At 36.4% G+C, this 72,089-nt stretch overlaps 2 protein-coding genes, 1 long non-coding RNA gene and 2 pseudogenes across 3 annotated transcripts; all 5 read right to left on the bottom strand.

Annotated features, from left to right (window-relative positions):
- Positions 1-6,504: 6,504 nt before the first annotated feature.
- LOC109048226 (serine/threonine-protein kinase Nek4-like) lies at positions 6,505-23,175 on the bottom strand. Its single transcript, XM_042759277.1, has 7 exons — positions 23,087-23,175; positions 20,228-20,285; positions 17,688-17,796; positions 14,641-14,765; positions 14,393-14,462; positions 9,175-9,281; positions 6,505-6,639 (listed from the first exon to the last, which is right to left on the bottom strand). Exons 2-7 carry the CDS (start codon positions 20,240-20,242, stop codon positions 6,505-6,507), a joined length of 561 nt encoding a protein of 186 aa, XP_042615211.1. The 5' UTR covers positions 20,243-20,285; positions 23,087-23,175.
- Positions 23,176-25,511: 2,336 nt separating this feature from the next.
- LOC122134255 lies at positions 25,512-31,946 on the bottom strand (annotated as a pseudogene).
- Positions 31,947-43,307: 11,361 nt separating this feature from the next.
- LOC122145554 lies at positions 43,308-47,881 on the bottom strand. The gene is made up of 9 exons (XM_042759402.1): positions 47,596-47,881; positions 47,292-47,429; positions 47,113-47,182; positions 46,892-46,995; positions 46,480-46,563; positions 45,919-45,980; positions 45,629-45,683; positions 45,104-45,292; positions 43,308-45,004 (listed from the first exon to the last, which is right to left on the bottom strand). Exons 2-9 carry the CDS (start codon positions 47,415-47,417, stop codon positions 44,114-44,116), a joined length of 1,581 nt encoding a protein of 526 aa, XP_042615336.1. The 5' UTR covers positions 47,418-47,429; positions 47,596-47,881; the 3' UTR covers positions 43,308-44,113.
- A 3,077-nt stretch (positions 47,882-50,958) lies between these two features.
- Positions 50,959-54,695, bottom strand: LOC122145563. Its single transcript, XR_006160396.1, has 4 exons — positions 54,411-54,695; positions 52,702-52,791; positions 52,403-52,466; positions 50,959-52,086 (listed from the first exon to the last, which is right to left on the bottom strand). It is a non-coding gene; the product is annotated as an uncharacterized LOC122145563 (long non-coding RNA).
- Positions 54,696-59,595: 4,900 nt separating this feature from the next.
- On the bottom strand, positions 59,596-65,756 carry LOC122145522 (annotated as a pseudogene).
- Between the last annotated feature and the right edge of the window lie 6,333 nt (positions 65,757-72,089).

The raw sequence follows: 72,089 nt of genomic DNA, 5'->3' as shown, positions 1-72,089 counted from the left end.
TATTCGTTTCTTAAAGTTCACTCAACCCCCTTTTTAACTTTAAACAAACTCAGGATGACTAGTTAGATGTACTTACTGAGGAAGGTATACCTAACTTAAACTAGCAGTTTCAATCAACTTTCTACAATGATTTGGCAAAACTTTAATCATGGAAGTTGAGTAAACTCAAAATTGCTTTGCAGCAAATTACCTTAATTTTTTAAGTTAACTCAACTTTTTATTTTTTACAGTGTGTTGACATGTTGAAAACGATGCTCTATGACATCTGACTGTGGGATAAACAATACAGAAAAAAAATACAAATCTGGATAACCATTCAATCCTACTGAGCAAGCGTTATTTAACACTTTAAATAAGGTTTAATTTGTTAATGATTTAAGGCAGGGGTTCTGCAACTCTGGCCCTCAAGCTCCACTTTCCTGTAGAGCTAGCTAAAAGCCTAATCAAACACACCTGAACAAGCTAATCAAGCTCTTCAGGGTCACTAGAAAGATACTGACAGTTGAGTGGACCTCGAAGGCCAGAGCTGAAAACCACTGAGTTAAGGCATTAGGTATCTCAAACTAACAATTAACAACTTTTTTTTCAGCTTTTATAAATCTAGGTTAAATGCAAGTTTATACATTTACTAACCAACTGTTTATTTTGTTAAATCATGCTTTTAATAATACAGTAGCATACATTATGTTCATAATTCAATTTGAAATGTTAATGGGAAAACAGCTAAACAAGTAAACTTATACTCAATATATTAAATATACCTTTAAAATAACAATGAAATAATTATATTTCCAAGATAAATTTAATCCATTAAATGTGCAAATTGATTCTGCTCTCCAGTTCATTTTTTTTCAAGGCAAGGACTCCTTAGGCAACAGAGACATTGAGCAGGGACCCCCGATACAAAATATGTCAAACAGAGCTACATATTAAGCATAATATCTTTGATATTAAAAGAAACTAACCATATTATAATTAAGAAGTTATATTAAGTAGATCAGAACTATGCACATTATTGTTGTTGCACATGCATCACTGTCTGTATACTGTTCACTGTTAAAACTGACTTTTATGTAGGGCTGGGCAACATATCTAACGATATGATCATGCGCATCTAGTCAGTAAATCTGGTTCCGTGATTACCGATAAATCGCCATCACCTGCTTTCAAATGGAGTGGCATTTAATATAATGAATGCAATATTGCGTACCTTGTCAGGGATCTACGGCTCTGTCTATTAAATGCCGCTCCATTTGAAAGCAGGTGATGGCGATTTAGCTGTAATCATGGAACCAGATTTGTGCAATCAGATGCGCATGATCATATCATTAGATATGTCGCCCAGCCCTACTTTTATGCATCATAAACGTTACAGTAAAAATTACAATTGTTTTCAGTTGCTTTAAATTATTTTAATGGATTTGCAAAGTCATTTTAATTGGACTAATCAGATGGACAATTAAACATTTACCTGAACTTTAGCTACAAGTTTATTACCACATGCATGCATCGTGGTACTCTTGTGAACGCGCGTCAAAGACTGACATGGAAAAGAATAATTGTTGAATAAAGTCCTTATTTTTGGCTTCTTTGCACACAGAAAAATATTCTCGTAGCTTTATAAAATAATGGTTGTACCACTGTTGTCACATGGACTATTTTGACAATGTCCTTACTACATTTCTGGGCCTGGAACGTGGTAGATGCGTTGCTGTCTATGCAGGGTTAGAAAGTTCTTGAATTTCATCCAAAATATCTTAATATCACCGCTGCAAAAAGGAACATTTCACCTTCTCTGAAGCAGAGTCTCAAAAATGCAATGGAGTGAATAATAATTTACTACATTATCATCTGAGGGTGTTTTTGCTTTTGCTTCAGGGTGCTTATATATTTATATTTGACTATGATGTTTTTTACCCATGTTTTGACTGCACTGTCTAGATGATTTTAGTTAACAAAATATTTTTAACGCTGTTAAACTGGAAAAAATTATCACCTGTGTTAACGTGCTAATTTTGATAGCACTAAAAAAAAATATCTCTAACATTTGAAATTCACGGAAAGTTTTTACTTACAGTTACCATTATCTTAAAAGTAAGTGAAGACTGTGTTTGTAGAATGTAAAAACTAGTGTAAATGGACCCATTAAAACCCCTCTGGTTCTACTCAACCCTCTCTGAGCGGGATTCATACCTGTGTTTCCAGCATGGGAGGCAGGCACTCTAATGAGGACACTAAAGAATACAGCCTCTAGTGTAGGGCTGTGCGATATTGAAGAAAAATGCGATATATGATACCTTGTTAAAAAATTCGATATTCGATATGCGATACGATATTGCTTAAAGTGTGTAAAATCTATTTACATTATATTTGAAAATATATATATAAAAAAAAATTATATAACCAATTTGTTTCACATTCTTGAAAAAAGAAAAAAGAATCACTATAACTTTTGAAAGGGACCAGCAGGGTTTTAGCATTACAAAAAAGGTATGTCACAAATCAGAAAATGTTTTTAAAATATAAAACTAAACATATATCATTGTGACTTTGCTTTCCATACACTTTAAGAACTTCATATACCACAGCAAAAACTATAGTCTGAGAAAGTTCAAACATGATTAAAGGCAAGTGAACAGGAAGTTAAAAAAGAAAGAACAATTTACAAGCATAGATAAAATAAACAGTATAGTATTCAGGTACAGAAATGTAATGTGTAAAATAAAATGGCTTAGTGTTCACTGTATGAATTAAATTTAGATTAATCTTTGTTATAGCTGTTTTGTTGTTTGATTAACATTAGTGAAATATTCAGCAGCACGTATTTATAGGCTGCTGTCCCTTCAAATCTGACTGCACGGATCCAGTATATATGATACACATCCGATTTCTTTATCAGCTATTTAAATTCATTTAAAACATAACCGACTGTTTTTATGAGAATGATCCATCGAGATGGGTACTATTGACATAATTGTGTATGTGTCTGTTCAAACATAAGGAGGAGATGCGAAAGACGAATCAACTTGGTTCACGTGCCGTCTGAAACGCGTCTCTGTGTGTGCGCTTTGTACGTGTGCGGCTGAACTGAAGAGACGCTGTGTGTGATGCGGCTTGTGCGCGTGCTTCAGGTGTGAGTCAGACAGCAAGACAAGACAGCAGAGAGTTGTTTTCTGTGACTTATTGCACTTAGCCTAACTCTTTTAAACGTCAAGCAATTCTCAGCTATATGCGTCAAACTAAAACTTTCACCTTTTGCAACATTTTGATTTAAGTAGCCTATTATTAAAATAATTGCACGCCTTTGCAATATGCATATTGCGATATTTACATTTGCGGTATTTCGATAATTTTGATATATTGTGCAGCCCTACTCTAACATGTATCGCTTTTATACATATTTTAATATTTTTGTAATTTACATGGGATTGATTTAATACAGTGCTTTTTTTGAGAAGGAAAAACAGAAATACTCACCCACACATCCAGCATGCAGAGATCATGGAGCAACCATCCCAATGACCAGATGTCGCTACAAAGATACGGATAACAATGAAAAAAATAAAAATAAATAAATAAAATAGCTGTACTTGATAAAGTAAATTGCATTATTTTACACAACTAAAATCTAAAGTATTTCATCAAGGAAATTGTAACTTTGGCCAACATTTTGTAACAACTTTAACAAGTATATCAGAATTTTGCATTCAACATACAAAAAGCAAACCTTTTGGACTTATATTTCTTTTTCAAAACTTCTGGACTGACATACAGCTCTGCACCCATTACTGATTCTGCATACGCATCAGCTCTGAAAAAAAGAACAATTCATGTAAACCTAAACTTATAAAACGTCGAAAAGATTAGGGATGTACCAAGCATCTGCCCCCCCCCCCCCCCAAAAAAAAAAAAAAAAAAAAAAAAAACAAATCTTACCAACAATTTTAACAGAAATATTACTTTAAAATTCAATGACAGAAACACTGATGTTGTAAAAAGCAGCATTCATGAGAAATTATCCTGGTTTAGTAAGAAAAGGTATAAAAGAAGAGTCTTCCTTTATCAGTCATGCCACCCAACGTTAGAACCAGCTTCCAGAAGAGATCAGATGTGATAATGTAGTGGTTATAAAAATTTATATAATTTTCATAAGAAAATATGTAATCATTATGAGTTTTTTTATTTTATTTTTTATCTGTCTGAATGAAGTAGAATGACTGACTCTGGTATGGACTGAGATGTGTTATCTATGCTAATCATTGTGTCTGTACAACATGCTTACAATAGGGAAAGCATGGGTAAAATCCACTGATCTATAATATAGAACTGGATTGCTCATGACGTCATGAAAGTATTGGTAATCCCTAGTGTGCGTAAACGTTCTATTGAATTAATAGAAAATTGTATGATTTTAATGAGAAAACATCACCTAACAAGTCAGCTTTTATAAATCTGAAGTATTTCTGTACATTATTTCAATGCAAACATCCTAGGCATGTAAACGTTTATTTTTTTTTTATGTCGGGAATTTCCCCTACTTATTAAAAACCTACGTTCATTACAGTAGCGAACATCATGAACATGATAAACATCAGACGGACACGACCACAACATATAACACAAACGACACAGTGCTCATTCTGAAATCTGAATTTATTCAGAGAAATAACTGACTATATACAGCACAGATTTAAAGAAATAAAGCTTTATTTCCAAGATAGTAACCTAAGTTAAGCTTTTCATTTCATTATAAAGCAACATTAACAACATAATTGTATTATTCATTGTAATATATTCAAATCCATTTCTGATACTAATACGTTCATGTTTAATAATTCCTGAATAATTATGTTAATAAAGAAATAGTCTATATTTTGTGTTGGACTGTTACCTGTGTCATCAGTGCACATCAGACACACCCACCTAAATGGTTTAAATATATCGCTTATACTGCCCCAAAAGACCGTAAACACTGCAGATAACATCTGAAGTAAACATTAATTTACATACACATAAAACATAAAACTAGTCCCGTTTGACTGATTTCCTTCAAATCGGGTGATTTTAGGACAGCGGTTTGAATGTGACTCAATGGTGCTCTCTGCCCGTAGGGATTAGTAAGATGGCGGATCGAACACTTCCGGTGACTTCACTGCCTGCTGGCAGTTTAGAATGCGATGAGCGATCCAGTCATATATAGATCAGTGGAAAAATCCCATTTATTGGACTGAATGTTTACGAATTTTGGTTCAGTACTGATACAAATTTGTGTAACGCCTACATAAAAGTGAAAGTTACAAAGGCTACCGGGGGAAAAAGGGGGACTGAGTGCATGGGGCCCAGAACAATGTACTTTCACTGAACGAGATTTTAAAATCTGGATATTTTCAGAGAAAATAGATATTCTGATGATTAATTGTACAGAATATTCCAAACTCGACAGAACTTTAACGTTTTATCCAACATAAGCCGATGTGAGAAAGCAGTGGTTGGTAAACATACATGACTGTTTCATCACAGGGTGTCAGTGCTCTATATACTAATTGTGACGTTGAAGTGTGTGCAAGATAAATACCTTTATTGATCTGTATTAAAATGAGCTTAAGTGGCCGAACAAGAAATTAAGTCACAATAGTTCTAAGTAGAATCCAATGCTGTATTATGGAGATGCTAGGAGGTGAAGGGGCAGAGGTGGGTGCAAATTTCTGTGCAAAAGATTGAAGAACATGCGTTGAATGGTCTTAAATAGGGTTGTTGTTTAGAGTAGCTGGAGAAATCGATCAGCTGAGTGATACCTGATATGGTACCGTAAGCATATATACTATACTGTATGTTTAAAATAGTATGAATGCAATCTGGGCAGTGGGCAAGTGGTCTTCCTGAACTACACCTGAATTCTCTACACTCTCTCTATTTTGTAATTGTCGAATTCTCTGCATATGTGTAATGCTAAGAAATAATTGGTTCTTATCAGGCTGGGGGATCCATGCCTTAAGGATGCATCTTAAACTGTTTAGTATGGCAACTGAGCACCTTAAATCCTAAACTTTCGACAAATCCAAGAATTGGCAACAAGTGTTTCAATATAAACACTTTCCTTTATAGTTGAAATCTATAGTAGTATGCCCATTGCCAAGATTGCATGCATACTATTTTAAACATATGGTATATTATCTAATTTGTGGATCTTATTTTATGATAGTAATCTGATCATAACATAAATATATTATGAAATACTATAGTTAGAATGTGTTTGGTCATCGCAGAAAAAGTGAAGTGTGATTGAAATAAAGATCTATGTATGTTTGTACAGTATATATATATATATTTTAACTATGTATGCATCTATGCATGAGTCTATGTAAGTAATTAAGCATTTATTTACTTACCTTTCCAATCCTTTTGAGCATCCAAAATCTCCAAGATTGATGTAACCATCCTCAGTCAGAAAAAACATTCTACAATGACAACAGAAATGATTATTTACTGAAAACTATTATTATTTTATATTATTTGGTTTGGTGACAAATTATTTATTGAGCTTTTGTCAGTGTTTACATGTGGTTTTATATCTCTGTGAATATTCCTCTTATGAATATACTGCAGAGCCAGACAAATCTGAACAAACCAGTCAAGAATCTACACAGATGATAAACATGGAGAAAGCAGAGTTCATTAGTACAGTATTTACTAAGTAGTTAAACATTGCAGACCTATGTATTTGTATTTTATTTATTTTCAGCTATCACTTTATACCCTAAAAGGCTACATCTTTACGTTTTTTGAGTCTTTCATCAGTACCAGAGTACAATCTGCCCATTAAAAAGTGTACAGATATTCTGTAGGGTGGTCTGGACTTCCTCAGTACTTTCCATTTTAGTACTATTCTGGAGCATTAATGTAACCTATGGGATACATGTTACTTGTTCTAATGTTTTTTGATGTGAAAGCATCATCTGTGCCTCTGTAAGAATATATTCAATGGGGCATGAACTGAGAAATCTGTAAAATAAGAAACAAAGCAGAATTGAGTACAACCTAGATTTAATTCAACTGAGTGTAATATTCTAGAACTATGTCCTCCATAACTCTAAGTGCACTGTTCTGACCCTTCTTGGCACTGAGTGTACAAGTTCATGACAAATTTTCACATCTGTCCTGTTTAACTCCTGAATTAAATGCTCTGGTCTTTAATGGGGAGTTTTGCTCAGATCGTCTCTACAGAAACCCCCACAGCTGCTTCAGTTTCCGATTTTTGTATTACATCACAAGCGTGAACTCGTGAAATCAGAGAACACGGGCTGAAATATCGGCGGTGGGTCAAACAAAGTGTAGAGGACATAGGGGTGACATAGGAGTGACAGTTCACTCATTTTCTCGATGCATCGATTACAAACTCTGACGATGCATATGCATCGATCTTGAAACATGATTTTTGAATCGTATGCGGACAGTAATTGATTTAAAATGCTAAGACTCGGATGAATCGCGATTTCTATAGTGATTCAATGGTTTCAAAATATATACAAATTAAATTACTACACGCACAAATTAATGGAGACCTCGAACAGTGTTCGCGCCTCGCATCGCTCCTTCACGCGCTCCACTATTACCGCCCGAGACTGTCACAGGATTGCGCTCGCGCTCTGTTCGTCATTGACGCAGCAGCAGATGTGTTCTCTCCTTAGCTCTCGTGGCCAGTAATACTAAAGTGAAGTAGCTGTAGTTTGTCAATGGCTCTCTGCATCTTACCGACGGCGTTACCTGAGCAGTCGAAAGCTGCGTATTTATTGCATGGACAGAGCAGAAATGTAAATGTTTAAATCATACACACAGTTCCACTGAATGATAAATGTGTTTTAACAATGCTGATAAACCGAATGTACGAAGGAAACTGTTAAAATAACCACAGCACTAACAACGACCTTGAAATAAGAGCGCAAGGTTTATCTGATAATCATGCATGAAAGTAGCTTTTCTTTGCTTTAGCAAACAGACATCTGGCGCGTTTTCTCTCAGAATCATCATTCGCTGATGGAAAAGTTAAATAGCTACTATAGCATTTTATTTGTGAAAATGAGATAAAGAAGTTTTCGCACTGAAAGAGAAGTGATCTCGCTCTCATAGACGTGCCAGGCTTTATCTGCAGCTAAACTGAATAAAAGCAGAATGAACTGATGAAACGTAAAAAAATAAATAAAAAAAATACAAAATAAATAAATAAAATGTTTGAATGATGCAGTGCTTATTGCCATATCATTTATTACAGTACAGAAACTATAAAGTATATTTTCTACCTTATTCTGTGCAGAAAATTGAAATAATTGCTAATTAAATGTAGTAAAACAATCATAAAATTGGCATTAGGAAAAAAATATCAATTACAAATGATTGATTATTATTATACAGCAGTGCATTTGATTTCTTATAGCAAATTAAAAGTAATAAAAAAGAAGAGAATTCCTTGTAAAAATAGTAATAATTAATAAAATGATTGTATTTGACATTTCTATCACTTCTGAAATAATGGCTACGCCCCTGGTGTGACAAAATGTTAGATTATGCATAATAATTTTAAAGCTTTTTTTTTTTATCTTGGCTTTTAAAATCAGTGGAATTTTTTTTTTTTTTTTTTTAATCTCTATATATGGTTCTCTAACCATAAAGGCTGGTGTTTTTTGCCCCCTGGCTAAGCATTTAAAGAATTTAGGGGAAGCATTTAAATAATCCTGTGAATGCACTTAAAGAGTTCAGAATTGAATCATTATAATCAAATTGAATTTAATTGTGAATTGAATCGAATTGAATCATTCTAAATTTGCAAAAATCGTTCTTGAATCGAATCGTAAACCTATGAATCGTGAATCGAATCGAAGCCTACCCAAAGATTCACAGCCCTAGGAGGACAGAATCACCTTTTTCTAAAAGTGCAATATTTTTTCTTAACAATTTTGGAAACAAACAAACAAAAAAACACAATCAAACACAAAGCATTTTGGATTTTTCTAAGAGCATATTAACTAACTTTAGACAGAGTTACTATTAGCCATTTATCGAAGGAACAATGCATAACTTATACATTAATATTACAAACTTGTACATAAATGTTTATCTTCATTAAAATGAATGAATGTACATTTGCCAAGAGTATGTATGTCCATATAAGACACTCACCTGCTGTTCTTCAAAAAACCCTCTCTCTTTCTGTGCTTTCATCCTCTGGTAAAGATTTCCTCCAGCACAATACTCCATCACAACATAAAAGAGTCCACCTTCTTTATCTAAATAAAGAAATATCCAGTCAGTAATATAACTTAGAATCATGTATTAATATAATGGCTTTATTTCCAAAATCAACAAATGTTTTTGTTTTGTTCATGATTGTCACAGCCACACCATCTACACTCCCTGCATCGGACACTTACGCCACGCCCACTCGTTCCCAATCACCAGAATTCTGAACACCTGGGCATCATCACCAGTGCCACACATAAAGCCCTCAGTCACCATCACTCATTGTCTGGTCTTGCACCGATCTCCTTACTTACCTGAACACCCTTCGTCAAACCTACCTGACCTGTTGTACCCTCTTCATCCTCCTCTGCCTACCTGTTCCCATCGTCTTCGTCGGAATCACCACCTGTATCACCATCACCTCAAGGAAAGTTGTGTTACCATTGTTTGTCTACGTGTCAAGATTCACCTGTGTCTGAAACCTCTGAATACAATTAAACACTATTGCACTGAATCCTCTGTGTCCTCGTCTTAGTCTGACAGAAGACCAGACCTCATGCAGAGCTCTTCAGACACAGGCGAGGACCGCCCCGCGGATCCCTTCACTGAACTGGTTCACGCTGTACGGTCCTCACTCATGCAACTTCCCTCACCTGCCGTCAACTGCTCATCGCCATCAAACACCGCTACTATTCCGGTCACTTCTTCAGTTGCCCCTGCGAGTCCCATGGCCAAACCAGCGACATACAGCGGCGCGGCGGAGGATTGCAGCGGGTTTCTGCTACAGTGTTCACTCTACCTGGAGTCCAACGCTCACTTATTCACCACCGAACGCAGTCGAGTTGCCTTTATCATCAATCTGCTTACAGGTAAAGCTCTCCAATGGGCCCAATCTCTCTGGGAATCGAATTCCTCTGCTACTGGATCTGTGACTGATTTCTGTTCCCAGTTAAAGTCTGTCTTTGGTCAACAAACGTCTGAATTATCTGTCCATGATCAACTGTTTACAATTCGCCAACAGCGAAATGAGTCCGTGAGTGATTATGCTGTTCGCTTCCGTACCCTCGCTTACATCAGCGGTTGGAATGAAACGGCCTTAATTACCGCCTATCGCCGCGGTCTATGTGAAAAAATACAAAGTTTGATTGTTGTATATGAAGATTCACTGGGACTGGAGTGTCTAATCCAGAAATCCATCAGAGTCGCCCAGAGACTCACTGCATGTAAACAACTCACTCCCCGCTGTATGTCCTCCGCCCGCTCTACCATCTGTCGCTCCTCCAGCACCTGAACCCATGCAAGTAGATTCACACCATCTATCTACATCAGAACGTCAGCGGAGGATTAACACCGGGCTGTGTCTCTACTGTGGGGGAGAGGGACACCTATTACCATCATGTCCCGTCCGACCTCCACGCCCAGCGGTGAGTACCATCCATCTACCACCTCAAACTGCTCAATTGATTCAAACCTGGGTTACTCTAAGACATCTCCACTCTTCTATTTCAGTACAAGCCCTCATCGACTCCGGCTCAGCGGGGAACTTCATCAACCAGCAAACATTAAATCGTCTAAGTGTCAAGCGTCATCGAAGCCCCGTCGAACTCAGAATCACGACCATACAAGGAAAGCCGCTGGGCCGAGGTCATATCCGCTATTTCTCCCCCACAGTCATCCCTCCGCGTGGGTTCCCTGCATGAGGAAGACATCACGTTCATGGTGCTGGAGGAATCCACCGCAGACATCATCCTGGGACGCCCCTGGCTTAACCAACATCAACCACACATCCATTGGCCCACAGGTGAGATCCTGAAATGGGGAAAATCCATGGGACTGCGCTATCGACCTCCTGCCTGGAGCAACCGTTCCCAAGGGACGAGTCTATCCTCTGTCCATCCCGGAGCAGAAGGCCATGGAGGAGTACGTACAGGAAGCTCTCGCTCAAGGATTCATCCAACCATCCACTTCCCCTGCCGCTTCCAGCTTTTTCTTCGTGGCCAAGAAGGACGGAGGCTTGAGGCCGTGCATTGATTATCGCCATCCCTCAATTCTCAAACCGTCAAATTCAGCTATCCTCTTCCCCTGGTCCCAGCTGCCTTAGAACAACTACGCGGAGCAAAGATCTTCACAAAACTGGACTTGAGGAGCGCCTACAATCTAATCCGTATCCGGAAGGGGGACGTGTGGAAGACAGCTTTCATCACTCCTTCCGGGCACTATGAATACAGGGTCATGCCGTATGGGTTATCCAACAGTCCTTCCGTCTTTCAGAACTACATGAACGAAATCTTCAGAGAATACCTTAACCAGTTCGTAATAGTCTACATCGATGATATCCTCATTTACTCCACATCCCAGGAAGAACACATCCAACATGTCATACTGGTACTCCGAAAACTCCGAGAACACCATCTGTACCTCAAGTTAGAAAAGTGTGAGTTCCACACGCCCTCAGTCCAGTTCCTGGGATACATCATCGGCCCACGTGTCGTGAAGATGGACCAGGGGAAGGTGGAGGCCATCACACACTGGCCCCAACCTGGCTCCATAAAAGAACTCCAACGCTTCCTGGGCTTTGCCAACTTTTATAGGAGATTCATCAAGAACTACAGTTTACTCAGCTCACCTCTAACTTCACTCCTCCTCCGGAACCGGCCCAAGTCTCTGTCCTGGAACCCCATGGCCACTGAAGCTTTCCACCATCTCAAACAAGCCTTCAAGACCGCTCCGATCCTAGCTCATCCTGATCCCAGCCGACAGTTCATAGTGGAAGTGGATGCTTCATCGACCGGGGGTCGGAGCGGTACTCTCCCAGCGGCAGGGGGATCCTCCACGACTCCATCCATGTGCCTTCTTCTCGAAGAAGCTATCCCCGGCGGAGCAGAATTACGACATAGGAAATCGTGAACTACTGGCTATCAAGCTGGCTCTGGAAGAGTGGCGTCATTGGCTGGAGGGAGCCAAGGTCCCTTTCGAGGTGATCACTGACCACCGGAACCTGGAATACCTCCGTGAAGCTAAGAGACTGAATCATCGCCAAGCTAGATGGGCCTTATTCTTCACGAGATTCGACTTTAAAGTCACGTATCGCCCTGGCTCCCAGAACAATAGAGCTGATGCTCTATCCCGCCTTCATCAGGCAGACCCAGAACCAGAATCTCCCGAACCAATCCTCCCTCCAGCCGTGATTGTAAGTCCCATTCAATGGGACCTTAATCGTCTGATTGAACAAGAAAACCTTCAACACCCTGCTCCGCCGGGAGGTCCAGAAGGGAAACTCTTCGTCCCTCCTCAACATCGGATTACCCTTCTGGACTTAGCTCACACCTCTCCGGGATCTGGACATCCAGGCAGGAGGCGGACCCTCTCGCTCCTGCAACAACGTTACTGGTGGCCCTCGATGAGTCAGGATACCTCCCGTTACCTCAAAGGATGCTCAGTCTGTGCCATAGCGAACACCCCTAGGAGACTCCCGGAAGGTAAACTGGTGCCTCTGCCCATTCCTGAACGTCCATGGACCCATATAGGTGTAGATTTCATGACTGACCTCCCCCTTTCTCAAGGCAATACTTGTGTGCTGGTAGTAGTCGACAGGTTTTCAAAATCATGCAAACTCATACCTCTCAAAGGACTTCCCACAGCGTTTGAAGCGGCAGAGGCACTATTCCACAATGTGTTCCGTCACTTTGGCATTCCAGAAGACATCATCTCCGACAGGGGTCCCCAATTCATCTCCAGAGTCTGGTCAGCTTTCTTCCGCCTCCTAGGAGTATCCGTCAGCCTCTCTTCAGGATACCATCCACAGACCAACGGCCAGACTGAGCGAAAGATCCAAGAGATCGGGAGGTTCCTGAGGGTCTACTGCCACCGGAATCAGGACTGTTGGAGCCAGTACCTACCCTGGGCAGAATATGCACAGAACTCCCTCCAGCAATCTACCACCGGGCTCACCCCCCTTCCAATGTGTCCTCGGATACCAGCCTCCACTCTTCCCATGGTCGGGTGAGCCCTCGGAGGTCCCAGCAGTAGATCACTGGTTCCGACAGAGCGAGAGGGTCTGGGACTCGGCTCACGTGCATCTCCAGCGGGCAGTTCGGAGGCATAAAGAGCAAGCGGACGCTCGTCGAAGACCTACGCCACAATACCAACCTGGACAGCTGGTCTGGCTCTCGACGAGGGACATCCGCCTCCGGCTGCCCTGCCGTAAGCTGAGTCCTCGATACATCGGACCATTCAAGATCGAACGGCAACTGAACGAAGTGACCTATAGACTCCAGCTACCAGCACAGTACTGTATCTCACCTTCATTCCATGTTTCACTCCTCAAACCATTCACTGAACCTTTGTCTCCTCCATCCACAGAGCCTGGTGATGATGCCGTACCTCCTCCTCCCCGCCATCGAAGAAGACAACAGCATCTTCCGGGTGAGAGCTATCCTCGACTCTCGACGACGGGGGTCCTCAACTGGAGTACCTTGTAGACTGGGAGAACTACGGCCCGGAGGAGCGTTGCTGGGTTAATCGTAATGACATCCTGGACCCTAGCCTTCTCACCGAATTTCACCGAGACCATCCAGACCGCCCCGCTCCCCCGTGGCCGTGGTAGACCCCGTCGTCGTTCAAGATCCCAGCCGTCAGGAGCCGCCCGTGGGGGAGGGGGTACTGTCACAGCCACACCATCTACACTCCCTGCATCGGACACTTACGCCACGCCCACTCGTTCCCAATCACCAGAATTCTGAACACCTGGGCATCATCACCAGTGCCACACATAAAGCCCTCAGTCACCATCACTCATTGTCTGGTCTTGCACCGATCTCCTTACTTACCTGAACTCGCCCTTCGTCAAACCTACCTGACCTGTTGTACCCTCTTCATCCTCCTCTGCCTACCTGTTCCCATCGTCTTCGTCGGAATCACCACCTGTATCACCATCACCTCAAGGAAAGTTGTGTTACCATTGTTTGTCTTCGTGTCAAGATTCACCTGTGTCTGAAACCTCTGAATATCATTAAACACTATTGCACTGAATCCTCCGCAACAAATACTTCTTATTACAATGATATTATCTTTCTCTACACAGTATGTCTTCATTGCTATTTTTTCTCTTTAATTAAAATACAATTTACATTCATCTTTTCATACAATTTAAACATACCTTCAAATAAATCCATATAAGTAACAATATACCCATGCTCCAGACTTTTCAAGATCTCGACTTCCTTCTTCTGTGGGAAAAAATTGTCATTTGTAATTTTTATTTTTTTTTATTTTTTCCTGAAGCACTTCTACGTAAAATTGACAATCATAGCAATTGCAAAACTGCATCTTTAATAGCATTTTAACAGCAACAAAATATGACATTAATATGGTACTAAATACTTGATTATGCTTTATTGTACTTACATTTTTGGAAATAATCTTTTTGATTACATAAGGATTTCCATCTTTGTCATTCACCAGAAACACTATTCCTGAACCCCTTTGTCCAAGTTCTTTCTGTATGGTGTATCCATGTTCTTCTACCAATTCTACAATCAAGATTTACATGTTAGAAGAGACAGAATTTTCATGAATTGGGAATGCCAGAGGAAGAAGTTATCCGAACACATTTCCACAGTTGTCACTGGTTTGCTCAGAATGGGGGTACAACAGTCCCCTGGTTAGACAACTTAGAAATGCAATTTGACCAGAAACTTATACCACAATATGTGCAATTCTGAACCACAGTAATGAATACACATGAATCACGCTATAGTCATTTTGCAGAAATTACTTTTGTCTCTATTTATTCCATACAGATACATTACTAATTGAAATTGAAGTCATATCCCACATTTTCAACATTAATAATTAAATAATTAGCTAATTAAGAGACATTTTGACATGAAAAATTATATTGACAGAATGTGATGGATAAAATAAAGTAAAAAGAGAGAGAAAATCTAATTTTTTACCCAGCCCCATGAATATTTTATATGGTCTCAAAATTACTATTCTAGAATATCATCATAAGAATCTATCAGAAACACAATTCATAACACATGGGCTATTATATAGAACCTTAGTTGTGAATTTCAGTTGTAACTACATTATCTGTGATATCAAATTGTGGTTTCTGATTTTGCTGCTTGATGCTGCTTACACAAAACACTGATGTTACTTCATTATGAAATTTACTCACGACTGAAATGAGGAGGTGTTCCAATGCTCGAATCACTGTCATCACTGGAGTCAGAGAGATTGGTTTCATTGCTGTCACTTCTGGAGTTAGATGGTCTGCTATAGTTTTGCATCTTTAAGAAAAAGTCATACCATCTCTTAATAAATTATCTTTCATATTTCAAATTGTAAGTCTGTGCACTGTACTTGGGAAAAAGATCCTGCTCCTGTGGGATAAAGGTCAATATTCAAGCTGACTAAAGTTGCCTAGTCAATTGTGTATAAGAAATCATGTTTTTTTTGTTTTTTTTTTTTTTTTTTTCAGTTATATTTGATGATTATATTCTATCATACACAAGTATTTACATTTTGTATAAAGGAGACCTCACGTGTCAAACAGATGGAGTGCAACAAAGAATGGCAGCCCAATAATTCTGACTAAAGTGTTGAAGATGTTTAAAGCAAAAGGAGCCCCTACCAAGTATTGAGTACATGTACAGTAAATGAACTTTCCAGAAGGCCAACAATTCACTAAAAAAGGTTTTGTTTTTTTGTTTTTTTGGTCTCATGAATTATTCTAATTTGTTGAGAATTGGTGGGTTTTTGTTAAATGTGAGCCAAAATCATCAAAATTAAAAGAACCAAAGATCATCTTAGGAGAGTTCAGACTCTCTCCCCAATACAGGAAAGTGAGCTTCATTCTTTACAAGCAAAACTTAATAACTTGAATAATAACAAGGTTAAAGGAGCTTTCATGTGCTCAAGAGCTAAGTAGATAAAGGGCGAGAGGAACACAGATTTTTATTATTTTTTTTCCCCTTGAAAAAAGGAATTTTAATAGAAATTCATTGTCAACATTATGTTTTAATAACACCTTAAGTGAGAACCCTAAATTAATTTCAGAATTTGTTAGTTCTTTTTATGAAAAATTATACCTATCTGATTTTAATTACGTTAGCTGCTAATCTTTTACTGGCAATTTTAAAAATGTTCTCCATTGATGCATAATAACTTTAAAAATCTTTGTGATTCTGACCTCAAGAGAGAAGAATTGCAGTTAGCTCTCCGACATATGAAAAAAGGTAAGAGTCCATGTCCTGATGGAGTTTCGATCGAATTTGAACAATATTTCTAGAATATATTAGAAGAACCACTTTTCTTAATGTACAATGAATGTATTAAAAGACAAACTGAATTGGCCACAACTATGAAACAAGGCTTAATCTCTCTGATCCCTCAGTCAGACAAACATCCTTTGGAAACTGATAATTGGAGACCTATTGCTCTGTTGAATACAGACTAAAAATTATTTCATTGGTATATGCTAGATCAAATTGTTCATGAATCTCAAAAAAGGATTTATGAAAAATAGACATATTAGTAACAACATCCATCTTATTTTTGACCTTTTAGACTATTCTGACAAGACAGAGTCAGGGGCTCGTTTCTTGTTTTTAGATTTTTGTAAAGCCTTCGATACTATTGAACATGGCTTCTTACTTCAATCTCTGAATCGTTTTGGGTTTGGGAATAATTTCATTGATATTATAGAAATGTTTTTATAAAGATATAGTTTTATTACTCTTAATACGGGAACCTCTAAAAGATTTGGTATCCATTGTGGTGTACGGCAAGGTTGCCCGATTTCCCCCTTTCTGTTTTTAGCAATTGCTGAACTTCTCTCTATTAAAAAAAAAAAAAAAAAAAAAACAATCAAAGAATTCTAGCATTAAAAATATTTGATAGAGAAGTCAAAATTTCTCAATTGGCTGATGACACTGTATTATTTGTAAAAGATAAATACCAAGTTAAAACAGCCCTGGATTGTATTTCTAAATTTACTAAACCTTCAGGTTTTCAACTAAATTATCTCAGTTTCACCAGCAAGTGTTACTGGCTTGGAAAATTTGTTTCCATCACAACTTTTTTTCCGCCTACAATGCTGTTATGGAAAAATTGTCTTATTACTTCTAGGAATAAATTTTTATTTTTGCACAAGTGGCTTTAAAGGAATACATATTTTGTTATGGATCTGTTCTAAGATAATGGAAGCATTCTATCTTAAGAAGACTTTATTTTGAACAAAGTTAAAGAGGTGCATTTCAAAATATTTCACAACATTTTTCCATATAAAGTAGCTCTCTCTAACATTGACAATTTTCCAATTTTCAAAAAAAAAAAAAAAAAAAAACTGCATCCACTGTTCCCTTAATGCTGTTTTGGGAAGCTGAACAAGCTTATCTTGACTTTCCTTCACATCCAAAAACAAACACACTTCTTTGGAGACATACTTCTCAAGCAAGTCCTGTGTACAGCACTGCGGATGATGTCAATAATACAAATGAAGCACGTTGATGGGCCGCGCTGTCTCGCTCTTGCTCTATTTACCGTGTGCGTCTTCTGGGATACAAACAAAACATCAGGTCATGCATTGAATTTAATTTAAATCTAGATTTAGATCTAGAAACCTCTAATGATGCGCCATCTATACAAATATGTGACGATTCAAATCTGTTGAGACGTTAAATGAATCGTGATATAGTTGGGGGTGGGAGTTTATATGAATGTATCTTTGAGGGGAACTGACTGTCTTTAGAAAAGTTTTGATGTAATTTTCTTTTCACCTCGTCTCTGTATAATGCATATTAAAGTAGTGTTCATAAGCGCTGCACTGCTTTGTTTACAGCAGTAACCAAGGAAACGCTGTATCTGCTGTTCCATGAGCACCACCTGCTGTCAGAGAGTGAATTTCCGTCTGATTCAGAGCATCTGCTGTCTTTGGTTCGCACTTTACAATATGGCTGCAGTAATAAGCATTTATACATTCTTAACTAACACACACATAATCATGAGTTAATGCACAACTAATTAAGAACTAAACCATTCATTAATGATTACTAAATCAGCAACTAATAAAAAGTCTGTCTGATTAATAAAGTAATATATAGATTGTTATTAATTTAATGTTTCATCATGTATTAATTCCTTAATAACATATACAGGTCCTTCTCAAAAAATTAGCATATTGTGAAAAAGTTCATTATTTTCCATAATGTAATGATAAAAATTAAACTTTCATATATTTTAGATTCATTGCACACCAACTGAAATATTTCAGGTCTTTTATTGTTTTAATACTGATGATTTTGGCATACAGCTCATGAAAACCCAAAATTCCTATCTCAAAAAATTAGCATATTTCATCCGACCAATAAAAGAAAAGTGTTTTTAATACAAAAAAGTCAACCTTCAAATAATTATGTTCAGTTATGCACTCAATACTTGGTCGGGAATCCTTTTGCAGAAATGACTGCTTCAATGCGGCGTGGCATGGAGGCAATCAGCCTGTGGCACTGCTGAGGTGTTATGGAGGCCCAGGATGCTTCGATAGCGGCCTTAAGCTCATCCAGAGTGTTGGGTCTTGCGTCTCTCAACTTTCTCTTCACAATATCCCACAGATTCTCTATGGGGTTCAGGTCAGGAGAGTTGGCAGGCCAATTGAGCACAGTAATACCATGGTCAGTAAACCATTTACCAGTGGTTTTGGCACTGTGAGCAGGTGCCAGGTCGTGCTGAAAAACGAAATCTTCATCTCCATAAAGCTTTTCAGCAGATGGAAGCATGAAGTGCTCCAAAATCTCCTGATAGCTAGCTGCATTGACCCTGCCCTTGATAAAACACAGTGGACCAACACCAGCAGCTGACATGGCACCCCAGACCATCACTGACTGTGGGTACTTGACACTGGGACTTCAGGCATTTTGGCATTTCCTTCTCCCCAGTCTTCCTCCAGACTCTGGCACCTTGATTTCCGAATGACATGCAAAATTTGCTTTCATCCGAAAAAAGTACTTTGGACCACTGAACAACAGTCCAGTGCTGCTTCTCTGTAGCCCAGGTCAGGCGCTTCTGCCGCTGTTTCTGGTTCAAAAGCACACGCTTGTGCACGGTGCTCTGGATGTTTCTACTCCAGACTCAGTCCACTGCTTCCGCAGGTCCCCCAAGGTCTGGAATCGGTCCTTCTCCACAATCTTCCTCAGGGTCCGGTCACCTCTTCTCGTTGTGCAGCGTCTTTTCCCACACTTTTTCCTTCCCACAGCCTTCCCACTGAGGTGCCTTGATACAGCACTCTGGGAACAGCCTATTCGTTCAGAAATTTCTTTCTGTGTCTTACCCTCTCGCTTGAGGGTGTCAATGATGGCCTTCTGGACAGTAGTCAGGTCAGCAGTCTTACCCATGATTGCGGTTTTGAGTAATGAACCAGGCTGGGAGTTTTTAAAAGCCTCAGGAATCTTTTGCAGGTGTTTAGAGTTAATTAGTTGATTCACATGATTAGGTTAATAGCTCGTTTAGAGAACCTTTTCATGATATGCTCATTTTTTGAGATAGGAATTTGGGGTTTTCATGAGCTGTATGCCAAAATCATCAGTATTAAAACAATAAAAGACCTGAAATATTTCAGTTGGTGAGCAATGAATCTAAAATATATGAAAGTTTAATTTTTATCATTACATTATGGAAAATAATGAACTTTTTCACAATATGCTAATTTTTTAAAAAGGACCTGTAGTATTAACTAATAGTGTAACTTAATGTGTTAACTACCACAATGGGTCAAAGCTATGCATTTCAACTTCCAGTTGTCTGCTTTAATTAATCATTAGATAATGAATTGCAAATATATCATTATGTTATGCCTTTACTTGTTGAGGCACATGACAACTTATGTTGCGTAAATAATTCCTTTTTTAAAAAAAAAAATTTCAATTAAATGCCAATTAAACCATTTTACTCTACAAAATAAAGATTGTAAATATAAAATTTAACTCACCTGGAAGTCATCCATGTTTCCACATCACAGAAGACAATGACAACTCATCATTTATCTGCTAAACACAAGATAATAACATTTATTAATAGGCATACATGTTTTTAATTTGTTTGTTTGTAAAACACTCCTTTGCATATTTTTTTTTATTTGCATATAAACAGCTAAATATATCTAATTATCAGGGCCTATTCAGAGTTCTGAACAGCCAACACAAATATTGGACACACTCACGCTCAGCCACTGTTTATCTGAGAGCTTGAAGTGGAGAGGGTGACCAGCTTTAAATACCTGGGGGTCCACATCAGTGAGGACCTCACCTGGACACTCAACACCACCGAGCTGGTTAAGAAACCACAACAGCAGCTGTACTTGCTAAGGAGGCTGAGGAAGATTGGCATGTCACCTAAGATCCTCAACATCATCTAGAGCTGTGTTGTTGAGAGCGTCTTGACCAGCTGCATCACCGTGTGGTATGGCAGAACTACAGTGAGGAACCGCAAACGTCTGCAGAGATCATCAGGACTTATCATCCCTCTCTGCAGGCCATTTACCACCGCAGAGTCCACAGAAGAGCTGCATCCATCATTAAAGACCCCACCCACCCCCAACACGGTCTGTTCACACTCCTACCCTCAGGATGGAGGTACAGGAGTGTGAAATCCAGGACTTCCAGACTAAGTAACTCCTTCTTCCTCTCAGCTATTAGACTTTTAAATGGGTAGCCAGTGGACACAGAGTCTCACTTATCTCATACAGCCTACAGCCTACAGCTGCAAGGTGCCACTGAACAGCAGTCTATGGTAAACTGCTTGCCTGTTGTGTAGCTTAAATGGATATTCAGCGTTTTTTTAAACATCCACCAACAGCAGAAAAACTGTACCTAACAAAATAAAGCCAGAAAAAAAGAAAAAAATGGAATTAAAAGGGTTTATTGGGGCATTAGATGCTGCCTTAACCAGCTATTCCTATGCTATTTTTAAGTTTTGCCAACTTATTCAGGTTTACTAAGTGTCTTTTAAATAAAGATTAATAGGTAGGCTACATATCCCCCTCTCCAATAATTTAATCGTTAACACCGACCAATTTAAAAACTAGCAAGCATTTTCATTAAATTAACTTTATATTTAATATATTTATATATTTATATATTTATATTTATATATATAATATATATATTTAATATTTCACATTGAAATGTTTTGCATAAATTCGACACAAGACTAAAATCGGGCAACATTGTCTGAGTAACCCCCCGCCGCCTCAGCTGGCCAATCAAACATCTCTGTGGAAACACGTCAATAATATCTGACAAAACTGCAAAACTGAGCTACTGACAATCACCAAAACAAGCAAAGTTTCAAATAAATCCAAAGTCTCGACTTTCTAATTATGTACTGATGTAGGGCATACTGCACTGTCTGTACTGTATCACCATAAAGTTTTCAAAACTATATACATGTAACAACTGCATGCAACTAATCAACAAACATAGTCTAAGTCAATTTCTTACTTCATCTCGGTTTATTTAGATTCAATTAGATTTATTTAGACATTTTGCAATACCACATAAGAATATATATATATATATACTAGGCCTACTACAATTTCTTTACATTTTCGTCCCAGTCTACTTTCAGTTTCGTCTGCAGTGCGTCACTCTATTCGCAAATCAATACAGCATACAGTATTGCCAATTGTAGGCTACATTATTGGGTCTAAACACACACAAACAGCTTCACACCACAGACATCCCAAGTCTCCCGGAAGTCCCGGGAGTCTCCCGCATAATGATAGCGGCTCCCTGATGCCCGCAAATTAGTTAAAATCTCCCGGAATCTAGAGCGAGCGAGCAAAAGCGCATGCGAGACAGAGACTGTGTTTCAAACCGTGTAGCGCGCGCACGGCAGAGAGGGAGAGGGAGCGAGAGACCTTGCGTGTGTGTGCGCAAGTGTGCGAAGCGCATGTAAGACAGAGAGCATCCTGATTGGCCTGTTTCGGCAAATCAACCAATCAATTGTCAGTGTGGGCGGGCTTTTATCTGTTCTCCCGAACCAAATTAATCAGTTATGTCTATCTAGAAACAGGAGCACCATGGCAGAGGGAGAGTGCCACAGAAAAAAAATTAATAAATAAAAAATAAAAACTACAAAACCAAGTATAAGACACATTTTACGGCAGACTACACGAAAGTAGTGTTGTAGTGTCAAACATAATGACAGTCTTGCTCGCTGCACTATTTGTAACAGCGACTTCAGCATTGCCCATGGCGGGTTAAATGATTGCAAGGCATGTTGAGGTGAGTTGACGTTTCATTTCATGTGCATATTATTCAGGCTAGTTGCCAAGGCTACATGAAAACAACAAACTCCTTAGACCTGTTTAAAGTTGCAATGGAAAATAAATAAAAGCAGTTTACATAAATAGTATAAGCAGCTTATATAAATAGTAAAAGTAATCTACATATTTAAACATAATTAACGAATAATTGCATAGGCCTATAGCTTATAGAAATAATATTTTATGCTTTGATATCTTTTAGTAAAGTCATGTTCTGCGGTGAAATTATCATATCCTTGTCCTCCTTCCTCTTTTTTTTCTTGGGGGTGGGGTCGGGTCTTCGGGATACCTCCCTGAAATGACTTTTTGCAGGTTGGGATGTCTGACACCATTACACTGGCCACCCTCGCTGCAGTCCTGATTAAAGCTCGAGTATTTTGTGTCTTAATAAACGATGCGTAGAGAAGCTCGAGCTAGACCTTCAAACTAATATAACACATTGAACCAACCGATCCAATTTAGTTTTAAACAATTTGAGTAACACAACCATAAACGATGCTTAATTCGCTTAAAGTTACCTACATTTAAGTTAAAATCCACTTTCTGCGTTTTGCTCGTGCTTGCTCCTCCTTCTTTGTCTTTCTACTTTCTCTCTCTTTACATCCCGCCCTCAGTGTTGCCAGATTGGATGGACGATTTCCAGCCCAAAAGCTCACACAAATCCGCCCACAAATCGCCCAAAATTAAACAATTAAAACAATTATAACAAAAACAACAATAATGCTCTTACCTTCGTGTCGCTCTGTAATTTTACACAGAACTAGAGGAAGCCTCTTGTTAAGTTCATATTGTAGAACATAATACAGAACTCTGCACAGTCAAACCTAAAAGTCTGGCAGTTTTTAGGGATTTATCAATCATGACCGTTTAAAAGATAAAAGACGGGATTGTATAAAGCGAGATATTTAGTTTCGGTTTTGATTAATTAATTAAAATTTGCTCTGATTTCGGAGTTGCTGTGATAGAGCCTTCGTTTCATCTCATTCCACAATAATTCACGTTTTGAGACTTGTTGTAGCAGATTATGTCAGTTTATTTATTTATTTGCTTATTCATATGTACACTGTGCTGAAATACATGTTTAATAATGTTACCATTGAATAATGAGCACTTTACAGTACAGTTTAGAGGAGTAACAATAACACATAACATATTAATAGTTTTACGTAGACTGTGTAAAGTCTAAGTTAAAAACAATTTTTAAGCAACATTGTTTAGCCTGGGAACTTTTTTGTGAACCTGAACTGCAGCTTTCTATTGTTATTTGGATGCATGATTTGTTTACTATATTGCTTAATACGTAAAACTTAATAACAGAGCTTCTACAATTATAATAGTATAATGAGCAATATAATATTATTATTTTTGTTTTATTATTTTTTTTTTTTATTTTGAAACAGTAGGCTAACGTAAATTACCTCTTAGATCTGCCACAGTATTTAAAATGGCTTGCTATTTTTTTCTTTTGTTTTAATTAAGTTGATCTTCATAGTTGATTTTAATCTGAAATTTCTAAAGCTTTTGTGTTACAGTAGCTTTCTAGAGTTTCTGCTACTAAGTAGAGTTGAAATGATTTCCTTAAAATGATGATTCCTCCTGATAATTCTTTAATATTTTCCCCATTGCTAGACATTTTGTTAGCACATCTGAATTTTTTTTTTTTTATGTTTTGATGATATCAAACAAACCCTTAACTTTATTAGCCTAATTGCATGAATAAATTAGTAGGTATTGTTAGCATTATATAAACTATTAGAGTTATTTGGCAGAAAACCAAAGTGTTATACATTGTGTTTAAAAAGTACAATGTTATATTGTAGTGTAAGTGGTAAAATGGTTATTTGTTTGTTTATTGATTGATTGCCAGCACACCATATTGTATGACACAATTTTATAAATTACCAAAGCTAAACAAGAAAATGGCAATAAACAATCCAATCAAATGACTTGTACAACCATGAGGCTTTACAAACAACTGTTCTGTCAATTTTCCATTGGTAAAAAACAAATAAATAAATAAATAATAAATAAATAAGAACAGGAACAGGAAATCTGAATTGTATGAGAAGTCAATCTGCTCAGTATTGTGTGGTTTAATTTTCTCTAATCAAAAGTGTATGTAACAAAGTTAAGTATCCAACATATAAATTACAGTGGGATGCAGATGAAGTGACTGACCAGCACTAACTCATCTACAGAGAGCTGTTCTGTCTTCATGAAAACTAGCAGGCCTACGTCAGGAAAGAGGGAGTAAGAAAATGGGATCTACTTCCTTATTGAGCGCATAAATAGTTTTTATGATAGCAGTTTTTTTTTATATATATATAATTATGAGAGTAATTGCACGCAAAGGCAAGACTAAATAGAAGTAGGGAATATATATATATATATATATATATATATATATATATATATATATATATATATATATTCTCCTATTTTCTACTAGTGGAATATATATAAAGACAGTAATAATTACAAATTGTTTTAAAGTTTCTTAGCATTTGAAAATTAGCTATTTTGCACAGCAAAACTAAAACTTATTTAGGTTTTAATGAAGGGTTTTTTTTTTTTTTTTGAAGTTGGACAACTTGCTTCAAGAAGAGTCGGCCCAAAGCGAACTACTTGATCTATGAGGCTGCTTAGGGCCCTCGTGGCCACCAGGGGGCCCCAAAAGAAAACATGAATATTTTCTTGTAATAAAAATAAGGTTCTGTTTCATAAACATGGTACTGATAGCGCCTTAACATTATTTACATTAACCCTATCTTTGGAGTCTTTGCTATTATATTCCAATATCAAATAAAATAAGTTATTAGAAATAAGAAATAAGCCAAATTAAAAATAAGCCACTCAAATTCTCAGGTGCAACATATGCAAGAGCTTCAGTGTCTGTTGTGTGTGCAGCAGTGGACCTAGAAATAAATGGTACATATTATGTTCATTATATAAACTACATGCATTATTTATTGCTGAAGGGTGTGCAATGCATTGTTTTGAAGTACAGCTGCACAATACCATTCATTAATGTCTCCAAACTCTCCCAGACGAATGATACCACATGCAGTGAAAAATAAGCTCTGTCAAAAAAAAAAAAAAAAAAAATTCCACTTTTTATAAGTCTGTGGCCACTGGGAACAAGTGGATTGCAATAAGAGTTACATCAGTCAAAATCAGTCTTTACAGCCTCCAAGTATTACTTGGCAACATCTGAAATAAAATCGAATAATTGCAGAGAAATGTCCACTGATTTGTCCATGAATAAATGTACACTATGGCATTTTAGGCTCTCTAAACATCTACGGTTCAAACTTTAAAATACAAGTAATTTTCAGAGGAACAACATTTCAGTTTTTAATGAATTGTGCCTCAGCACTTTTGTTGTGCATGTATAAATCTGATGGATGAACTTGCATTCACCTTATCAGAGCAGATCTGACTAGATCACTAATAAGGAGGAAGTCCTACAAATTCTCAGTTATCTGTGTTTGGGGTCTCAGAGTTTGGGTTCAGTGCGTCTCGTAGTGTATCCAGAATCGTCTGAAGCTCCTCTGTAGTCTCTTTTATTTTTGTCACAAATTTCATGGTTTCAGACTTCATCTCTTCTACTTGATCAGTGTTTGAAGGCAGCAGGTTTGTTGTGTCGCTGTTATTTGGTGACTGGTCATTCAGCCCTGTGGTTTGGTTGCTGGTGGATTCTTGTCGACTTGATTTTAAAGCGTAATCTCTGCGGATGTTGTGGATTTCTCTGGAGTCGAGAAAAACGAAGAAGACGTCAACAGCTATGAAAAGTGCAGATAAAACCCCTGTAGCTGCTTCAGCCACACGAACTGCTCTTGCAGCCTGAGCTGCAATCTTCCCCACGTTTATGACTTGAGTTAAACGAAGAAGCTCCGGGATTCCTCCCAGTCCTCGTCCAAGTCGAGCTCCTACTCTCATCCCGGATTGTGCACTAGAAAGTGACCCACTGCTTGTTGAAAACTCATTTTGTAGCGTTTCCACTGCTGTGGAGATGTTTTGGATGCAGCATATAATGGAGGTAATTTTCTCCTGGAACTCTGTTAAGATCTTTGTAATCTTTTGTCTGTTTGTTTGCTGGTTAACCATGTTTGTTATGTTGCTGGCTCCAGCTGTTATTCCACCAGCGACTGCCGTACCGATTCCCACACCTGTCACTATCAGAGAGGCTCCGAGAGTGAACGGAGTGAGAATAAGTCCAACTATAGATGTGATTCCTCCAGCCAGACCTACCACTCCTCCCGTGAGACTGCTGACGGTTGTGTTGAAGTGGACCGTCTCCAAACCATCGGCCAGGTTTCTCATTACATCTAGAGTCTTATAAAAAGCTCCTCAATAGTTTGAATGCTCTGAAAAATTATCACATGGTTAAAATCAATGCATATGTCTTAAAACTGTCTTTCTCATTTCATAAAAGTAAAATGTAAACATTAGTAAATTAACTTACCATTGAATGAAGGTGTTCAATGATAAAAGGCCTCATCAGGATCTCATTGACAGATGGCCGGTGCTCTGGATCCTTCTGAAGTGTGTCTTTCACAAGCTGACGAAGATCCTCAGAAAAGGTGTTGGGAAGATCTTCGTAGGAGCAGGTGAGTATCTTTGTAACAATCTCAACTGGGTTTCTTGCTTTAAACTAAGAGGAATAACTATATGAGTTAAACAGTGGGTGGGATCTTAAAATAATGCATCGGTGAGTTCATATAAAAAAAAAAAAACACTTGAAAATATAATGAAATATTGTATAGATTACAGACATTATACAGTTTTAAACAGTACAATTTTTTTTGTGTGTGTGTGTGTGAAAATATTGTACAATAATATCAATTTAGCCAGCTAGTTAACTTGTATGAATGATTTCAAATTGTACAGTCTTGGCCTTTCTGAAAGCTTTAAATTTCTGCAATATATTATAAACTCAGTGCATTTAGTTATACAAAGGATTAAATTGAACCAAAAATCTCACAGCACACTTCAGCTCGCACAGCTCATAGATGACACATCCCAACCTCCAAATTTCACTGAAATAGAAAGTGAATATTATAAAGGTTTTTCAGTGCTTTGATTTGGAAAATACATATAGCAAGTTAATGTTGCAGTTCTTGTATTACGTTTTCTGATCATACGGTCTGCCACTCAAATTCTCAGGTGCAACATATGCAAGAGCTTCAGTGTCTGTTGTGGGTGCATCAGTGGACCTAGAAATAAATGTAACATATTATGTTCATCATATGAACTACATGCATTATTTATTGCTGAAAGGTGTGCAATGCATTGTTTTGAAGTACAGCTGCACAATACCATTCATAAATGTCTCCAAACTCTCCCAGACGAATGATACCACATGCAGTGAAAAATAAGCTCTGTCAAAAAAAAACATGTTTTATAAGTCTGTGGCCACTGGGAACGAGTGGATTGCAATAAGAGTTAGTAACATCAGTTAAAATCAAACTATTCATACAGCCTCCAACTATTACAAGGCAACATCTGAAATAAAATTGTTTGATTGCAGACAACTTTATTACTATGACACTTTAGGCTCTCTATTGATGTAAAAATACAAGTAATTTGCAAAGGAACATAATTAAATGTTTTAATACGTTTTAATAAGATGTGCCTTAACACTGCTATTGTACATGGATGAATCTGGATGAATGTGCGTTCACCATATCAGAGCAGATCTGAATAGATCACTGATAATAGCAAATCTGTGCATGCTTACTGGGGTAAGACAAGAAAATTAAACAATGATATTTTTTTTTTCTTTACTATGTATTTTCTTTAATATATAACAGTACATAAATCAGAGTTTATCAGTGCCATTTTATTTGTATTTTTATTTAGTGTCATCTAGAATGAATTTCCAATACTGTCAGAAGTAGCTTTCAGTCTCAGTGGATTGAGTTACATTTGTACCTTGGGCTGCAGGTTTTTATGGAGGATCTGCTGATCATGCAGGTGCTTTAATGCCATGCAGATCTTCACAGTCCAGTCCAGAATCTGGAAATCAATAAAATGTGAATTTACTAATCTATTTACAAATATTTCCTAACTGCTGCTTTTCTGACCTGGCATGATAACCATGTTTCAATTTTCAACATGCTGTGAGTTTAAACAGTGGGTAAGTCATGGGTTTTACTAGCAGTTAATTGTAAAGTTTAGTATTATTATAATATTACATGGTGATGGGTTACAATTTACTGTCTTTAAATCAGTAAACATACTGTACCTCATTCTCAGAAAATGTATCTGCTGCCTGTGTTTTGTGTTTGATTTTCTGAACAAGATCTCCACCCTCACAGAGCTCCAGTACAAGATACAGACAGTCAGAACCTGAAAGCAGATTCACTCATTACAGTATTTTAAATCATTAAAGTGATCAAACTACTGTAAATGAGAATAAATATAATCCTATAACTTTAGTTGTGTTAACAGAATTCATTTAGAAGTTTCTTTCAACCTGCGATGACTTCCTTGTGATGGACGATGTGTGGATGATCGAGTTGTAAGAGAAAGTTTAAATTATTTTCCTAAAAACAGACAGATACACGTGCATCATAATTTCTCTCTTTTCAATAAACCTAAACTTACAGGTGCTGGTCATATAATTAGAATATCATCAAAAAGCTGATTTATTTCACTAATTCCATTCAAAAAGTGAAACTTGTATATTATATTTATTCATTACACACAGACTGATATATTTCAAATGTTTATTTCTTTTAATTTTGATGTTTATAACTGACAACTAAGGAAAATCCCAAATTCAGTATCTCAGAAAATTTGAATATTGTGAAAAGGTTTAATATTGAAGACACCTGGTGCCACACTCTAATCAGCTAATTAACTCAAAACACCTTCAAAGGCCTTTAAATGGTCTGTCAGTCTAGTTCTGTAGGCTACACAATCATGGGGAAGACTGCTGACTTGTAAGTTGTCCAAAAGACGACCATTGACACCTTGCACAAGGAGGGCAAGACACAAAAGGTCATTGCAAAAGAGGCTGACTGTTCACAGAGCTCTGTGTCCAAGCACATTAATAGAGAGACGAAGGGAAGGAAAAGATGTGATAGAAAAAAGTGTACAAGCAATAGGGATAACCGCCATGTCATCTGCTGGTGTTGGTCCACTGTGTTTTCTAAGGTCCAAGGTCAACACAGCCGTACACCAGGAAGTTTTAGAGCACTTCATGCTTCCTGCTGCTGACCAACTTTATGGAGATGCAGATTTCATTTTCCAACAGGACTTGGCACCTGCACACAGTGCCAAAGCTTCCAGTACCTGGTTTAAGGACCATGGTATCCCTGTTCTTAATTGGCCAGCAAACTCTCCTGACCTTAACCCCATAGAAAATCTCTGGGGTATTGGGAAGAGGAAGATGCGATATGCCAGACCCAACAATGCAGAAGAGCTGAAGGCCACTATCAGAGCAACCTGGGCTCTCATAACACCTGAGCAGTTCCACAGACTGATCGACTCCATGCAACGCCGCATTGCTGCAGTAATTCAGGCAAAAGGAGCCCCAACTAAGTATTGAGTGCTTTACATGCTCATACTTTTCATTTTTATACTTTTTAGTTTCTAAAAATCCTTTCTTTGTATTGGTCTTAAGTAATATTCTAATTTTCTGAGATACTGAATTTGGGATTTTCATTAGTTGTCAGTTATAATCATCAAAATTAAAAGAAATAAACATTTGAAATATATCAGTCTGTGTGTAATTAATGAATATAATATACAAGTTTCACTTTTTGAATGGAATTAATGAAATAAATCAACTTTTTGATGATATTCTAATTATATGACCAGCACCTGTATGTATCATTTCAAAGTTTGTGTTTATCTTACCTGTCCTCTGTCAAACTTTTTAATGACAAACTGATCGCCACCTTCATTTTTCACCAGGATCATCTGCTCATCTTCACTCACTAATGTGTAGCCTGGATATTTTATAGCTGACTGTGTGTTGCCCATCTCTGAATATTTCTACAAAGCAATATTAGTATAAGTATAGCAAAGGTATGAGCAGTAATGTGGTTATAAATCAAGAGCAAATTCTTCCACTGGTTCCCTCTATACATTTCTTAATTAACCAGTTGAATACTTTTGTTTGTATAATGGCTAACAGACAGTCTGTAACACTTAACAAAAATGCAGTTCTAATGGCTCAGGTCCCAAAGTAAAAATATAGTCCAAAAAAGGAAATATAACTGTCCACAAACAAGGAAGTCCAAAAATGAAAAGGAGTTAAGAGTCAAAAAAATAATCCAAATGCAAAAATGTGTAGGAGCAAATCCAATTGGAGTAATCAGCCTATTCAATGCTATTTTACAATTTATTATTCGGTTTCTGTACCTGAATACTTACAAACAAAGAGAACAAATAGAACAAAGATAGAAAATGGCCTGTTTTATTTATTTATTTGTCCTATTTAGATTATTTCACATTGTGCTGATTACACAATATTTTTGTGTTCGTTCAGAGGCTGAGAAGTTGTAGCTCAATACTATAAAGAAAAAAAGCAGAACTTGTACAATTCTGAGAAGCTTAAGAATCTGCCATCTTTCGTTTTCAAAATGGTACATTTAAAATGTAGTGTGAAGTGTTAAAGTGAAGGAGAATTAATTATGGCAAGTTAACAATTTATTTTCTTTAAGCACTGTATAAAATTGTCCTAATAGGCATAAGAAATGTAAACCATTAAGCTCATCCAGATATTGCAAGCATTTCATAATGTGTTCAGGATATGTCTGATATGAGCTGGTTATGTTGTTTACTGAAGGCACTGTCTGGTGTCTGCATGGAGGATCTGTTCAGCCATCGACACAAAAAATAACTACACCACTGGTTCAAGCCAGAGGTTATGGTGCTAATACCATCTTAAATAAGTGTGACATTTTGGACAAATATTACAATATTTACGAGTGTTAGGTTATTTCAAATGATGTCTAATTAATATAAGTCATCTTAGTTTCCCCCAAGTGTGTTTAGTTTCAGTTTTTCTTTTGGATCGCAAGCTTTATTTCCATGCATCACTACTAAATTACCCTTACAGTTCCAGTTACAACTTAATAATGCAAACTATATATTAATAGACTCGGTCAATGAATAAGCCCAACCTTGTTGCAGTCTTGATCGAAGTTCTTATGTGTTTTGCCTCCTCGTGAACAATGCGATGAACCCCAACTTTACGCGCTGAAACGGAGAAACTGTGGTTTACAGCGATGATAACTAATCCATACAACTTAGTTTTAAACAATTTTCCTAAAACGAAATAAACATGGCGTAAATCTACCCGACTGAAGTTAAAACAAGAACTTCTTTCAGCGTGTTATTCGCTCCGCCCTCCTTTTCCTGTTATTTTCTGCACCGTTTGATGATCCACTACAACATATAGCCTATAGGCGGAAAATAATGCGCACAACAATAAAGCATGATATAAGAATATTTCATGATGCCTTTTCATGAGCAGGTCCAAAACTAAGGGTTGACCAGTGGAATGACCTCCTTTATACTATCCGTTAACTCACTACCGGTCTTCACAGCTATGTTAAAACCACATCTTTTAAAGACAAATGAGGAGTTGTTGTGATGCAGGTTTAGTAATTTTAAATTGTGCCTATGTTGTTATGTGATTTGTGACTATGCTTGTTTTTATGTAATTTTATTGTGATATTGTGAAGCACTTTGGGCAACCTGGTGTTACTACTGTGCTTTATAAATAAACAAACAAACAAATTTCAAGTTTATTTTATTAAGTATACTTAAGTAAAGTTCAAGTATACTTTATGGAGTAAGTATACAAATATCAGTGTACTAGCAGTAGGCTAGTGTTGCTGAGCATTTCAGCGTTGCTGAGGGAAGGCAGGTAGAGGGCACAGGAGAGTCGTTGGTTGAAACGTATTCCTCTGAGGGTGGCATAGGAGAAGACACCGTTAGGAATCTATCATCATCACACCCTAGCAACCAGGAGCTAGACCAGAGGACAGAGAGGAAAGAACCTGGGCAGAGGCAGCTAGTCAAATGGCCGAAAGCAAATGAGGTGGCAGTGTGGCGGAAGCTTGATGAGGACCTCAGCATCATTCTGGAGCAGTCATTGCGTGGCCAGGTGGAAACCAAGCTAAATCGCATCGGACACATCCTGTACGAGGAGTGTAGAAGCAGGTTCGGAGTAGTGGCTGGGAAGCAAAAGGGCGTAAAGCAAAAGGGGAGGAGGGAGAGAGAGATTGAGCAACTGGTGAAGAGGCGTCGCCATCTCCGAAAGCAATGGAGGAAGGCAAGCAAAGAGGAGAAGGAGGGCCTGAAGCCACTGTGGGAGGAGGTGAAGAGGAACCTAGCCAGCCTTCGGAGGGTAAAGCGCATCCGTAAACGCAGAAGGCGGAAGGAGAAGGAGAGGAGTAACTTCTTCAAAAACCCCTTCAAGCATGCGAGACAGCTACTGGAGGATAGGAGAAACGGGAAGCTGGAGGTTACACAGTTACAGCTGGAGAGTTTCATCAGGGAGCAGTACAGTGACCCAGCGTAGTCAACGCCGCTGGGATCACCAGGTTATGTTCCTCGTCCAGCCCATCCATCCGTCCTGTTCAGCGTTGATCTCCCCAAACTTAGTGAGGTAGCAGAAGTTGTACGGAAAGCGAGAGCAGCCTCAGCTCCAGGCCCCAACGGGGTATCTTATAAGATGTACAAGTACTGCCCAGGGGTCCAGAAATATCTGTGGAATCTCCTGAGACCGGCCTGGAAGAACAAAGTCATCCCTTCAGAGTGGCAACGAGCTGTCACAGTGTTCATTCCGAAGGAAACAAACTCTACCACCATTAGCCAGTTTAGGAGCATTGCACTCCTGAATGTTGAAGGCAAGATTTTCTTCTCCATCCTGGCCAAGAGGTTGACCACCTACCTCATAAGGAATGGGTACATCAATACCAGCTGCCAGAAGGCAGGCGTGCCAGGCTTCCCAGTGTGCGTGGAACACTCTGCAGTCCTATGGGAGCAGATCCAGAGAGCAAAAAGGGAGAGAGGTGACTTGCACATGGTGTGGCTGGACCTTGCTAACGCATATGGGTCCGTCCCCCATCAACTAATTGGGTATGCCTTGGACTTTTTGCACGTCCCTGTCTGCATTCGTGACTTGGTGGCCAAGTACTTTGAGGACATCAAGATGTGCTGTACCCATCAGGACTTCACGAGAGGTTGGCAACAGCTGGAAGTGGGCATTGCCATGGGATGTTATGTTATGTTATGTTATGTTATGTTATGTTTATTTGAATAGGGACAAGTATGTCACATAATCACATGTTATATACTACAACATTTTAGCCGAAGCTAATTCTAAATGTCCGTCCCTAGTGAGCCTTTACAAAAATTAAACAATACACAGTTAAAATAAACAAAATAATACAATATAAAACAATATCAATAAAGCTGACAATCAGTGGTCGCATATTTGACTTCTGATTAAAGTATCTTTGAGTTTGTGTTTAAAAATGACCCAGTTTGACTCTCCTTTAAGTTCGGTGGTCAAACAATTCCAGACCTTTGTGCCTTGTACAGAGAAAACTGATTGTCCAAACAAAGTATTGCGTCTCGGAATCTGACAGTTCCCGTTCTGAGCTCCTCTAGTCCTTGAACCCCCAACCCTGAGAGCAACTATGCAATCACTCAAGACCTGTGGGGCTTGATGATTTAAACATTTATGCATCAGCTTCAACAAAGAGAATTTAATAAAATTAGCAAAAGATAAAATATTTAACTTCCTTAAGCTAATACAATGATGTGACCTAATGGGTTTCTTATCTAATATTTTAACAGCTCTGTTATAAATGATTTGAACTGGCTTAATTGTAGTGACAGTAGCTTGTGACCATATGCAGATGCAGTAACTTATATGCAAGAAAATCATGGCATGCATGAAAGTGTGAGCAGCATGAAACGGTAGGCAGTCCCTGGTTAGTCTGAATGTATAAAGATTTGCTTTGGCAACTCAACATATTTTTTTTTAATATGACTGTCAAATTTAAGTTGAGAGTCAAGTACAAGGCCCAGGTATTTGACCTCTGAGACCTACTGGATCTTTTGCCCATTTATCCATAAATTTAGATCATCTGGTATGGACTTGAATCTTGAGGCAAAGCAAATAGACATAGTCTTTTTAACATTCAATGTCAGACCTGCATTTTGAAACCACACCGCTACATTTTGCAGATGTTTTGTAAGCTCATCAGAAACTGACTGCACACTTCTCCCTCGCACATAAACCACTGCATCATCCGCGTACATTTGAAATCCTGCTGTGGGACATGAGTCTGGCAAATCATTAATATACAATGTAAAGAGCAAGGGCCCAAGAATCGAACCTTGCGGTACTCCTGTGTTAATTTTTAAAAATGTGGACATTTCATTATTAACCACCACACATTGATCTCTCTATTCCAGATATGATTTGAACCACTGCAAAGTTAACGGCCTAAAATTAAAATTGGACAATTTGTGAATAAGAATTTCATGATTTAAGGTGTCAAACGCCTTTTTAAGATCCAAAAAAACGGCGCCAACGATTTCACCACTATCTATAGCAGATTTAAGTTGTTCCACAAAGAAGCAATTTGCCGTTTCGGTGGAGTATTGAGGACGGAAGCCAAATTGTAATGGGTGTAAAATGTTATTTGATTGTATAAAAGTAACAAGTTGCCCCTACACAATTTTTTCTAACACCTTTGAAAATATTGGTAAAATGCTTACGGGCCGATAATTGCATACCTGGTCTGGTGTTCCTGACTTAAATAATGGCATGACTTTTGCCTGTTTCCAGGTTGTGGGAAATTATCCGCTCTGAATAGACAAATTGAACAAATGTGTTAGAGACTTTAGAAGAGTGTTTTTATTTGGTTTCAAAAAAGCTGTATTTATATGGAAAAGGTCTTTACTATAGCTGTTGTTGACTGAATTTATCGCTTCAAACACTTTTGCTTCATTAGTCCGCAGAAGTGAGAAAAGCGAATATTGGTTTATCGATTGATGTTTAGTGAATTTTAGTTGTTGTTCTACATTCACTTGTTGCACCAATTCTTCCACAGATGAAACAAAAAACGTATTAAATTCCAGTGCTATTTGTTGACTATCTCTAATCTGCCTGTCTCCATTTCTAAGCTCATGAATAATCTTTGATTTCCCTGACGGTTACACAATATTATTTATTTGCTTCCACATTATGAGAGGACTTCCCTTGGTTTCTATTATTGTTGTAATATAATACTCCGCTATTGCTTTTCTTATATTTTTAGTAACTCGATTTCTTAAACTTTTAAAAATATTTATATCATTACTTAGTTTGGTCTTAACTGATTTTTTCAAAGCCAGGTCTCTTTCTTTCATTAATCGTTTCAACTCCTCATTAAACCAGGGTAGTATTCTCTTCTTCAAATGCTTTTGTTTTTTAAGAAATTTAGAAATGACCCCATCAACTATTCATTACCTCTTTACAGCAACTATGCACATCGTTATTTTCCATGATTGTGCTCCAGTCAAGAGCATTTAATTCATTATCGACAGCAGGAAAATCTCGCTTTAAAATGGTAAATACATTTGAATGATTTTTATTTATATTTAGCAGACGTTTTTTTGATAATTTACGAGCAACCAGAATCATGTTATGGTCAGATAAACCAGTTAGAAAATTTGTATGATTTCAAAATCCGATCATCCTTGTTTGAAAAAACTAGATCTATTTGTGTCCTAGAAGATTTTGAGATCCTTGTGGCACCCTTAATTAATTGGGTAAACTCACATTTAGACATTAAGGATTTGAGTTTTTTCCTTTTGCCAGGGTTAGACCAGTCTATGTTAAAATCACCTAGTTAAATAACTTCAGACTTATGGGCCGCCGATTTCAACAATTTACTCCACTCATTATAAAATGCATCTTTAAAAGAGGGAGGATTATATACAATCACAATTTTGAAATGCATACTTGCTGATAATGAAATTTCAACACAAATATATTCAATGTTTAGTTCATGATCAAAAGTGACTTCTGTGCATGTCATATTATCTCTTACATAAAGTGCCACTCCTCCTCCTCTTCCCGATTTCCTATCATTTCTAAAACATTTATAACCTGGGATTTCAATTAAATCTGTTTGAATCCCACTATGAAGCCAAGTTTTACTCAAACCTAAAAAGTGAAAATGTTCGATCTCTCCCACCCTGTTTGTAGCAGCTTTCGAGGTTATCCTGAGTGGAGCAAGGGCGGTGGTTGGAGGCATGAAGCTACCTTCAGGCCAAAGGCTACCAGCAGTGAGAGGCTATATGGATGACATCACAACCATACTCCAGACAGCAGCATGCACAACAAGGCTGCTGAAGAGGATTGACGAGCTTGTGGGCTGGGCGAGGATGGAATCCACTGACCAACTAGTGAGGGCAGTTGGCCCTACTATACAGACAGGGAGGAAGTGGAAAGCCCAGGAAGAGGTCGACAGGGCAATTAGCAGGCTGAGACATCGTGAAGTAGTCGGCAGAGTCCAGGAGGGACGAGCAGGCCTTGGGAGGAGCGAGACCCCCCTCTTCTGGTCAAAGGCCTCCAAGGAAGAGCAGAGTGCCATGGTGGTGGCAGAAGTGACAAGGACCGAGCAGGAGCGCCTCAACATCAAGGCGGTGTCTCAGAGCCGGCAGGCACGCTGGATGTCATGGGAAGGTGTCACAGATAGGCATTTGTCATGGTCTGATGACAAACCACTGAAATCGGCTGATAACGATAAACATTATCGTGTTTTTACCTCGGGTCGCTAGTGGATATGAGGTATTTCCGCTCTTTAGTAGAGTTCCGCTCGCCCAGTATGTCTGCAGCCAGTCCCAATTGGATGATCGTGTTACACATGGAAGCATCTGTTGTTTTGGCTTCTTCTTGGCTTGTTTCTGTACAGAATATATGCAATAGTGCCCCCTACTGTATAACATGGATTCCCAGAGCACAAGTACAAGCTCAAGACAGAGCAATTGCTGGTTGATGCATTTGGAGCATGATTTGTAAATTATGTATTGGTCCTCAACATGTTACTGACCAATCAGCTTTCTTAAGTTCAAAATCGCTCTTGTTAAATGGTACTACTACTTAACACACCCTCTCCACTCTTTTGTGAGCAGCGGAACATTTGGAGAGATTGTAATAATACCAGAAATAATACCAAATAAAGAGATATATTATAATGTATGAACATTATAAACACTATAATCATAGCCTAGTTCCACTCACTCCAAAACAAATAGTTTAAATGTAACGGTATGCAGAACAGATCAAGAATAAAAAAAAAAAGTAAAACTAAAGAAACCAAAACAAAGCGAAACTGAATGTACAGTTGGGGTCACATACCTCTCTCATTCGGCACAAATCCAATGTTTCCATATTCTTAATGTATTTCAATCTTAAACTATTATTTATAATGTAGATAGGCTTCATGCGTGTTCGCATATCGGCGGGAAAAAAATCATCCTCTTCACATGCGCAAACTTAACAGCAGCTGTAGACCGGTTATACTACGGACTCTTTAAATTTATATGTTTTGCTGACTGTGTTTCACTTTGATAATGAACAGACATAGGCGGAAATCCCGGCCAAATTGAAAAAGGTTAGAGAAAAATGTACTGTGCCATGGTACAACAGTAATACACACTATCTCAAGAAAGAAACTCGTAGTCTTGAGCGCAAATGGAGAAAAACTAATTTGGAAGTTTTTAGAATTGCGTGGAAAAACAGTATGTCCAGCTATAGACAGGCTCTAAAAACTGCCTGGGCTGAGCATATCCACAAACTCACTGAAAATAACCAAAACAATCCAAGGCTTTTATTTAGCACAGTGGCTAGATAAAAAATAACCAGATGCCACCCAATCTAAATATTCCATCACAGTTAAATAGTAATGACTTTATGAATTTCTTCACTGATAAAATAGATATCATCAGAAATACAATAACAAATGTAGATTCTACAGCATCTAATACTTCAGTTTCATCCATCGCACCCAAAGATAAACTGCAGTGCTTTACAACTATAGGACAGGAAGAGCTAAATAAACTTATCACTGCATCTAAACCAACAACATGTTTATTAGATCCTGTACCCACTAAATTACTGAAAGATTTGCTACCTGTAGCCGAAGAACCGCTTCTCAATATTATTAACTTGTCGTTATCTTTAGGTCACGTCCAAAAACCATTCTAGCTTGCGGTTATAAAGCCTCTTATTAAGAAACCACAACTAGATCCTAGTGAACTGGCAAATTACAGACCCATTTCAAATCTTCTATTTATGTCTAAAATTTTAGAAAAAGTTGTGTCTGCTCAATTGTGCTCCTTCCTGCAAAAAAATGATCTCTATGAAGAATTTCAGTCAGGTTTCAGGCCCCATCATAGCACAGAAACTGCACTTGTTAAAATTACAAATGACTTGCTTCTTGCGTCAGACCGAGGAACAATCTCATTGCTAGTTTTACTTGATCTTAGTGCTGCGTTCAACACCAAAGATCATGACATACTCATAGATCGATTACAAAACTATACAGGTATTCAAGGGCAGGCTCTAAGATGGTTTAGATCCTACCTGTCCGATCGCTACCACTTTGTTTATTTAAATGGGGAGTCATCTCATTTATCACCAGTAAAATATGGAGTGCCACAAGGATATGTCCTAGGTCCTCTGCTATTTTCAATATACATGTTGCCCCTTGGTAATATTATTAGAAAATACAGGATTAGTTTCCACTGTTATGCTGATGATACTCAACTATATGTCTCAACAAGACCAGGTGAAACTTCAAAATTATCAAAGCTAACAGAGTTTGTTAAAAATGTAAAAGATTGGATAACCAATAATTTTCTCCTATTAAATTTGGATAAGACAGAGATATTACTTATTGGACCAAAAAACAGTACACAGAATCTCGTAGAATACAATTTGCTACTAGACGGATGTACTGTTACTTCCTCTACTGTCAAAAATCTGGGTGTTATATTAGACAGCAACTTGTCTTTTGAAAACCATATTTCCCATGTTACAAAAACAGCATTCTTCCATTTTAGAAACATTGCCAAGCTACGAAACATGTTACCTGTTTCTGATGCAGAAAAGCTAGTTCATGCATTCATGACCTCTAGACTGGACTATTGCAATGCACTGCTAGCTGGTTGTCCTGCATCCTCAATAAACAAGCTACAGGTAGTCCAAAATGCATCGGCTAGAGTCCTTACCAGGTCAAGGAAATATGATCATATTACCCCAATTCTACAGTCTCTGCACTGGCTACCTATTAAGTTCCATATCAGTTACAAAATGATTACTTACTTATAAGGCCCTTAATGGTTTAGCTCCTGCGTACCTAACTAGCCGTATACCTTGCTACAATCCATCACGCTCCCTAAGGTCACAAAATTCTGGATTTTTGTGTGGAGAATTTTAGAAAAGTTTAGAGGATTTAAATTAATCTGTAAACATTATTTAATGTATGAAGTAAAAATATAAGCTAGTAATATAGTAAAAATGAATAAACCCATTAGCTGAGTTAAATCAACCCATCATGTTGGTTTAAATAAACAACCCAATTTGCTGGGTAACTTTAACCCAAGATGGGTTCTGTCCTATATTTACCCAGCCCTTGGGTTAATAACAATTCAAATTGGGTTGTTTTTATCCCAATGTTTTTTAGAGTGTATGGTGGGAATTAAGTTTATATTTATCATGTTAAACAACAGAGATGATGGTAAGATAGAGATTCAACAGAAAAGCAAATCTACATGGATCTACAATCACAAACCACTCAGCAGCACGCAGACAGGAACCGGAAACAGAGGGACAGACACAATAAAAATAAGGCAAAAATAAAGTTTTAAAAACCATTCTAAATTTAATATAATTGTAGAGTCCACACCATGGAAAGCCAAACTGCCCAAAATCTCAAAATTGACCAATGCATGAAAAAAGTAGTGCCCGTAGTGTCTGGTATTGCAGTACGATATAAAATAATGTCAAAAATAACTCTTTTAGACACTTTTATCTCTGTTTATTGTACTTGTTCTAACCAGACAAAACTGCAAACTGTTCAACCCATCCCAACCAGAATGCATAAAGATAATTACAATTGTTAAAACACTACTTATTTATGTTTAAGTGTAAAGCTGTTAAATGCCAAATATATACACAGAAAGAAAATATATTGATGCGACTGATAGAAAGTTCAGATGATGGACAGCAGAACCAAGCGATAAGGCTGGTGGGAGAAACCGGTGCTGTTAAAACCACCATGATAAACACCATGATCAACTACTTACTGGGAGTGAAGTTTGAGGATGAAGAGTTTTACCAAATCACAGAAGAAACTAAAGAATTTAGAGATCAAACACAATCCCAGACATCTAATGATCACTGTTTATGAAGTGTTTGTCGCAGAGAACCTAACATCTCTGACCATCATTAAAACTCCAGGATATGCATACACTGGAGGATTCAACAAAGACAGAGAGATTTTAATTTCTTCATTTCAAATTCCTGATTTCAAAGTGGAAGATTTCATAAGACATAAATTGTTACATGTGTTAGCATATGCTACATTTTTCACATTTAATGTTGTATTATTCTTAGAAAGTATACATAAATACATACAATTCTTTCTTTCTTGATCTTGTCCATCATACTAAATTAAATTCCAATTCACACACACACACACACACACACAAATTGTATTATACCAGGAACCTCTTAACCAAAAGTTATCAGAAATCATTAGATTTTGCAGATATTAAGCAGTTTTGGGCTGTGACCCTGAAAGATCAGCTGACCTGTATCAACTGAACATGAACAACACAATTAATAAAAATTGAGTTGATTCTCAGTACTTCCAACTGATGCTTCCTCATTTCCTCACTCCTCCATCATCCAGTCCATTACTTGGAAACTATTCAAATCTACAATTTTGAATGATAGTGATTCTGTAAATGCACTGTGATGATGAGGCAAGAAACAAGACAAAAGATGAGAAAAGCTTCAGAACGAGGTGAATCATGTTGAAGCCTTTTTATTGTTGTTAAAACTGGCCACAAGGTGGTGCAACATGTGTGGGGTGTTTGCTTATTTAGCATCTCAAAAACTGTGGTTGGAACAAAATTAAAATTTTGAGTATTTTAATTTGTTGACTTTGTCCAACATACTAACATAAGTAGATCCATAAGATCCATTTATATGCAGCTTGTTGGGACATCCCTCTATTCGTCTGCTACTCTATGGCATAAAAAAAAGTGCCAAAAGGCAACGACAAGCGCTTTCCATTTACTCTCTCTCTTGTTAAAATATTGGTTATTAAACCAAGACAGGTGTTTCAATCCTTATGTGGATTCACTTTTGGAGGCTGTGTTTCTTTGTGCTTTTTATGGTTTTCTCAGGGTGGAGGAATTCACTACACGTAACAATTATTTTAGTCCTTTATATGATCTCACAGTGTCCTATGTCACTTTTGAAGAGCTGTATTTTACAATTTTCCTTAATAAACATTCCAAGTCTGACAAAGAATCTAAAGGCATTCCAGTTGTTATTGCTCGTACTAACACAGCATTTTGTCCTTTTTATTCCACGTCCCGTTATCTCAATTTCCGCCCTTACGCTTGTCCCGATGAGCCTATATTCATCACTGATGAGAGAAAAGCCATGTCGAGATCTTGGTTTGCCGCTCATCTCCGCTTGGTCTGCCAATCCTGCGGCTTCTCGCCTGGAGCACTACACAACTCACTCCTTTCCCATAGGAGCAGCAACAACAGCGGCCTCTGTCACAACAGTTCCCACACTGAAAGCTCTGGGACGATGGTCTTCCATTGCATACGAACGTTATGTTCGTCCTGGAATCAAAGACATTTAAGATGCGCAAAGCGCTATGGAATCTATGTAACTGCTTCTCCTTTTCTCTCCTGACTGCTATAAAGGTTAACTTTGCATTTAATTGTCCTTGTCGTTTTCTCTCATGCCAGCGGAGCTGTTGATGCAGGGTGCATGCTTCCCTGACCAGACTACCTCTAGTTGCACTAGTCTGTAGTACACAACATGCTTGTTGTATCTTATTTGCTGCCATTAAGGGTGTAGCTTCCCCAATTAGACTCATACTATTGTATTATTTGACTACAGCAACATGCTTTTTGCAAATATATTACTTCAGCTTGGGGTGATGTTCCCCCCCGCTCAACATTGACTGCGTAAATTGGATATTATCTATTACCTATATATCAGTTTTTTTTTTTTGGCATATCGTTTGTTTTAAGGGGTTTGATTAGCTGCACTCCCCGCTATGTCCAGGCATGACTGCATGGACGGGCGTGTGGAGTTCGCCCAGAACAGAACCATACCGCCAACATTAACTGTATGTCTTTATTGTAATAAACATTCTTTGATGAAAGTGGCCCTGACTGAAATGACAGCTAGCTGGCATTTTTCTCAAAATGCAAAAATGAGACCTCTGAGTTTGCACACACCCTAAAGATAATCAGAGTAAAACTAGCTTTTCCGAGCCGTCATTTTCTGTCTTAGTGAAGGAGTGAATGATAAATTTCATCTTTACACAGGTGAGTAAATGTTAGCTGGATAATGAGGCTCTCCATTCATATACACTCCTGAACAAAATCTTAAGACCGGGGGGAACATTACAAGTATTCACATTTCAGGCTGGTGGAAACAAATAAATAAATAAATAAAAAATAGAGAGTAGGCAATTTATTGAAAACTGCATATAAACTCAAACAGGCTGTTCATCAGCTGATCAACAAAATGAATCTTTGCCCTGCAATGGTGGCACAGAAGTTGAATCTGAATTGGTACAATAACAAATGCATAAATAAAAGTAATTGTTTGAAAAAAACCTTATGAATGTAGAAATATGATGAAACAAATAAAATTAAACCTTTAAATATGACACTAAAACCGCCAGTATGCTAGGTGGTGGCAAATCCAGCACAACAGTATGAAAATAAATCAAATTAGAAATAAGTTATTAGAAATAAGAAATAAGGCATTCAAATTCCAAATAAATGGTTCATATTATGAAATGAATGGTACATATTATGCTCATCATATGAACTAGATGCATTATTTATTGCATTGTATTATTGTCCTACAACACCTGCTACTACTACGGTCGCCGTGATTTTGCCAAGTAAGACATGTTCCTGGATCAACATTTTTTTGATGATCCTGGATCAACATAATTGTCCAAAAATTTAGACTTAACCCCAATCCCTACCTCAAAACCTAACCCTACCCATAATTTATTCCTAAAATCAGTGGGAAATGATAGCTGATTAACAAGGGTGTAGAAGAATCTAACCCTGATTTTAAGCCTAAAACAGATATTTGATGCAAAGCTATATCTCAATTCTGATTCGTTAATTGGAATTTTGTTCCAGGATCAACCAGGATGTTGATCCAGGAACATGTTGTACTTGATGAAATCACGCTCACGCTACTACTTCAATCAACGCGTTTATCTGTGATTAAAAAACACATTCTCAGTTATCTGTGTTTGGGGTCTCAGAGTTTGGGTTCAGTGCGTCTCGTAGTGTATCCAGAATCGTCTGAAGCTCCTCTGTAGTGTCTTTTATTTTTGTCACAAATTTCATGGTTTCAGACTTCATCTCTTCTGCTTGATCAGTGTTTGAAGGCAGCAGGTTTGTTGTGTCGCTGTTATTTGGTGTCTGGTCATTCAGCCCTGTGGTTTGGTTGCTGGTGGATTCTTGTCGACTTGATTTTAAAGCATAATCTCTGCGGATGTTGTGGATTTCTCTGGAGTCGAGAAAAACGAAGAAGACGTCAACAGCTATGAAAAGTGCAGATAAAACCCCTGTAGCTGCTTCAGCCACACGAACTGCTCTTGCAGCCTGAGCTGCAATATGCCCCACTTTTACGACTTGAGTTAAACGAAGAAGCTCCGGGATTCCTCCCAGTCCTCGTCCAAGTCGAGCTCCTACTCTCATCCCGGATTGTGGACTAGAAAGTGACCCACTGCTTGTTGAAAACTCATTTTGTAGCGTTTCCACTGCTGTTGAGATGTTTTGGATGCAGCATATAATGGAGGTAATTTTCTCCTGGAACTCTGTTAAGATCATTTTAATCTTCCTTCTGTTTGTTTGCTGGTTAACCATGTTTGTTATGTTGCTGGCTCCAGCTGTTATTCCACCAGCGACTGCCGTACCGATTCCCACACCTGTCACTATCAGAGAGGCTCCGAGAGTGAACGGAGTGAGAATAAGTCCAACTATAGATGTGATTCCTCCAGCCAGACCTACCACTCCTCCCGTGAGACTGCTGACGGTTGTGTTGAAGTGGACCGTCTCCAAACCATCGGCCAGGTTTCTCATTACATCTAGAGTCTTATAAAGCTCCTCAATAGTTTGAATGCTCTGAAAAATTATCACATGGTTAAAATCAATGCCCATGTCTTAAAAACTGGCTTTCTCATTTCATAAAAGTAAAATGTAAACATTAGTAAATTAACTTACCATTGAATGAAGGTGTTCAATGATAAAAGGCCTCATCAGGATCTCATTGACAGATGGCCGGTGCTCTGGATCCTTCTGAAGTGTGTCTTTCACAAGCTGACGAAGATCCTCAGAAAAGGTGTTGGGAAGAGCTTCATAGGAGCAGGTGAGTATCTTTGTAACAATCTCAACTGGGTTTCTTGCTTTAAACTAAGATGAATAACGATATGAGTTAACCAGTTGGTGGAATCTTAAAATAATGCATTAGTGAGTTCATAAAAATAATAATAATAATAATAATTATAAAAACAATTGAAAATATAATGAAATATTGTATAGATTACAGACATTATACAGTGTTTTTTTTTTTTTTGTGCGTGTGTGTGTGTGTGTGTGTAAATATTGTACAATAATATCAATTTTGCCAGCTAGATAACTTGTATGAATGATTTCAAATTGTACAGTCTTGGCCTTTCTGAAAGCTTTACATTTCATCAATATATTACAAGCTCAATGATTTTAGTTATATAAAGGATTAAATCTCACCGCACACTTCAGCTCGCACAGCTCATAGATGACACATCCCAACCTCCAAATTTCACTGAAATAGAAAGTGAATATTATAAAGGTTTTTCAGTGCTTTGATTTGGAAAATACATATAGCAAGTTAATCAAATTCTCAGGTGCAACATATGCAAGAGCTTCAGTGTCTGTTGTGTGTGCATCAGTGGACCTAGAAATAAATGGTACATATTATGTTCATTATATGAACTACATGCATTATTTATTGCTGAAGGGTGTGCAATGCATTGTTTTGAAGTACAGCTGCACAATACCATTCATAAATGTCTCCAAACTCTCCCAGACGAATAATACCACATGCAGTGAAAAATAAGCTCTGTCAAAAGAAAACACACATTTTATAAGTCTGTGGCCACTGGGAACGAGTGGATTGCAATAAGAGTTAGTAACATCAGTCACAATCAAAAAATAAAAACATCCTACAACAACTAAAATAAAACATCCGAAATAAAATCAATTAATTTCAGACACTTTATTACTAAGACACTTCAGGCTCTCTATCGGCGTCTGTGGTTGAAACATAAAAATACATGCATTCAACATAATATGTAGATATGTTGAATATGTAGTCAGAGCAGATCTGACTAGATCACTGATAATAGCAAATCTTTGCATGCTTACTGGGGTAAGACAAGAAAATTAAACAATGATATCTTTACTATATTACTATTTATTTTCTTTAATATATAACCGTACATAAATAAGAGTTTATCAGCGCCATTTTACTTGTATTTTTATTTAGTGTTATCTAGAATTAATTTTCCAATACTGTCAGAAGTAGCTTTCAGACTCAGTGGATTGAGTTACATTTGTACCTTGGGCTGCAGGTTTTTATGGAGGACCTGTTGATCATGCAGGTGCTTTAATGCCATGCAGATCTTCACAGTCCAGTCCAGAATCTGGAAATCAATAAAATGTGAATTTACAAATATGAAATGTTTGCAACAGTTTTGTATTTTTAACACATTTTTTATGATTAGTTTGAATAGAATAAGCACCCAACATCCTATTAATAATAATAATAATAATAATAATAATAATAACAACAATAATAATAATAATAATAATAATAATAATAATAATACAAATTTTAATTTTCAGTTAAATTTTTTTAACAGTTTAACAGTGGGTAAGTCGTTGGTTTTACTAGCAGTTAACAGCATCATTATAGTATTAAATGGTGATGGCTTAAATTTGACTATCTTTAAATCTGTAAACATACTGTACCTCATTCTCAGAAAATGTATCTGCTTCCTGTGTTTTGTGTTTGATTTTCTGAACAAGATCTCCACCCTCACAGAGCTCCAGTACAAGATACAGACAGTCAGGACCTGAAAGCAGATTCACTCATTACAGTATTTTAAATGTGATTAAACTGTAAATGAGAATAAATATAATCCTATAACTTTAGTTGTGTTAACAGAATTCATTTCGAAGTTTCTTTCAACCTGCGATGACTTCCTTGTGATGGACGATGTGTGGATGATCGAGTTGTAAGAGAAAGTTTAAATTATTTTCCTAAAAACAGACAGATACACGTATATCATAATTCCTCTCTTTTCAATAAACCTTAATATATATATATATATATATATATATATCATTTCAAAGTTTGTGTTTATCTTACCTGTCCTCTGTCAAACTTTTTAATGACAAACTGATGGCCACCTTCATTTTTCACCAGGATCATCTGCTCATCTTCACTCACTAATGTGTAGCCTGGATACTTTATAGCTGACTGTGTGTTGCCCATCTCTGAATATTTCTACAAAGCAAAGCAATATTGGTATAATTATAGCAAAGGTATGAGCAGTAATGTGGTTATAAATCAAGAGCAAATTCTTCCACTGGTTCCCTCTATACATTTCTTAATTAACCAGTTGAATACTTTTGTTTGTATAATGGCTAACAGACAGTCTGTAACACTTAACAAAAATGCAGTTCTAATGGCTCAGGTACCAAAGTAAAAATATATTCCAAAAAAGGAAATATAACTGTCCACAAACAAGGAAGTCCAAAAATGAAAAAGAGTTAGGATCAAAAAATAATCAAATTGAAAAAATGTGTAGGAGCGAATCCAATTAGAGTAATCAGCCTCGGGTTCACTTCATACGAACAGCAGCAGTATAGCAGACTTTGATGAGTGCAGACAAAATAGTTCCTCAAAGAAAACCACAGTATGCTCTCACCGTCTACCTCTCTCTTTCTTGTCTTTTATACCTGGAGTCTTACTCTCTCTACCTGAAGAGATTGACCCCTACAGATTTGGAAGAGAATTACAAGGATGTGATCTGTTACGAGTCTACTAAATAAAAAAAAAAAATAAAAAAAATAAAAAACATTTCAAAACTAGTAAAGAGAGCATTTAGCAATTCAAGGAGCTACAATCCTCATTCTTTCATCTTTATGACTGATTTTCAAAGTCCTCTATATGATATGCGTATTAAAACAAGAGGCAAATATCTTGCCCTGTTACTTTAAATCATTTTAACTCAAAGGTTGTAATGATGCACATAAACTGTAAGGTAAGTTTGGGGACCAATTATCACTATAACTATTAACTATTAACTATGACCTTTCCTCAATAAACTCCTAATTTGCTGCTTATTAATAGATTATAAAATAGCTGTTACGTTTAGGTACTGGGTGGATTAAGGGATCTAAAATATGCTCATTCAGAACAAGGCTTGTATCTGTGCTTTATAAGTACTAATAAACAGACAGTATGCTAGTAATATGAAAGCTAATAAACAACTTGTTAAGAATTGTTCCTTAATCTGAAGTGTTACCAACTGTAAAAAGTGGTGAACTGCAACTGTTACCCTTAAGAGCTGATTTAATATATCAAAATGAGTTTTGATGGTATAATCTAATGTATATTGGAGGGTACAGTAATGTTAAATATTTTTGACTTGAATAAAACCAGTTAATTTAGATGTTACTGTTGTTTCAGTGTACATCACAAGATACAGTTCTCAAACAGGATGATGACTAATAAATGTCATACCCTTTTCTTTGTCTTTGTTTAAGATGGAAATTCCTGTAAGATGAATATGCATGAAAGATTTTGGAAATATGCACTTATGGGACTTTATTCATGAAAAACTGAGATAAGGTTATGTGTGAACTAAAGTTCTGTCACCATAACATCACCATTTGTTTCTACTCTACTAATTCAACATTTACCAAATGTTTTGCGAATCGACCAAGACTGAAAGAAGTGAAAGGGTAATAAAGTTTTATCCACTTCTCACGTGTCAGATGCTGATTTTAAGGGCTCCAGCACTGACAGACATATGTGACCCAGGAGCACAAAAGCAGTTTTAAGTCTCTGGGGTATATTTGTAACAATAGCCAAAAATATATTGTATGGGTCAAAATTATTGATTTTTCTTTTATGCCAAAAATCATTAGGATATTAAGTAAAGATCATGTTCCATGAAGATATATGAAGATATTTTGTAAATTTCCTACCTTATCTATATCAAAACTAAATTTTAGATTAGCAATATGCATGGCTAAGAACTTCATGTAGTAAACTTTAAATGCGATTTTCTCAGTATTTAGATTTTTTTTTTTTTTTTTTTATCCTCTGATTCCAGATTTTCAAATAGTTGTATCTCGGCCAAATATTGTCCTCCTAACAAACCATACATCAATGGAAAGCTTATGTATTCAGCTTTCAGATGCATAATTCCAAAAATTAACCCTTATGACTGGTTTTGTTGTCCAGGGTCACAATTATTTCAGCTTGAGTCTCTGATCATCCTGAGTCATCCATGATTCAGATGTATTTATACTGTTCTTAGGGGGAAAAAAAGTATTTTTCACCTTCAGAACAAGAAAAAGACATTCAACTAATGATTGTGACAAAACAAGACAGCATATTAATAATACAGAACATTTTCTTATATAGGCAATAGTAACTGAATTAATTTTGTATGTGACAACATAAACTCAATATCAGGCTGTTGAACTCTGTATCAGGAAAGCAGTGATCGGTGTGCAAATTTACAGGCCAGAAATATTTAATACACTGAACATTTTCCTCTCAAGAGAAATTTGTTAGGATACATGTGAGGTGTTTTCATCAGCTGATAGTTTGTTTTGATTTGATTTACTCACATCATATTCCGTTCAATTCAATTTAAACATGTTTTATGTTGCAGATTGACTCCCTTTTGTTTACATCTGGCTCTTGGTGTGTGTTAACTTTGGACCCTGTATGAAAATGACCAGATTCAAAGTTGTGTAAACATCACAATGGAACGGAAACACAAATTTGCTTTGACTTAAGGAAACACCTGAGAGGACTTTTCCTCCTCGTTCCACTCCCTGCAGAAATATCCATTATGTTCTATGTCAGCTTGGATGACAAGGCTCACAGGAAACGTGACGTAGAGATTATGTGCTATTTTGGTGCTATTATTATTGCTTTGGATACCCAGCCTCTGTTTGTGATTATTATTTTTTTTTTTTTATTTATTATTATTTAACTACGTTGCATGGATATGCCTGGGAAAGTTTGAAATCATTAGACCGATAGAAAACCAAAAAAAAAAAAAAACAGAAATGTATGAGATGTCTTCACTGAAATAGCTGCTTAGGGCCGTTTGTATCTGTGTAGAGGAGTATTCATGCTCTTTGACAGCAGACCTCTTACAGCAGATGCTTTAAGGTGGCCTCACACAACCTCTCTAATGTCCCTGACACACCAAGCCGACGGTCAGGCCGTTTAGTTGAGGGTCTTTCAGCTCAGTCGGTGAGACAGTCCACTCTCCGTGCTTCGTTTCATAACGACATTGGCCTCTGAAATTAAGTAAGTGATCAACATTATTCATATTCAACACAGTAAGCAAATGCTGCTTTTCACAGTTTGTTCAGTTCAAGTTTTGGTTTTCCCCTTTTGAATGACAAATATAGAGATACTGCCACCTTCTGATAGTGTTTATTATTATTATTATCATTATTATTATGTCCTATCATGCAGCTGCAGAACATTTGGTGGTTGGTCTGGTTTAATGTAACTCCATTATATATGGCAAAATATTTATTCACTTATTTTTAATGGTTTAATACTTGTGCGATTTATAGTGAAGGTAGAAAAATTAAGTTACTGACTGATACTACAATGTTTATGTATGTAAATGCTGTTTGAATGGACACCAGTAATATTTCAGACTTTTAAAAAATAAAGTGTTTTAGTTCTTCTTCAAACAAAAAAGAAATAATTTTTCCATCTTTCTTTTTTTGGTAAGGACGTTAAAGAAAATCCAATATATTTTTGTCTGTACATTTTATTACGTGTTTTGTTATGAAAAGTGATTAATATAAAGCACATAATAAGCACAAAATAAAATCATCTTCTTCTGATCAATAACACAAAGCAAAAACAATCATACATACAAAGTATTACTTTCCACACACACACACACACACACACACATATATATATATATATGTGTATATTTTGACAATATGAACATTTCATTGTTGTAGGACAATGAAACATTGACATTAGTCAATACTGCAATGTAAAATTGGTCACTGTTTGTGTGGTTCTCTGTCAGGTGGATCCAGTAACAAGTTTTGTCTCAGCAGTTCATACTTTTTCATTTTGTCAGGTTCGACTCAAAATATCTGATAAACTGTCTGTTTTTTGGCTGATTGCTTTCACTCCATTTCTTAACTCACATATTCCTTTCTGCATATCATTAATGAATTTCTCTGCTTTCTCCATAAACTCTCTTTTAATTATTAGTTCTTGTCTGGGTTTTGCAGGTTTTCCATGTTGCCTCTTGTTGTCTTCGATAATCTCTTTGAGGATATCAGGCACAGAACTAACCTTGGCGATCATTTCTGAAATGTTTCCAGACAAATGCACAATTTTAGACATCTGGTCACCCACTTTACTCCTGTCATGTTCCTGGAAGACGTGCCCCTTTTCAAAGCAGTAGGCAAAATGTTCACTTAATGCCTGGGTTTTGTGGTCTGATAGTGAAGGGTCTCTCAATATTTCCTCAGTGCGTTGACAGATTTTTTCCATCATGTCAATAATAAGGTTCATTTTATCCTGAAATCCATTAAGTTTCTCTTCAATAGATTGTTTTAAGTTCTTTTCCTGCTGTGTTTTCCTGTTTCGTCCAAAAGCAGCACATAATACAGCAACTACAGCCAAACCTGCCCCTGCTCCAGAAAAAAATGCAGAAACCTCATCATCAATTACAAAAAATGATAATGCCGACAACACCATCGCGATTCCTCCAGTTATTTGTCCTCCTCTGAGTGCATAAATAGCAAATCTGTAACCATTTTTAAACTCATTGATGGCATCATAAAATTTTTCTTTATGCTTGTGACATTCCAGGGAAATGTCCTCATTAAGTCTATTTAATTCATCTGTGAGATGAATAACATCAGATCTAAAAGAAAAACAGCAGAAACATCAGGGATTTTTATACAGTGTGTTTTGTATGTCTCATAAAACAAATATTTATATTTTAGTACATACAGAATATGATAAACGTGTATATTAGCTGATATTTATCGATGAAACAGTTTCTTTCATTTGATACTTTATGCTACATATACAGTATGACTACACAGGCTTTTATTATTATGATATTTTTAAAACGTTGCCTAAATATCAAAATTATACTAAACATAATTATTTTGGTCCTTCATATCAAGTGAAAACCCATAAATATACACAATGTATTAATAACAGCAATCTCTTACAACATGTTAGTTGGCAGCTCCATGCTTCCGCGTCGATGGCGGGGTCTGGGTGAAGCCATTGTTGCTGTGATTAAATAACACAAGTGTTGTTTATCATGTCAGGGCCAGCTAGGACCACACTGCAAATTTTTAGTAACTAGCAAGATCATCGTGACAAACAGTCACGCCAGTTGTCTGCTGCATATATCATTATGGTACACAATAATTCCATTCAAATATACGTAATATACTAGGAAGGTCAAAAAGGAGCTAGAACACATCACCCAAGAGGTGAAATACTGATTGTGTTAAGAACTTACCCGGATAGTGTGTAGTAGTTGACCTGAACTCATCAGTGGAGTGTCAGTGTAGCTCAGATTTGACATCAGTCTTTTTTATCTTCTTATAACCTGTCAAAAATTTTCAGAACAAGAATTTGATATTAAACAGATATAAATATGCCTATACTAACAGAGTTTCTGTCTGAATAAAAGTCAACACTGAACAGAAATCTTACTTATCTAATATCTGAATAATCGAATGGACCTTTTTAGAGATCTATCTATTTACTTGTTAAAGGCACAATATGTAACTGTTCGCCGCTAGGGGTCAATTTTCTAAACAATAACAAAGGTGAATCTTTTATAACACGATTATGAAGAAGAGTGGAATGATGGGAGATGTCGTTTTCACCATCCAGAGATGTCTGAATCATGTTCATGGATGTAATTAATTATTATTATTATTATTATTATTATTATTATTATTATTATTATTATTATTATTATTATTATTACATGTACCCTTCAAAGTTATTCAAAGAGGGAATATGTTATACAGGGAAAGCTAGCAAATAACATTTACATTGTCAAAGAACAGTATGACTGACTTCAGTCTAGAGCTAGTTTGCACTCTTAAAAAGCTCCCCTTATAATACAAGCTGTCTATACACTGTTTGATGAATGAATCTTCTGTTTACAGCAGCATTTTTGTTCACATGTGTTGCTATAGTTTCTACAAGCGGAAACCTCTAGCGCAGATATTTACGTAATTGGTAGGCGACAATGAACCGGGACGAGTCATTATTTAAAATAGGAATTTCTCTAAATTCACAAATCCTTGAGAACTTTAGGGATAATGTAAGTGCACAACTGCATGAAATATTAGGCTATAACACTCTGCAAGTGGATTTTGGATATTTTATTACGGAAATTTTACATATTGTGCCTTTAAGCTTATATAATAATCACAACAATAATAATAAGTCACAATAATAATCATATATTCCTTCATAAACTTAAAATACTAAATAAATTTGAATATTTTGAATATTTTTAGAATTTGTTACTATTCCATCCGTTCAGTGTTTCTGGTTTCCGTTTTGTTTCGGCTGAACATGTTCTCTTGATAAATAATCAACAAGCTTTGGACATTAAAATTAGCTAGTTGCACACCTGCACTTATTTTCATTGTATTGTTGTAACTCATTTGTAATGCGGCCTTTTATTTTTCCAAATATGGGTAGGGAATAGAAATATTTTCAAAACCCTGCACAGTAGAATAAAGATTCAGTTCACATTTGTTTATAGTGCTTTTCACGTCCTTGCAAATTACAAAGATGGTGATTGTTAATGTTGAATTCAGATTTTCAAGCATGAACTACACAGCCACCACATCTGTGTGGATCATGCTCGCATGTCCGGATAGTGCACTCAGCCTAACATGAGGATACATTTATTAAACCTGCCATTTTTACATTAATTCAATAGAAAAAAAAATGCAGAGAAAGCAAGCAATTAAGAATAGAAGCAAGAAAATATCAAATTAAAAATAAAACGTGTCAATTAGGCAATGGCCAGATAAAACCTGTCATTCTGTCCACTCATATATAACTTCTGAAATTATGGCCACGCCCCCGTCAGTGAATCACTTTCGCAACTCCAGTAGCAACTTACTGCAAAATGTGTATTACAGTGCACACAAGCAAGCACATAAACACATACACTCTCATCATTTACACCACACCAACCTTTCTGCAGTCCTGATCTAGGCTTGTATTTAATAGTATAGTGCTGAAACTGGAGAAGCTCCAGCTTTAAGTCCACGGGTTGAAACAGAGTAGCTTTGTGCCTAACCGCGAGACGATAAAAACTAAATTACACTTAACATGCATGGAACTGGAACCTATCTATACAATTTAGTTTTAAGACATTTACGTGAAACAAACAAACATAAACAAGGCGTAAATCATTTAAAGGTAGACCGAGATTAAGGTAGAAAATCAAGAGCACACTTTTAGGATCCTCCCCTCTTCTTTCTCTTCTCTTCCTCATCTGCCCCAAAACAGGTCGAACAGGTTCACAGTACAGAGCAGAGCAAACATGAAAATGAGCTTTCAGAATTTGCCCAACTGTATATCCATTCTTCTTCCATGAATGTGTTAAACTGGCACGCGACATGTAACAACCTGCATAGCAACTGACGTTACTCAGCAAAATCTGTGAGGCCAACTACATCCATCTGGATAGTGACAGAGTTGTCAAGTCCACTTATAAACTACGTAAATTTGGGCTTCTGTTTTAGTAAAGTTGTTAAAAAAATCCTGGGTCGATTTTTTTAACAACTTTACTACTTGTTTCTATACATAAATGTATAGAAACAAAGCTGCTTGTCAGACTTTCAGAACAAGCAGCCATATATATATATATATATATATATATATATATATATATATATATATATATATATATGGCTGCTTGTTCTGAAAGTCTGACAAGCAGCTTTGTTTCTATACATTTATGGTTGACATTTTCTCCAGTGCACTGATTGACACTCTGTTTGCTCACGTTATTTGACATCAGTGCAATAAAAAAATTCTCCCCCTCATTGGAGAAAAATCACGTTCAACATTAAGCCGTGTGATGCTGTAATCCATGAGATGATAGTAGAAGACCTAACAGAGGAGTGGGATGGCCTGTGAGATGGCCTGTGATATACTGTATGTAAACAAGTAGGCCTATAATACTAACAGTATAGGCCTACATTTGGTTCAAATCAGGGTCGTTCACAGGGGGGTGGCCCGGTGGCTAAAGCCACTGCCCCTTTGCCCTCATTGGCTGAGTTGCCCCTCTCACCAATCCCCCCATCACTCCAGCTCAAAGCGGTCTGTCCCAGCTCCGCTAAAGATCCGCTGAATCTGCTCCGTGTTTTCCCGCCTGCTCCGCAGCATTTCTCACGATCTGTGTGTCGCTCTCTCTGGACTTTTCAGTGGAGACTCCAGTTCAATGTCATTGCATTAACAGGTAGATGCATTACAATCCACATTACAGTCAGTGGATGATTCGCTGAATTAGTAATTTGGTAGTTTTGCTTTTGTATTGATTTGCTCTGTCTTCTGAAAGTAATAACAACAAAATACCAAGAACTTAGAATTAGAATGTCTAATCAAATTATTGTACCCGATCAGATATAATATAAATAACACAACATTTGCTGTTGTTGTTGGCACACTTTGTAGAGAAAAAAAAAAAAAAAAAACAGACACAGAGAGTGCAAAGGGAGCCTGCTAAAGGCAGCTCAACATTGCAAATATTAGTTCAAAGCTCCAGCAACCCAGCAGATAAATCATCATATAGAATATTTAGCAGCAAGTATATTTCCCATTATAATCACTTGATACTAGTAATCTATAACACGTCATATTTTATTAAAACCATATTAATTGTAGGCCTATAAATAGTTACAAATAATATAAATGTTCTAAATGAGTTGTTTAATATAATATAGATTTATTCTGTAAAATATTAAATTAAATGTGTAGCTTTTTTTTTAATTTTTAACTTACTGTATGTGGTCCTCAAGGTAAGTTAAAATGATGCAGAAATACAATTAAAGTATCTATCATATCCGATCCTAACAAAAGTATTCCTATCATTTTAAATTATCAGAATGTTTCTATGACAAAGGGTTCTAAAAATATGGTTTCTCATAAAACAGTGTTCCCATGGCTCAGTTTGCCCCAGGTTTGGGATAAGTTGACCCGAGTCGAGTCAGTGGATAAGATGCACCATCTGGGTGTAAAATGACCATCTGACCAAATCTGATTCAAACCCTTGTGAAATCAATAATAGTTAAAAAAAACTAATGTAATAATTTCCTTTTTACAAACAGTTTTTCATAAAGTTCATTTTATTGGAGGGACGTGGCCTAATGGATAGAGAGTCAGACTTGTAACCCGAAGGTCGTGGGTTCAAGTCTTGGGTCCGGCAGGGTTTGTAGGTGGGGGAGTGAATAACCAGTGCTCTCTCCATAACTGAGGTGAGACCCCACCTGCTCCCTGGGTGCCACAGCATGCTCCGGGTGTGTGTTCACTGTGTGTGTGTGCTGTTAAATGCAGAGCACAAATTCTGAGTAGGGATACCATACCTGGCCACATCACTCCACTTTCACAACATAAAACCAACCAAATGAAGTTTAAATTTCAACCTTTAATTGTTTGCATTTCTGAAACAATATGTTGAACACTAAAGTTGTAACCTTCCTAAAAACAGACTGAACAGAGAGTGTGTTGGTCATTAGTGACTACAGGTGGAAAGATATATCTGATTATAATGTGATGAAAAACATTTTCTGGTTCTTATCAGAGAAGAATTTGGTGCACTTGTACACTGTCCCTATCAAATAAACTACAAATAATATGTATATATGATAAATTAAATCAGAAATATCACATTAAAATACCAGTTTATAATTCAGAGATTTCACTACAATGCCTTATGATGGGGTAATTTAAAACGCTGACTCAATTTATCCCACAGCATTTGACTCACTTTGCCCCATAGCTGCCATTAAAAATAGCTTAACAGTTTAGGCTAACATTTAGCTAAATGATTTGCATGGATTTATATGTTGCTAAATCACCTATATTTATCAGAAAATATTTTTAGACCTGGATGAATTTGCTTTGATGTAACAACGATTACATCTGTTATGCTAAAATTTTACTTTGACAAGCCAAACATTTTTAAAGTAAATGGGTGCCTTCCCTACCCATGTGTTTCTCCTTTACACAGTCTGGCAGAAATGATGGGTGGTTCCAAAATACATGGTCACATGCCAGTAAAAGTGTACAGTTGCCAAGAAACAGGGGGTGAATCAACTTACCCACACTCTCCCCTACTTCCACTGAAGATGAGGCAGAGAGTAAGAGAAACATCTACAATAAAGTCTGAAATTATCTTTGCAATCATTTGCAATCAAGTCAACGATATCGCTGGAAATTAAGTGTATTAGCAACTACCCCCCTAGTGCCCCTCTTTTTTTGGTTTGGGCCACTGCCCCTAAAAATATCTGTGCACAGCCCTGCGGTTCAAATATATATTTTCTCAGGCTAAATATGTGATTTACAGCTCCTCCTTAAAGCTCTGGTCTTTTTCTCCCTTTTCCATCTCTCCAATTCTATTCTGCTCACCGGTGATTGGAGATGCAGGGGTCCGTGCCCTCCCACTTTGTTGCATTTTGCAGATTTTTTTAAAATAATTTGTTTTGCTTTTCAAACTTTTTTAATTTTCAAATAAAATGGTGGGCTCAGTTTAATAAGTTACGGATGCTTATTTGTCTCACAAGAGTTTGCAACAGTGGATAGTGAGTATGAGACAAAAAGAGCAGAAGAGACGGAAGTGAAAGCAGGCAGAAGCGTCTTGAATATATAAAGTTAACCTCTCAATGAAATCAGTGAATCAGGAATCAGTGAATCAATTACATGATTACATCAGCAATAAGCAACCAGCATCACCTGTCAGGAATTTCTCTTAATGAATGTGTGTCAGAAACTCAAAGTTAAAGCAGCCTGGGAAAACGAATGCTTAAGAAATGAAGGGTCAACAGGGCAACTAAAGCAAACTCTGATGTCCACATTGGTGACATCAAACTTTATTATTTTCACAAAAAAACATTAACATCTAAACTTCTGTTAATTCTGAACAAGAATTATTAGGCCTATATGAAATTAATTCAAACTGGTGAGTACTGTAAGTTAAGACGCAGAGATCTGGAGAGATCTGTTAGTGTTTAATGGTCTGTTGCTGCAAGTCATTTAACTTTTTTTTTTCTCATTATAATTCAGGAAATACCTGTAAAATAACAGCATTTTTCTTTCTTTTTTAATGCAAATTTCTGAAAATATTTTGCACTGTATTTAAATTAGGATATTTTACATGAATTGTTCCTTTGGCAACTATTACTACCAGTCATTTGACCTTTATTTATTTATTTATTTATTTATTTATGTATTTATTTATATTTTGTGAGCGATGGTGTCATCTGTCCATTTGCACCATCTGGTAGTGATTTCACAATTTTCTTTTGTAAATTTACAGACATATCTAGGTAATTTAAGAAAACAGAAAAATACTATATATTAGTACAGTATTTTTTTTCTCTGTCATTAATGATATAATATTTAAAATAACAGCCACATTGTTAATTTTACAGACATGTACGGCAATTTATATTTATTTTCATACATGCATTATGTCATCATACCTCAAATTCTAATATGCATGACTCGAGTTTTGTTTTGTTTGAAGACGTTGCAGGTTATTCTGTATCCAAATGCATTTTGTCAAGCGAAGTGAAATTAAACAGATATCTTATGATAAGGGAGTAGGGTGCTGATTAAAGGTATAGTTCCACCCAAAATGAAAAATAGCTGTTAATTTACTCATCCTCTGGTCATCCATGATGTAGCGAATTGTTATTTTTGTTATTTATTTATTTATTTTTTTTCTCTTAAGTCGAGAGTAAAGAAGATGTTTAGCTGAAACTATGGTCATTGGTGATTTTAGAAACCCTGGACAGTATTCATTAAACAGACTACAATCAATGCATGTCTTCTGTCAAAACTGGAAGACAGTGGCACAAACAGGTATCAATGAATAAAACATTTATTATTATTGTCATTAAAGTCAGTGCACTTCATATTTTTGATTCAGAAACATGCAATAGAACATGCAATGCTGTAGTCATTTATTAATGTAGAAAGCAAAGATAAACAAAGGATGGGAGTGTTTATGGTCTAAAACAAACCCCCCTGGGGAAAGGATAAAAGCACATAAGTAAAATAAAAACAATTAAAAAAGTGCAATTTTAGTATTGCTCAGAAAACAGTAGTTTCAGAGGATCAGTGGACCGTGATGTACGTTGCTTCATTCCACTTAATCTGGCCATGAAATCAGAATAAAATAAAAATCATTAACACTGCATACACATATTACATATATACACATTCAAATTTCTACACATCACATCTCTCTCTTTTTATCTCTCACCTGCATAAACTTCAACTTCACACAGTGTGAGGTATTCATTGCGTCCAGGCACAATAAGGTTGACGTATGGCCCCTTAATAGGCCTAAACTCAAACGTTTTTGTGACTCCAGGTGGGATGGGCCCAACAGTCGCAGCCCTGTGAAGAGACACAGAAACAGAGAAAAAGAGAGGGGCATATCAGATATACTTATGTCAAAGGCAAGTTTGTATTAAAAAGGAAACAGGCCCTGTCCACACAAACATGTTATTTTTAAAACCACAGCTTTTTCTACGAGGTTTGGCAGTTCGTCCACACGCAAACACAGCACCAGGTCACTGAAACCGAACATTTTTGTAGATTTTCAAAAACTATGGTTGCAGGGTTATCGTGTAGACAGCAAAACCGGCGTTTTGGGCTTGTGACGTCGGAGCATGCGCTGTTATCGTCGCCTGCTGGGTTTCTGATTGGCCAGCATGGCTTTACGGTTGAGATTATATCGCCACCTGTTGGCTTGGCATGCTCTCGTCAGTGCTTCATAGCACGTGTTTGCATTTTCATGTGGACAGAGTTTTTTTTTTAAACGGAAGAAGGAAAAACTCAGTTTATAAAAATACCCGTGTACGTGTGGACAAGGCCTTAAAATTGCCTAGACCTAATCTTTAGTTTTGAGAAATGGAGCTATAGTTTCAAAAACCGTGAGTAACCATTAAAAAAAAAAAAAACATCTTAAAGGATTTATTCAAAGTAGTTTTTAACTTACTTACTAATTTTCTACATTTGTTTGTGTAAGTACTAAGAGAGAGACAGCACTCACAGCTGATTATTGTTGCCGTTATTCTCCAGGCTGTTGCCGATACGGATCTGAATACCCTCAATCCCCTTTTCACAACAGTCTCCACGATTAGTGATGCTAACCCTGGTTACCCTGTAGATGCCCAACAAGTCAAACTCTCCACCAGGGGTTTCTGTCTCCGTTAGTATGGCTGCATGAACCGAGCGTGTACATTGACTGCCTGTTGCCATCGATAGCATTTCGAGCAGCTCCGAGACTGCTGTATGTGGAGGACTGAACAGCTTTGCCTCCAAGAGCAAGATTTCCTGTTTTTAAATAAAATAAAATATTGTTATTATTATTTGTATATTAATTTATTTATTATATTTATAAATATTGCATTTATCACAAGTGAGTTGATAAAACATTTCAACTCAAATCCAGGGCCATGCTGAGACCTTTGTGTGTGTGTGTGTGTGTGTGTGTGGGGGGGGGGGGGGGGGGGGGTCAAAGTATAAAAGGGTCACATTGAACGAGGCTTTAAATAGGGCTGTGCTCAAAATATCAATATGGCAAAACTTATCGTGACACTTTCCTTGCTGATACGCATATCGATATGTATTGGTACAGCAGCATATGCCGTGACGCAGTTTTGTAAAAGAAACACAGAACAGAAAAGACCATTTGAAAGGGCACCTATTATACAAAATCCACTGTAACATGATGTTTGTGTGTGTGAACACAACCACCCTACAATGATAAAAATCCACCCGCTCCTTATTTTTAATTCCCATTAAACTATCAGACATGCTGTCCTGTGTTATGTAGTTTCCACCCTCAGCCAGTTGTAATAAATCTAACAAAATAAAAAAAGGAAATAGTTATCTACTTAAATATATGGTAACAATATTGCACATAATATTTTTTAATAGTTTTTAATGGAATCTAACTGAATAAATCATGTAAAATCTCCATTTAATCTGTGACACAATGAATTTAATATTATTAGTGAAATGTGCTCATTATTTTGATTCTCAAAAGACTGTGATTTTGAGTAAGGTCTGTTTGTATTTGACTTTTGAGTTAATAAAACGACTGTATACAGTCAGATAACTCGAGTAGGTAAACACTTTACTGCACTAGCATTAGCAAAGCTACTACTCATTGAACAAAGCATCATGCCTCATAGTGTTATTACATGCAGTTATCCATAACCATAAGCTCTGCTTTTCTGCAATGGCAACGACAGAAACTTCAACATAACAGAAACTCTTTCAAATGTCAAATATAACTGAACACTAAAGACTAATAGATGTTCCCCTTTACTCAAAAAACTCAAAGTATCAGTTAATTTCAATATGTACTCTCCATTTCCCAGCCATATGCAAAGCATGTTGGGAACTAACAATCACTAGAAAAATAAAAACGCAAAACTGAGCTAATTCTTTTAACATAAACAGGTAGCCTTCTTTCCCTATTTATTTTCATATTAATCTATTCCTCAATTCAAGCCTCAGAACTGCTTAGGTTTCGTTAAAAAAATATGAGGGAAAACATAATCTCTTGGTTTTATTAGTGAGTTCTCAATATTTTCTATACAACACTGAACCACATTTTCTTTAAGAAAATATACACACTGTTTTTAACTATCACCTTTTTAAATGAAATGTACAAGACCCATGATTATTTTTTTACAGTGATACTCGGTCGAGCAGCTGTAATGTCAACAATGTCTCATAAACAATACTGGTATTCTGTGTTCGGATGTAAGACTGAACATAAATGTCTTCATGTTCTCCCAGCATCTGAGCCACTGAGGACACAGTGAATTACTTTTATTTTTGAAGGTAATGCTCCTCAAAATCATGTCGTTATTGTGCTTAGCTAATGTTTTAACTGTATTTCTGTGCGTTTCATTAAAGCGCATAGTGAACGTTATCGTACTATGTGTGTATGTGTGTTGCAATATTACATCTTGTAAAAAAAAGAGCATAATAGGTGCCCTTTAAGTTTAAAAGTTAAAGAATATTTTCTTTGCACCTATAATAACTGACATTAGAAACTGAAGTGTATTATTATTAATATTATTATTATTATTGAGTTTACAGGCACTACTGTTGCTGTTGTAGAAAATAAAATATTCTGTCATATTTTCAATATAAATCTATTCTAATCCTGTTCTGAATTTATTTTTGAATGATAATAAAAACAGGACTGATAAAGTATAATTCGGGGATGAGAAAATCAGGATAAGCCTGTATAATTTTTTTACCAGTGCTGTGATAGCCTAATTATTTTTAAGGCACTCTACGCTAGGTTTTTAAAATAAATACTGTAATAATAGTAGTTCAAATTATGAATAGTTTTTAGTCAAATAACATTAAAAAAGACCAGACCTCCCGACGCCCGTGAAACAGGCCCAGTGTAAATAAATCTATTTAAATTCAAAAAGACGTACATCATGGAGATGTCTATTTGACGTCTGCATTACATCTGCAAGACGTATTTTTTAGAGTGTTTGATGATCTGCAATACGTCTATAGGACGTTTTCTATCAGGTGTCAAATAGACGTTTAGAAGATGTTTTTAAGATCTTTATGATTTACAATGTAAAACTTTCATCTTAAAGACATCTATCAGATGTACACAACAGATGTTTTCCAGATGAAGTGATCTTTTAACAGACATCTTGCAGACGTACCTGTGCTATCTGGGTTGGTATCCAAAATGAGGCTGTCATACAGTGTGTTTCATTCATATCTAGAAAGTCCAAAACAGACTCATAAAAGTAAGCAGAAAAAAAATGTCAGTTAGACTTACTGGCCACTTGCCGGCAGCCGCAGTCATTTTTGAAGGTATCCTGATAGTGTGCTAAATTACTGAGGTCGGATGAGGTCAAGTGAAAGGTCATAATATGGGTAATTTTATTTATGGCTAAATTGTTATTCATTTATTTTTTTTTAATAGTACGATTGGGCAGGCTTTGGTTATCAAATATTTGTGTTACTGACAGCATACAGAGTAATAAAGAGCACTCACTTGGAACACAAATGTACTGTGGTTTGTCTGCTTCTGTTAATAAAATAATAACAGTCATACACACATTAGTAAGTACATGAACAAATTCTATCACAGAGTTGTCTTCTCTCTCTGCCGCTTACCTGCAAACACCTCGACTTCACACAGAGTAAGAACTTTATCATTCCCGGGTAAAACAATGTTGACATATCGACCTTTAACAGGCTTAAACTCAAACATTTTTGTGCCAGCGAAAACCAGAGTCAACAGTTGCAAACCCTGCAAATACATAAAGAACAGTGTTTAAAAATGGAAACCAGAGGCCTCTCAATGCAATGTACATGTAACAAATTCTGTTAGACTGTATTGAAATCAAATGAGATTGTATAGCATTCTTCACAATACAAATGATTGTTCATGTTTTATATTAAATTGCCATAAATTTAAAGTTGTATTTTGAACGCAGAAGCTCCTTCAGTGACTCAGCAGACAACTGATTACTTTCCTTTTTCCACTGGATTTACATCAGTGAAAAAAAAAAAAAAACTCTCTCTACATTTGCATTGTGAGAAAGAATAGCAAAGAGAAACTGTGCAATCTTCAGTAGCTCTGAATTAAACTCTATGCTTTCAGACCTTTCAGAATATTTGGTCCACTTCTTGTGTGCTTGCAGATCCCTGAAATCACCATCACTGTCACACCATTCTGTGAATTTCTTCAGGTCGGTGACATCAAATGACCCTTCTCAAAGACCCACCCTCCCTTAGTTACTGTTGCTATGTCTGAAAAGCCAAAGTTGAATCCCAGACGTTTTTGATGATTTAGAAATCCTGACTGGAGACATTTTATTTTAAGTCCAAAAAGAGGACATGTCCAGTGAGAAAGAGAATGTATGGTCACCCCAGTTAAAACCAGATCGAGCATCATAAACATTGGGAGATTATACAAAACATTTGAAACATTTCTTACAGCTCATTGTTGTTTTCCGTTGTTCCCCCAGATTGTTACCAATGCGAATCTGAGCTCCTCTGAGTCGCTCTCTGCAACAGTCTATACGATTAGTGATGGCAACCTTGTATACACTGTAGACGTTTCCAAGGTCAGCTCTCCACCATGGGTTAAACTCAGTTTTAGTGTGAGTGCATGAGCCCTTCGCGTAATTTGAGTCTCTGTTTCCATCTACTGCATGTTTAGCATTTCCCTGTGGGTGTCCTAAGGAGGACTGCACCGCTCTGGCATGAAGAGCAATATTTCCTGTTCAATTAATAAAAAATAAGACCGCTTCTTAGAAATCCAAACAAACAAATCAATCAACCACAAGCTTCCAATTACAATATTTCAGTCTATAATTTTAATAATTTAATCTGATTGATATGTAATATGATGACACACAATGGTTACAGATAAACATACCTTTCAAATTAGCACCACACAGTCCAGTAAAAAGTGTTAGTACCAAAATCACACGTGTTGCCATCCTGATTAAGACATAAATACATATCACATCATCACAGCATATGAAGGAATCATTTTCAATTTCTCATCCTCAGTTAAACAGAAAAGAAAATAAAGTCCAGATTGAACACCTGATAAAACTTTAACTTCAAAGTTTTTAATGCAGTTAATAAAACTATTCAATTGCATCTGTTTTCATTAATTTATATTTACAGTCTTTTTGAATTTATCAATTCAGTCTTGATTAATATAATGTAAGCTAGCTGCTCGCAGTTGTCAACAAACACACTTGGTTTTTTATTTTGTGTTTTTGTGAAGTATGAACATGACATTTACACTGATATTAAGGTTTTGTGAAAAGAAAAATACAACAATAATTAAAGAAAAGTAGCACAACTGTCTCTTTTGACAATGAGCTTTGTTACAAGTTTGATCAGGTTTGAGTTTTTTTAGTGAAAGTAGTGAAAGTGAACGTGATACCAAATTTCTTTAAAACTCTGTAATAAATAAATAAATAAGGTGTTAATAAATAAGAGTGCATAAACATTGAACTCACCTGGAATCCATCAACGTATCAACATCAATTATCTGCTTTTAAACAAAATTGTAAATGTTTTATATAATGAATAAATGTTATTATAAATACTTGTTTATAAACAATTGCTGTTTATTATATATCCAATATATTATTCACATGTGGAATATTAGGCACTGACTAAACATTTCAAACCAAAAATGTGCAATTGTAGATATGAAAATTAATACACACCAGCAGTCTGTGATCAGTGTCTAGTTGAATAAGATTGTGCTCAGAAATTATGTTTATTTATTGCTGAATAAGTCCCTCCCAACCAAATGAGGTATCTGATATCTGAATATTCAACATTAAATGGACCTATTACAAAAGAGTTCCCATTTTTTGTTAGCTCTTATTATGATAAGAGACAATTACAGTACATGCAGAATTTGGAACATTCCCCTATAAATGTAATCATTATGTTACAAATATGTAATCAGTATGTTTATGTTATCAGAGCTGCATTTGACATTATCAACTACAATATTATTTTGATTAACCTCAAATTATGTTGGCATTAGTGGAATTGCATTAGCATGGTTGAAATCACACTTATCGGACCATCATTATTTTGTAATGGTAAATGAAGAGGTATCATATGAATCACAAGTTCAGTATGGAGTACCACAAGGCTCAGAAGTAGGACCATTGCTTTTCACCCTGTACATGTTACCCCTGGGATATATCATCAGGAAACATGATGTTAGCTTTCACTTTATTCTGATGATACTCAGTTCTAGATTTCTTTACAGCCTAATGAAACATACCAGTTCACAAAACTAACTGAATGCAGAGGTGTTAATTATTTGACCAAAAACCTTCACACATAATAACTTAGAGCAGCTATCAAATTTTAGAGCATATTCTGTGGTCAAGTTATCGTTAGGAACCTAGGTTTGCTATCTGATAACAATATTTCTTTTTAAAGCCACAGATCTATCTTTTGTGAAACTGCATATTTTCCATCTTAAAATTATATATATATATATATATATATATATATATATATATATATATATATATATATATTACAACATATTCTCTCAAAGTCAAATCAGAAATGTTAATTCATGCGTTCATGACCTCAAGGTTAGATTAGGATTTATCTGGAGTGTTAATTCTGGACTGAACTGACTAAGAACTGTGAACTGAATACTGAACACTGAACCGACTTCATCTGAACAATGACACTGTTGTCTTCAAGAGAAAATCTGAACAGTCTCCATAGAGTTTCCATAATTGATTCTTCATGTGCATTTAAACATGTTTGCTTATATATATATATATATATATATATATATATATATATATATATATATATATATATATATATATATAAATATATATTTATATAGTAGCTTATATATAGTAGTAAGTACCTGATACCAAATGTCATTTTTGATTGATGACTTTGACCTTTATGGCATTTCCCCCTCCCCCACGCAGCCCCCACTTTGCGACCACCCACATTGGTTGACCCCGTGACATCATAATCATATGCGACCTCTGACCACATAATATTTTCCAGATGCGCAAAATCGGCATGTGTGAAATTCCGACATCAACTTTTGAGTTCCAGCAAGGAAATATGTTGTTTGTACAAATTTATGTACATGTCCGACCTGTGACAAAACCATAAATGAAGTCCTGAGGATTATTTTCGTCCATTCCCACATCAGGAGGCATCTGCGGTCCGCATGCTTAGGTGTCCGGTTGCATTTTTGGTCACTCTCTCTCTCTCTCTCTGAGTATGTGCGAAAAAGAAAGTTGCAATGAACAAGCAATATTAAAAAGTAAAGGAATTTATGAGAGCAATTTTAAGAGAAACTCTCTCTCTCTGTGTGTGTGTGTTGCATACTGGGAGTGGGGGTGACGCATAAGAGGCATGTGCAGGAGTGCAAAGTTCCAAAACTTAGCGGGTTTTTTTTTCAGGATTTATTTATTTATTTTACTTTTTTCCTTTCTTTTTCTGGTTCATATATATATATATATATATATATATATATATATATATATATATATATATATATATATATATGCACCAGACTCTTCCTAACCAGGAACAATAAAAATTGGTCTAGACTATGGTCTCACATCAAAAATAACTTTAAATCCATATTCAAACTGGATCATGATGTGGTGTCCTCACTAATAAAGAGTCCTTCTAAAATGCATACAAATACACTGTCTTAAACTCTTAGCATAGGCCATACATACATGTACTATACCATCTCTGCAAAAAACATCAGCCATGTACAGTTGCAAAGAGTAAAGTCTCAAATCCAAAAAGATATTATTTCTAAAAGTTAAGACTTGTCCATGACCTCCTAAAACGCCTTGTTGTTTGAACTTCCAAAAGAGGTCGATATCCGCTTTGTCATGCCTAGAGCTGATCCTGTCAGGACGCTGGTTTGATCATCAGCCCTTCTGTTGTGTTATGTCTTAAGTTGTTAATTCCACTCACTCTGCCTTCACAGATGCACCTTATTCTAATTAGTGCTCCAGCTCTCCTCACACACACCTGTCTCCCAATTTCGCATTGATTTTCTTCACTACTTATGCTGCTCTCTTTCTGTGCTTCTCTGTCAGTGTGTCTTGGCTACCATCTGTTTCACTACTGCCCTTAAGACTCTTTTGCTCTAGTCGTGCCTAGTTTTCTTGCCCTGTTTGCTTATTCAATCTTGTTTTTTTCTTTTTGATGTACCCAGTTCCCGTACGCAGTTCAGTTTTGGATTCCTTACCTGGTTGCTGATTGTCAGCATTTGTTTTGGACTATTGCCTTTTCTTTTGTTCAATGAATTTGACAAACTGCGAATCTGCTCTTGGGTCCCTTTTTCTCCCAGCAACCCTAACAGATCCGTGCTGGTCGATGAGGAAATATCAACTTCGTGCTGTGGATCGCCGGATCGGCTTTCACCGTGGATGAAGCGGAGTCCAGCCAGTGCTCCTTCGTCGAATACGCTGGCCGCACCGTTCTCAAGTACGCCGGCCATTCCTCACCACAGTGTGTGATGCTGTGTGACGCATTTCATGGAGGACTGTTTCCTGAACCTGCAGAATAGCCTACAATGGGTCTGTGCTCAAAGGCTGTTCTATAAAGTGGGGCAGTTCCAACTTTGCAAGGACAGTCTGGTGCTTCTGACTCAAAGCCTGTAAGTAATTTTTTTTTTTTTTTTTTTTTTAAAGAATTAAGTATTTGCCACTGATTCAAATGCGAGTTTTAAGCAGTGTAGAGTAGTGCTTGCTGTTTGTCGTTTCTCTGATCACAAATGCAGATAAGGTTTTATTTTTACGCGCCGCAATACATAATGCAACGTGCAAAAAAACAATATAAGTCATTATAATCAGTAATTATGTCCCCACTGGATGCAACAAATGCCTTGTTTGTAATGAGTTTTATTGGTTTTGTCTGGTCGTGCCAGGAGATGCCATCACAGTATGTTAAGGGGTGTAACATTTGCGTCACACGCTTAAGGTATTCAGCCAATCACAATGCACTGGATAGCTGGCCAATCAGCATACACCTCACTTTTCAGAATGATGAACTTTGAAAAAATCTACAGTTTCAGAAAGGCGGGGCATAGAGAAGCAACAATAATGTACATTTACTTCCCTGCTTCAGAAGCGTTATTAAAACTTCTGTTCCGGACAACAAAGCTTTTGTTCTCCGGCAGGAGATGCAAACACTGCTTGCAAAAGGTGCTGTGGAAATAGTGCCTGCAGTGAACCGTGAGTCTGGCTTTTTCAGCCACTATTTCCTCATCCCAAAGAGAGCGAGCGGACTCAGACCCATTCTAGATCTCAGACATCTGAACAGCTTGCTTATGCGCCGGTCGTTCAAGATGATGACAGTTGACCGTGGATTTGAAAGACGCTTACTTTCACATCCACATTGCTCCAGGTCACAGACCGTTCTTGAGTCCTCCCTTTTGGACTGTCCCTGGCCCCGCACACTTTTACAAGATGCATTTAGAGTCCCTTGGGTTGGTCATCAACCCAAGCAAGAGCCAGTTGTTGCCCAGACGGACAATAGGCAGAAGAAAACGACTTGGTTGTTAAATTTATGAAGGGCACGAGGAGATTTTATCCTCCTTGCCCTCTGACAGTGCTGTGTTGGGACTTATCCATGGTCCTAAGGGCCCGAAAAAGGCCCCCATCTGAGGCACTCAGTTCAGCTGACTTGTGGCCCTTATCACTAAAAAGGGCCCTTCTAATTTGCTTTGGCATCGGTTAACCCTCTGGAGTCGGCTAACGCGGATACCCATTTTGAGGCAAATTCTCATGATAAAACCGAAAAGAACTTAAATTACACTTTCAGTTTTGATCGTACTGAAAAAAGCAATACATCAAACGAATCTGTAAAGGGTCTACTTTTATTTGTATACACACATGATAACAACAAAACTTTGTGCATTTATAAAATAAGGAAACCAAACCGAGTGCGCCCAGCAGAGATAAACATGATTGTCTTTTTTTTTTTATTTTTTTTTTTTATTATTAATCTACTTGTATTAGTTTTCATATAACTTGTACACATTTTACTAGTTAGACTTTTTCCAGACTATAATTCCTGACTAAATGAAAAATTAGGTGAAACATTGTGAAGTGTCATTTACATCATCTCAATGTTTCACTATGCCAGGATGTTTTCTTATTATTATTTTATGTTCTATAACATAGACAGCTCTGGTGTAAATATGTTTAATGTGTTATACCCCGTCATTGGTGTTTGCAATCGTTTGAGGTAAAATAAAAATAAATAAAAAAAATAAATAAAAAAAAATTGTATCAGGTAAGCTGTAAATATCACTGACAATAAATGTGCTATGTGGTAATTTTTTTTTTTTTTTTTTTTTTTTTATAAATTACTAATAATATCAGTGACCATCACAATGTTAATAATGCAGTTTATTTGCGTAAACAGCATGTTTTCTTTTTTTATTTCAGAAAAATAATAACCTGTTGCAAAGCTAGCCAATGCAAATAAGCAGCCCACTCAGGAACCTGGAACACAGCTAAGACCAAGCGAAGCACACACAAAGTCTCTTCAGAAAAGTATGTCCTTCAGAGCACATAGACAATATACATTTTGGAAATGCCAGGTATGTGATGTTCATTTATATTTATATTTCAACATGACGCATGAGCCTGCATTTATTTGATCCAAAATACAGAAAGTTGCATTTGCTAAAGCAGTCATATTGTGAAATATTTTTACTGTTTAAAATAACTATTTTAGCTTTATATTTGAATATATTTTAAAATTTAATTTTATTCCTGTGATCAAAGCTAAATTTTCAGCATCATTACTCCAGTTTTACTCCAAGTGTAACAATATACACTATACAATTTAAAAGATGGGAGTCAGTGTATGTATGTATGTGTGTATATATATATATCACACACACACACAGTACAGGTCAAAAGTTTGGAAACCTTACTATTTTTAATGTTTTTGAAAGCAGTTTCTTCTGCTCATCAAGCCTGCATTTATTTGATCAAAAATACAGAAAAAAAATGTAATATTGTGATATATTATTACAACTTAAAAAAAATATTTTTAAATTTATTATACTTTAAAATTATCATTTATTTCTGTGATGCAAAGCTGAATTTTTAGGATCATTATCACATGATCCTTTAGAAATCATTCGAATATGATGATTCATTATCAAAGTTGGAAACAGTTCTGCTGCTTAATATTTTTTCAGAACATATGATATTTTTTTTAGGATACTTTGATGAATAAAAAGTAAAAAAAAAGAAGCTATGTTTTTTAAAATATAAATATTTTGTAATAACAATATACACTACTGGTCAGTAATTTGGGGTCAGTAATTTTTTTTTTTTTCTTTTTTTTTTTTTTTTAAAATTAATTAATCCTTTTATTCAGCAAGGATGTGTTAAACTGATAAAAAAGTGATAGTAAAGAAAATATATTATTAGAATATATATTAGATTTTTTTTTTTTTTTTTTTATTTTTGAATAAATGCAGTTCTTTTTAACCTTTTATTCATCAAATATATTAGACAGCAGAACTGTTTCCAACACTCATAATAAATCAGAATATTAGAATGATTTCTAAATGATCATGTGATAGACTGGATGTTACATGTGACACTGAAGGCTGGAGTAATGATGCTGAAAATTCAGCTTTGCATCACAAGAATAATTTTTTTTTTTTTTTTTTTTTTTTAAGTATATTCAAATAGAAAACTATTATTTTAAGTTGTAATATTTCACTATTCCTTTTTTTTTTTTTTTTTTTTTTGATCAAATAAATGCAGGCTTGATGAGCAGAAGAGACTTCTTTCAAAAACATTAAAAATAGTAATGTTTCCAAACTTTTGACCTGTACTGTGTATGTGTGTGTGTGTGTGTGTGTGTATATATATATATATATATATATATATTATATATATATATATATATATATATATATATATATATATATATATATATATATATATATAAAACTTTATTTAGCACACAAGTGATGATAAATACAATAATCATGTTAGAAACAATGTTCTTTCAATTAATAAAAAAGATAAAAATCTTTTTAAAATTAATAAC

The sequence above is a fragment of the Cyprinus carpio genome, chromosome A7, assembly GCF_018340385.1.
Source record: "Cyprinus carpio isolate SPL01 chromosome A7, ASM1834038v1, whole genome shotgun sequence".
In the NCBI taxonomy this organism is placed as follows: domain Eukaryota; kingdom Metazoa; phylum Chordata; class Actinopteri; order Cypriniformes; family Cyprinidae; genus Cyprinus; species Cyprinus carpio.
This window is presented reverse-complemented; position numbering and strand designations above follow the sequence as displayed.

Coding starts and splice junctions, on each gene's coding strand:
- LOC109048226 (XM_042759277.1), bottom strand. Junction 14,766..17,687: donor ACACAGGACTTGCTTGAGAA/GTATGTCTCCAA, acceptor TCTTGATTGTAG/AATTGGTAGAAGAACATGGA. Junction 9,282..14,392: donor TTATATGGATTTATTTGAAG/GTATGTTTAAAT, acceptor TTCTTTATTTAG/ATAAAGAAGGTGGACTCTTT.
- LOC122145554 (XM_042759402.1), bottom strand. CDS start 47,417: ATGGGCAACACACAGTCAGCTATAAAGTATCCAGGCTACACATTAGTG. Junction 47,183..47,291: donor AAAAGTTTGACAGAGGACAG/GTAAGATAAACA, acceptor GTCTGTTTTTAG/GAAAATAATTTAAACTTTCT. Junction 46,564..46,891: donor ATACATTTTCTGAGAATGAG/GTACAGTATGTT, acceptor ATTGATTTCCAG/ATTCTGGACTGGACTGTGAA.